We start from the raw sequence: 72,089 nt of genomic DNA on the forward strand, positions 1-72,089 counted from the left end.
ACCATCATCATCACCATCATCATCATCACCATTATCTTTTTTTTACAGAATATAGGCTCGTGGGGGGCTGAAAGGGTAACCTCATCTGCTCTTCCTAAGCCTAAGGGAGGGCTTAGGATGTTTTACTTTAAGAGGTGGGCAGTATGATGAGGTTCCCCAGAGTGGCCATCCTCACATTTCCTGCTAATTTGTGCTTGAATGTCAGCAAACACCCACTCCTAGGGATTCTCTGGGGCAAGGCAGGCTGCTGAAGAAAATGAGCTGCCTCCAAACCATGTTTTTTAGGGCTCCAGAGCTCTGGTTATACCGTGGATGCCCACAGCCTCTCATCCCCCCTGCCATCCTCCCTTCTTCCCCAGGAGTGGGGACCGAGTGCCCGGGAGGCAGGGTGATGGGGGAGAGAGAAGAGAGAGCAAATGCCCCAGAGAGGCTGCAGAAGAGAAACACAGGGTGAGTGAGCCACAGACATGAGCCGTGTGTGTGATTTCTCATTTTCTAGAAACATTAAAAATAGTAAAAAGCAACAGATGAAATTAATTTTAAGGATGCATTTTATTTAATCCAATATATCAGCAAAATATTATCAAATCAACTTGTAGTAATATGAAAATTGCTAATGAGATATTTTACATTCTTCTTTATCAGACTGTGTTTGGAATCCAGTGTGTGTTTTACACTTGCTGTAAATCTCAGATCAAACCAGCCGCATCGCAAGTGCTCAGGCACCATGTGTGTCTTGGGGCTACCTTATCCACAGCCCAACTTTAGACTCCACAATCCTAGTCCAAATCCTGCTTCTGTCCCTGGCTGCTAGGTGACTTCAGTCAAGTTACTTAACATCTCTGAGCTTCAGTTGCTTCATTTGTGTGTTGGCAATTATCTTTGGGACTCTAGCTGGGAAGCTTAGAAATAGGAAAAAACCAAGCACAGAAGCTGGAACATAGTAGGTGCTTAATAAATGTTCATTCCTTCCCTCCCTTTGTGTCTTGTCTATTTCACTGAGGAGTTCCTGTGAGTAGTGGCAGCTTCTAAGGATGTCCCAGGACAGAGAGACTATGGAGAATGATGTTCTTTCCTGTCCATGATAATGCATGGCTCTGTTCTTATCCAAGGTGAAGACGTCCTCAAGAAGACTTCCTTGGTTGCTTAGCACTTTCTGTGGTTCGATATTTCTCTGCTTATTTGTGTGATCCTTGTTCACAATTTCTCTCTCCCTACTAGAATTCAGCTCCATGAGAGCAGTCCCTTTGTCTGTTGCATTTCTGGTTTGTGAAACAGATCTGGTCACCCAGGGGCAGTTGATGGGCATGTGGTCATTGAATAAATGGAGACCTGAATAAATGAACACTAGAAAGCCCAGTGTCATTAAAAGGGTACTTCTTTTTTTTTTAAATTAAATTAAATGTGTGTGTGTGTGTGTGTGTGTGTTCCAAGATTCATTGTTTGTGTACCACATCCAATGCTCCATGCAAAAGATGCCCTCCTATTTAATACCCAGCAACAGGCTCACCCAACTCCCCACCCCCACACCTCCAAAACCCTCAGTTTGTTTCTCAGAGTCCAGTCTCCCGTGGTTCATCTCCCCCTCCGATTTCCCTGAACTCACTTCTCCTCCCCATCTCTCAAAGAGCACTGCTAATGTTCATCTAACGTGACTGGATTGTAATACTCTCCAAGAAAGTGTGGAGTCTTGCTCCTGATTGGGATTTTGGGACCCTTAGCACGAGGTGTCCATCTAGCACTGTGAGCACATGCTGCACAGACTATGACAGGCTTTCGCTGCACTTGCTCTCGGAACTGAGTGTACTGCACAAATCCACACTCTCTGCTTCTCCCGGTGCCGAAGCCCCTGCACCCCACAGCAGTCTCGTCCCCCACCCAGAGATTTATTTTTTCTGCTCACGGGACCTTGCCAGGTGGAGTCGCTGACTTTCCATGCATCCGTTCTCTTCCATGCCCCTTCTTCCCCGAGTTGCTCACCACGTGAGTCCTGTTCCCATCCCTCCCCATCGGTGAGTTTCAGCTGGGCCTTCCAGGCAGGACGTGGTTGGTACCAGCACCAGCCCCTCAGAAGGATCCCCAGTGGTCACAGCCGTCTCCACTGGCAAGGGGGTGTTTGGGGTAAATTTCCGATGACAAGCACCTTGATCCCTTCCAGCCTGATCTCTGTGCTCCTTCCAGGCTCACACGTCCTTGCTCCGCTCTGTTGTCCCAGGGTCCCACTGAGTGCGAAAACATTTGGATCTATGTATTCTAAGCGTTAGTTCCCAAACTGAGACTCAAACCAAAGCATTTCCCTGAAGCCTGGCTGCCTCCATCTTTCCTGCACACAGCCTCTCCTGGCCTGTACAGGTAGGGGTGATGACCCTGCAAGGCGTGGTTTTCCTGCCAGCTTCCTGCCCTTCCACCTGGGCCTCTGGAGGGCAGGGGCCACATCTGCCTGGGCCTGGCACTGGGCCTGCCCTTGCTGAATGTTTGTTGAATGCACCATGGAATATGTCAGTGCAGGTATACTGGATCCTAGCAACAAACCGACAAAGACACTGCCTTGTTCATTTGCAATCTTTGTAATAGTAATGCCACCTGACAATGTCAAAGTGCTTATTTTGTGTCAAGCACCACGTGAGTGCTTTAAATTCATTAGTTTAATTAATGTCCTTAATCATCGGGACACGCTTAGGAGGTAGATCTCTTACAATCCCATTTTACAGATGGGAAAGCAGAAGCAAGGAATGGCAGACTTGCTTCCCTCAGGTCACAACCTACCTGGTGGTTGGCAGAGCTGGGATTTGAACCTTGGCAGCCTATTTCCAGAGAACCTCAGCTCTTTGCTGCTGTGGGAAACCTCCTTTTGGAGCAGCCTTGGAGGAAAAGACTTAACCAGTTCTAGAACTGATTTCTGCTCTGCCAGGCTCCTCGGACATCCCCACAGAGCTAGAAGGGTTATACATTTTACTGGGGCTCTGTGTCTAGATCATTGCTTCTTGTCCCAGCAAGCTGTCATGTGCGGGTGACTTGTGCCATCCACTCCAGAGGGTGTGCTGCTTGTGTTCAGAGTCACGGATTTGTCAACCTGGTCTCTTCAGTAGCACGCATAGTGCCCGATGCCTATGAACATTCTCTGGGGTGCGTACTGCGTGGGGTTAGCGATAACCGGGGTTGTTCTTAAGAGCAGACGCAAGTTGACGAATGTCTTAGGATTTCTAGAGCAGGGGACAGATTGTCTTGTCCTTGACAATCTTCTCTGCCTGGACTCACCGTGCTTGAAATAGTGTCACTGCGGAGGCATAGCTTTGTGAAAGAAGTATTTCTTCCTGCAGGTATCCTTGGCAAAACAAAATAGATTTGTAGGAAGAGTAGTGTCTTAAATCTCTAAAACATTTGTGTGACTTGGAGGCAGGCACGCCGTCTGTGCCTGGAGCTCTGGGGACACAGGGAGAAAGGACAAGGAGCCGGGAAGGGACGTGGGTGTTGCTAAAGCATGCTTCCCTTCATTTCCAATTTCGTCAGGAGTCAGCCTCCATATATATCTCTTTTAGCACTTCTAAGTAGCAACACAAGTCTTCCAGATGGCTGTGGAATTACTTGGAAGGAAGCCTACAGATTCTTCTTGAAAAAAGAAAATTCTCATTAAAAGTGAATGAAAGCGTGAATTTTCAACATGTCCATTTGAAACTCTAAGAATTTCTAAGCGAATTAGACTTATGTGAAATGAGGCACACTCAAAGCCCTTTAAGGCTCTGAAAGGCGATCTCAGTCAGCACACCACACACTGACAGCTCGTTCCGCTCTGTGTGGGTGCTGCCTAGGGGTGCCAGGAAGGCCAAGATGGAGGAGACAGGGTCCCTGAGCCCCAGGAACCTGCATCGGCATCCATACACCATTAACCTATCTTTGGAGGCAGTGGGGAGATCTGCCGGTCACTTTCAGCATTTCTGTCCTCGCCAATGTCCTCTTGTTTTCAGCCATATTCCTGTGCACATAACAGAAACACCATCTCTGCTCTTGCCAGTATCAAATCATGTCTGTGTTTGAGAATTACAGATCTCACAGGAAGACATTTCATTACTCCATAAGCCATCAGGATGGCTGCGGACATGGACAGAGAGAACTGTATCTTGCTCAACTTGAGATTCACAAGGAAGGGAGATGGCTCGGTTTTCTTGGTGGCGAGTGTTGTGGAGCTCAGATTCCAGATGTCACGTATTTGTCTCTGTAAGAGACATTCTGGCAAAAAGTCCTGTAGGGGGACTGTCACCTGGATCTCTCGGCTGCCCTAGGGGGCACCTGCAGACAGTCTCCCTCCACACCGAGGGCATCCCAAGTCCCTCTGGCTGTGGGAGGGTATCCTGTCCATGTGCAGGGCAGGCCAGAGCCAGGGCATGAAGCCCAGCAGCAGCCCTCAAGCAAAGAAGGAGGATGGGACAGTGCTCGCCCACCTTTGGGGAGCCCACTTCTCAGCTGTCTTTCACAGTCTCCCAGAGAGCCCCTGGGCGACTGAGCCCCCCGGTCACTCACACTGGTGACTCGCTCATTAACACTATCTTCATTGGCGCTCTTCCTGTTACTGTTTCCCTCCTTTGCTTTTGTACCGCGCTTCCAGGAGTCATCCGCAGTAAGGCACCGGTACGAAATCCCCACCTCAGGGTCGGCGCCTGGGGGAGGTGCCAACTTAAGACAGTGCTTCAAAATAGGGAGGAGTTAGAAAAATGCCTGTGGCCAGTGGGGGTGGCTTTGAAGGTTATGCTGCATTAGAACCAGGGGTCAAGGGCAAAACCACCGATGGCCACAGGATAACAAACCTCATCTCTGAGCACAGGGATGCCCCATGCGGACCCTTGGGAGTGTTCGCTCTTAGCTTGTTTAAAGAGCTGTGTCTCCACACGGACCTTCCATCTGGATCACACGGGGATGCTCTGCAGGTAACATGGCCAGTTCTCCTGACCCTCAAAGTCCTCTGCAGTGCCACTCCCTCCCTGTTCCCACTCTCCTCCCCTTCTTACGAGGGCAACATGACATATTGACTGTAATTGGTAGAGACTCAAGGGTCAACTCTGTTTTTACCTGCACCCCCACCCCCCAATTTATCCTCAGAGGCATACAGCAAGTGCTCAGTAATTACTCATTGCCCATTCCTGGAGCACCAGACCCCCACAGACAACATCTCACTTGCTCCTTCCTGGCTACTCCCTAACACATAGCACTTGCCAGAGGTGCACTTAGCCATTGAACCAATTAGACACATTTCCTCCAGCCTAGGGCTTCTCCAAATTTCATTAAGATTTTATTTAAGATTTAGTTAGAGAGCTTGTTACAACCTAAATCTCTGGGCCTTTGTCAAGGGATTCCGATTCTAGTGTGTGCCCCGAGAGTTTGCATTTCTAGGAAGCCCCCATGGGATCCTAGGAACCACATTTTGAGTGATGCTCTAGCTTCCTGCCCTGACCTCAGATGTCCATCCCATTATTGGAGCTGAGTCATTATGAGGGTGAAATTTGGTGCTTGGAACCACCAGGGTCTGGGACCAGCTACCTGCTCCCCCAGCTGTGCCAAGGCCTCTCTGTACCCCAGTGGATGCCCATGTTGGATCCTAGGAGGAGGACTGAGTGGACTTTGATGGGCCAAGATGCATGTGCCCTGGTTTTAGAGCCTAGTTGCTGTGTCATTGTATGAGTTTGCTGGGGCTGCAGTAACAAACGCCCCAGAATGAAGTTCTGACTCTTCTGAGGTTCAGTTCTCATACCATGGTAACATCAGCTTATATGCGCGATTCACAGTTTCCTTTTCAAAGTTCTCACCTTATTTCAGCCTCAATTAGCTGCATGGCAGCTGGCTGGTGGTTTTGTCCACGTAAGGAAGCAGTGATAGTAAGGAGACAGTGTCCTCAGTGAGTGGCCAAGATCGTGAGTCCATCTTCTCATCTGTGTCTTTCCTGGAACTGGGGAGATTGGTCCATCCTGACCTTGGAGGCCTGTCTTTTACTTGCCTCTGCTTCTCTCCAGAGAGAACTCCTTCTTTTGGGTGACATTTTGATGTGATCTCTGATGCTGGGGCCCTTCTCTGGGCTGAATTTCTAAGAGGATGGATCTTATCATGGCTGCCTCCTCCAAAGTGTCGAATTCCCATCATGTAAGACTTTCAGAATGTGATACCCAAAGAGCCGAAGGACTCTGCTTGTCCTATCTAGATGCCCAGCAGTTTCTCCACTGGCTGCGATGGGTCCCTGAGGCTCATGTGGCACTGGGTCAGGCTTGTGCAGTTGAAGGGCTGCTGAGAGCTTTAAGGTCTCAGCTCTGAGTGAGGCCAGTGGCATGGCCCTTATCATGTCCAAACCCAGTGTTTCTTCCTCCTTCCTCCCTACGGGCATCAGGAGGCACCCAACAGACTTCTGGATCTGCCCCTGATGTGTCTTCTGCAAATTCCTCTGCTTTTCTTTCCCCTCCCTTCCCTCTGCCCCAGCCATATTGGGGGTCATCATCATGTCTCACTGGGAAATAACCTCTTAGCTAATCTCTTCTTTTGGTCCCCTAACCCATTCTCTGCCCTGTTGGCAAGAGTGACTTTATGAAATGCAGACCTGTCCTTGATCATCCCTGGGATTAAGTCCTTCATAGGCTCTGTATTAGTTGTCTTGCTATGTAACAAATGACGATAAACTTAGTGGCTTAAGTCAGCACACACGCGTCATCCCATGGTTTATGTGGGTTAGGAGTCTGGACACAGTTTAACCGGAGACCCCTCTGCTCCAGGATCTCTCCCAAGGCTGCGATAAAGTTGTTGGTCAGGGGTGGGCTTTCGGTTGGAAGGTTGACTAGATGCAGATCCACTTCAGTTTCCCTCCAATTGTTGACGGCATTCAGTTCCTGCAGGGCTGAGTGACTGCGGGCCTTTCTTCCCTACTCATTCTTGGCCAGAAGCTGCTGTCAGTTCTTTACCAGATGCACCTTTCCCCCATGGCCTCTTATTTCATCAAAGTCAGCAAGGAACAGAGTGTTCTAGCAAGAGGAAAGTCACAATTTTAGATACAACTGAATCATGGAAGTGACATCCCATTACCTTGGCTGTATTCTGTTGGTTAGAAGAAAGGTTGTTAGGGCACCGCACTTGAGAGGAGATCACACAGGCTTATGAATACCAAGAGGTGGGGGTTGTGTGGTCCATCCCACAGTGTGCCCAACATAAGCTCCTGGGTGATGAAGCCTAAACCCTTAGCGGGGGCAAGAGAACTCAGTGGGTCAGAACAGTTAACTAGGGCATCAGACAGAATTAAGTTAGGCTCCTGGATGGACCACTTGCTGTGATATTTTGGGAAGATTTTAAACCTTCTAAGTGTCTGCTCCTCTGTAAAAGAGGGATAGCAATGCTACCTACCTTAGAGCATTGTGGATAGGGTTGTAGAAATGATAAAGGGAGATACTGAAATTCATAGATGACCAAATCAAGATGAAAAGCCAAATGGTATTAAGAATTATTTTTTATCCTCCCCAAACTCTCAATAATATATGTTACTATGTCCTGCCAGGCTTCTATTTCTCATATTTTCTCCCTCTCCACATATTCCCTTGGGCTCTGGCCCTGAAGAGTTATAGGACATTTCCATTATACTCCATTGGCAGCATCTTTCCATACTCCTCTCACTGACCAGACTGGCATCCGCACTCCTCTCCCTCTCCTGCGGGAATTGTCTGAGACGTTCATCTGTCTAGTGAAGTCTTTCATGACCTCAAGGTTACCCCCACCCCCATACCAACTGTGGTCCCCTAGCACCCTCTGTTTTGAATGTCTGCCTGTTTCCTCTACTGGATTCTTGAGAGTGGGTTCTGTGTCTTTCCTTTTTGAGTTCTACAAGAGAGTCTGGAACCTGTGCGTGCTCAGGTTGTGTTTTCGTAAAGAATAAAATTATGGTTTAAAAAAATTTATATTCATGATATTGGTGAGGTCAGTGGGGCAGTTGGCATGATTGAAACTCAGAGAAATGAAGGGATTTGCCCCAGATTCCTTGGTAAATAAGTGTCAGAGCTAGAGGCAACCCCAGATCTGTTGATTCCACGTATAGACTGCCCTTTGGGGAACTAGGAGGTACCAGAGGGCTGAGGAGAATGGCATATGTCACTTCTTTAAACTTCTTTTGTGGGAATAAGACATTCTGTAAAACAGAACTCTCAGAAAGCTCAAGGCCTCCATCTTAATTGGTCAGTGCAATGCCTGGCTTTTTGCAAAAACAAGTGGATGACCTTATGCCCGGACCATCTGTACTGTTCTCGGAAGTTCTAAAGGAGTCTGTCTGCTGGGGCAGACATAGCTCAAGAAAATGGCCAGATTTCCTCTGAATAGCTCAATTATTTCAGTTCTCTGTTGACTAGGAACTGGTAATAATCCTGGAAGAACAGGGAAGACAGACCAGCAAAGCAGTCCACTCTCTAGCCCACAAGGAGAATAGCTGAAGTTCATGAGATTTTTTTTTTTTAAATGTCATTAATAAAACTGTTTAGAAAGTTAACCAAATAGCTACCTCGTGAATGCTTCAGTTAATGAAAGAAATTTCATGTGTCTTAAAGCGAGATGTTTTTATCTTCTGCCAAATACTACCAGTTTTGAAACGTCTTCAGTTCATCGAAAATTTTCCACATTCGTTTTTTCTTATTTCATAAATAACATTGTGGCTACCTTCGTGGAACTTCATAAAAAAGCAAACAGAAGGGGGGAAAAAAACCCTATATCCCCATCCCTGGTAAATCTGTATTTATTTGTCTTTGCTTCACTTTAATCTCCATCGCGCCCGTCTGTCACTGGACATATTTGTAATTCCAGTGTTGGCATAACTTTATATGAAAAGTCTTTTAGAATCTAGGCCTTTGAGAGGAGGCTTGGTGATGCTTACAACTGTGTCACACCGACACATTCAGTGCCTCGGTATATTAGACCGTGGGACTTCATACCCTCAACTGACTACATGGCTTCCACTGGGATGAGAACTGGCGGATGTGGCGACCAGTGAGAATTCCAGGAGCATGCGTGATCAGTAATTTTGGTGATCACAGCCATCCCAGCCACTTTTATAACCATCCACGCAATTATAAAATGAGCTGTGATCCGTCTGTGCATTCTCATTTAATCCTCACAGTGGCTTATTCAAGTGTTTCTAACCTCGTTGGCATATTTTCATAGACAAGGTAAGTGAGGTTTACCAATGTCCAATGTTAAGTTACTTTCCTGAGGCTCTTTGCTGACGTCAGTGGCCCAATCAGACTTCGAGAAGCTCGGTCCGACCCAACACTGCAGTTCATGTCCAATGATCTGCCTGGCCCTGAGTCACCCCTGCTGGAGTTCTCGCATCAAATGCCCTCGTCCACGGAAGTCAGTCAGTCGTGAGCTACCAATCACCTGCTGGGTGCTGGGCTGTCCTCAAGGTAGGCAGGGCCCTGGTTGCCTGGGGCTGTCGCTTCTCGTCCTCCCTTAGGGAAATTGGTGACTGAAACTTTTGTATGACAGCTCCGTTGTCCTGGGAGTTACCAGCCTCCCCCTCCCCCTGGGTGGACCGGCTTTGAAGAGACTAAGGGATCCCTTTGAATATTGAGCTGTGGGTCCCTGAACGGCTAGAGATACCAACAAAATTTAAAGATATTCTCAGTTTACTGGAAAAAGACAGGCAAGCAATAACAACCAAGCTTGGAAAAGTAGAGACCTTCTTGGGCCCAGGGTTAAGGATACAGGGTTAACAGCTCTGCGCGCTTGGGGCTTATTCTCTTTGCCTTCCCCTGAGGTCTCCATTTCCTTGTGTTCAAAATAGAAGCAGTGATCATACTTGAAAGTGCCAACTGAGGATCAAATTATGTATTTAATCCGTAGGATGGTGCAAACATCAGGTTTTACATCAAGTACCTTTTGTCTGTCCCGGAGGTCAGCAAACTACAGTCGGAGGGCCAAAGCCATCCTGCCTGTTTTTGTAAATAAGTTTTATGGGAACACAGCTACACCCACTCGTTGTGAATTGTTTATGGCTGCTTTTGACAATGGCAGAGTTCAGTTGTCGCCCACGAAGCCAAAAATATTCAACATCTGACCGTTTATGGAAAAAGTTGCCAAGCTCTGCTTTATATGTTCCTGTCTGTCAACTCATTTACAGAGGCCTGGTTTCTTCTGGAAGCAATAAAATAAGTAGGGTAACAGATATTAAGATAAGCTCTTCTGACTCATCTCAACCCTGGTCAGTTAGGTTAGCAGAGTTCTGATCAAAGACCTAACCCTGTCCTTAGCAGTGAGGCTTTGGTCCAACAGAGCCCCTGGAGGTAGCGTGTCTTATGGCAAAGCAGGAGGGCCCTTGAGGCAGATCTGAGTTTAGAAACCAAGGCTCTGTCCTATTTTCTTGGTGACTTGGGACAGATCACTCTCTTCTCTTGAGTCTGTTCTGTTACCTGGAAACATGGGTAATGATGCCCAAGGGGTTTTTGCAAGGGATTTATGTAAGAACCTAGAACTTTCCTGGAGACTGGCTGACATCTGGTAAGTGCTGGCTGTAAATATTATGATTATTCTCCCCAACTTGGACTGAGTGAAGGTTTTGGGAAGTCACATGCAAGCATTCAGCCCTTACGGAAACCTCGGGGAGTGAGAAACACCCGATCACAGGCAAACCAGGCGAAGCAAGGAACATCCCAAAGAATGAAGTCGGAGAGACCTTTTTCTTGAACAGTGAGGCCTTGGAAAGGTTGGATCAGCAGCACAGGGAGTCTTCCGTGAGCTCACCTGGCTGCGCAGGGCTCCCAATGGAGAGTGAGCTGGGACAAGGGCTTCTGTTTATGTCTGAGTGGGGGCAAGAGGAAGGGGAGGTACATCTACCTTTGTAACCCACACAGCTGTAACAGATGTTGGCTTCTGTGGGCTGGGGCAGTGAGCTGCGAGATCTCAGTGGAACAGTGCGCGTACATTCCTTTCCCACATATTAGTGAGTGACTTCAGTGTGTCAGGCCCTTTGCCAGGCCCTTTACCAACAGCGTGGATGAGGTTTCCACCATCGGTGTATATGTTCATGGAGCGGACGTTCCGTGCGTGAGACACACATTGGGGAGACATTACAAGCCAGGAGTGCCCTGAAGGAAAAGTGCATGGGTGCTTTAAGCCTTTGACAAAGGGCCCTCATCTTATTCGGGGAGTCAAGGAAGGCCCACACCTTGAGGAATAAAGTGCTAAGTTAAGATGAAAGGCCCAGCAGGAGTCACCCACCGTGAGCACCCTTACAGACCAAGGGTCTATACAACATCAAAGAGAAGCCTGCAAGAAGTTGACTTGAAAGGAACCCTCACCAGCAGGAAATGCGTGTGTCTGAGCATGTACACATCCATTTATTTTCAAGATTTGGGAAAAAAGGTTTCTGTTCACTTTAAAAGACCTTGTCTCCTCCAGCCTGAAAGGTTCCCCTTGGTCCAATTTACATAACAAGGCGTGTTACCAGATACATGGCGAAACATATATTAATTGAAAAGGTTAATGTTGAAAAGGATTAATTTCTTCTCTAGCAGCACAGACCTAATTAAATCCTTCCAGAAGCAGATGGACAATTCTGCCCTCCAAATCGAGATATTTATGTAAATATCACTGAGCTAATTGATCCGCAGCTGAATCAAAGGAAGGTAAACAATGTGCTTTCATGGTGTCAACAGTTGTGAGTGTGATTTACGACATTAATGACTTCCTAGAATGAGCTATTATCTAGAGGAAAAGAGATTCTGGGACCTAATTTATTTTCTTGATTATTAGAGTCACATTGAAAGTGAGGCCTGTTTACAGAAAGTATCGAAGTTAGAAGTCGGGGACACTTAGCCTCCCTTCCCTTCCCTGTGCACCCCCACTCCCCTACCCCACCTCCGTTCCAGAGGGGAGCGCCCCTACAGAGGAGCCAACTGAACACAAGGGTTAAATGAGGAGACCTCCTGTCCTTAGAAGTGACTCCAGTGGGCCAAGGCCACATGGGCTGGGGAAGGACTCAGACTGAAAATTTTGAGTTCTAAGCCCCGTGCTTGGCTTTTCTACCCTTAGTTGTGTTTTGAGTGGGTCACAGCTTCTCAGCGCCCTGGTCTTGTCTAAATGGAGAAGGGGCACCAGCTGGCTTGTGTTCGGGACAGTGGACTGGGAAGCAAATGGGAGAGTGGGTAGGAAGTGCGCCGTGAGGTAGGGGGGCTATGTAAGAAGTTATTATGACAGAGACATTCATGTTAGTATTTTGATACATCACTTTCTTCCCCCGGCTATGCTAGCCTGCACGTAAAATGGCCACTGCACTCCCCATGCCCCACCGCACTGACCACCTGGAGATCCTCAAGTCTTCCCTTCTTCAGGCCTTCTGGAATTCTTTTCCTCCTGCTGCATGCATGACTGGCTCCTTTTTAATAACGCGGGACTCACCTATCACGTCTCCTCTCGGAAGGTTTTTAATTCAACCTATGTGGATGTTCTTCCTTATTTCTCCATTTACCTCATCTTGGTTTACCTTCATGTAACCAGGCATCACGTATTTGTGATAAGTTACTTATTTCTTTGCCTTTTTGGTTAATGTCTGCCTCTCCTATTAGTCCATAAATTTATATCTAGATTTCCCTTCACTCCTGTCTCCCCTGACCACGGCTCAGCTGGGGTTTCATATTGTGAGGGGGAAGTTTCCGTACTCTGAGCATCCTCTGTGGACTGACTCAGCCCTGTCCCCCTCTTTGTTCCTTCCTCTGGGCTAGACTCGGTGGCGGGGAGGAGCGTGCAATTTTGAGGACAATATCCTGGGTTCAAACATCTCAGTGTCTTAGCTTCATTATGTGTAAAATGAAATAAACATACACCCTCATTGCTTAGCATTGTTCCAAGCGCATAATCAGCAACCAGGAGGTGTTGGCCATGATTGCTACTGTTGCTAGTGTTATTTCTCTGTTCAGGGAGAGTACTTGGGAGACCTGCCATGGGCTCCTGCCCCTTTCCCCTACCGTTCAGCCAGCCTGCCGTTGGCTTCGCCGCCCGCCGCACCCATTCCGGATACCGTTTGCAAGTGAAACTGACAATCTCTTTAGGCAGGCAGGTGCATTTGTTAAACAGTCGGGAGCTGTCTAGTATCAAATTGAGATAAAATCGCTGGGTTCCTGTGAACTCGGTTTGCTACATCTGTTCTTCTTTGCCCAGGCGCCCCCATCCCTCAATTTTTCTGTCATCTTTCCCTGTGTTTCTACTTGGAGACCCACTCTCAGAGTATTCCCTCCGCCCCCTTAATTGGCCTTCTCTGCCTTTGATCCACCTGCAAAAAGACAAACGGGCCCTTTGTTCCTCTCTCTGTCCGTGTTCAGAGGGAACTGGGGAGAATTCCAAGTACTTTTCTTGGCCTGATGTCACCATGACCTTGTTGGCATTGAGGAGGCCCACTGGAGGCCACGGGGCTGGTGTCCAGGAGGGGAAATGTGCCTCGTGCTGAATGTCAGCCCTGGTGATCACCATTCTTGGGGTGCACGCGGGAAGATCGAGGTCCTTGGAGGTTGTGGCTCTCCGAGGTCAAGGCAACTAGGAAGGGGCAACGCCCAGATGGGGACTGGGAAACAGGGTGAGAGCCAGCAGACTCACTAGACCAAGGCTGACTTCTGGCTCCTGTCTGTGGGCACCGGCCATGTGACCTGGGGCAAGAGGCTTAGCCTCTCAGAGCTTCGTTGTTCCCGTCTGTGCATTCATGTCTGACACGACCGTCCACGAAGTGCCGCCGTGAGGGTTCCATTCGATGACCTGTGTGTTTTGCCCAATAGCAGAGAGCTCGTCCGAAGGATCCGCCCTACCTGACTCTAGAAACAGTGCTCTTTCCTTTCATGGGTGCTGGCCGCTCCTTACATTTGCTGTTCCCCACGCGAGACCACATCCAGCCCTTCCTTCACACGCCTCGTCAGACTCTTGACCCCTGCCCGTCAGAATGGCTCTGGCTCGCTCTCTCCGCGCTCCCGTGACCTTTCTTGGTTCGTGGATGGCAAAGCCTCGCTCACTGTGCTCGGTTTTCCGTCTCCCCGGAGACGAGGCACGGTCGAATCATTCGCAAGCCGAGCTCCTTACAGTGTGCTTGACAGTGTGCAGGGGCCGCAGGACGGCAGCACATCGCCCTGCTGTGAGTTCAGGGGAGCCGACTTTTCACCGCATGACCTTCATAGAGCACCGCCACCCCTTCGGAGCTTCCATTTCTTCCTTAACTTCGGGACGAAAATACCGCAGAGTGGGTGGCCTAAAGTGGCAGAAATGTACCCCTCACTGTTCTGGAGGCCACAGGTCTGAAATCAAGGTGTCGGCAGGACTGGTTCCTCCTTGAGACTCAGGGGCGGGGTGTTCTCTGCCATGCCCTTCTCTCAAACACTGCTGGTTGCTGTCGGGGGTTGCCCCACTGGCTGTGGCCGCACACCTCCAGTCTCTGCCTCTGCTTCACATGGCCTTCTCCCCGGGCGTGTCTCTGTGGCCAGAGTCCTCTCTTCTGCTAAGGACACCAGTCATTGTCTTACTAGCCACCAATATCCGGTGTGACCCCATCTGAGCTTTGTTACATCTGCAAAGATTCCCATTTCCAAATTAAGTTCAGGTCACAGGGACGGGGCGTTAAGAACGGAACATATGGTTTATGGGATGCCGTTCAACCCACAACATAAGGATCATCAACACTGATAACTATGAGGCCCCTCCCTTTGTAAATGCGGATGCGTGTTGTGATTTGATACTTACGTGCATTGCCTCTTTCATTTCTCATAAAGGTCATATTACCATTCCCGGTCTGCAGATGAGGAAAAGCAGGACCTAGAGAGGTAGAGACACTTGCTCAAAGTCACACAGACAAAACAGCAGAGCCGAGGCACGGATGCAAGCAGACAGCAATGTTCACACTTTCAGGTTCTGAATCACTGGGGGAAAAGCAGCTCCCTTGTCACCGCGGGTGCCGTGAGATGACGCACGGAGATCTGAAGCCTAAAGCCTGACGTACGGCAGATGCTCTCCACGGTGTGAGTTCCATTTCCATCTGTGCAGGGCTCCTGCCTCTCCTGTGCGCCCCCACCTGGCTGCCACCTCTTCTCCCTCACCCTTGGAGCCTGATCCCACACTTGACATCTCCCCTGGCATGTCTGATCGGCATCTCAAACCTGACGCGTCCATAATGGACCTATTGATTTTCCTCTCCGAATCTGCTTCCCACTCTCCAGCTTTCCCTGCCTCGGTCAATGGTGTTGCTGTCCACATAGTTGCTCAGGCTGCAGACCTCAGAGTGAGTTAGGCTTGCTCCCTCTTTGGTGCAGAACCCGTCGTCTATCATTAGGAATTCCTGTCCATTTTACTGCAAAATACAGCTCACCACAGCAACAACCCCACACTCAGGCCACCCCATTTTTCACCTTGACAGAAACAATAGTTCTAGCTGGCTTCCCTGCCTCTTCCTCTGCAGCCCATTCTCCATACAGGGGCGGGCCAAGTGATTTTTTTTTTTTTAATTTTATTTATCTATTTGGGTGAGAGATCTGGTGAGCACATATATGAGTGGGGTGCGGGGTGGAGAGGGGGAGGAAGAAGCAGGCTCTCTATTGAGCTGGGAGCCCGATGCGGGGCTTGATCCCAGGACCCTGAGATCATGACCTGAGCCGAAGGCAGAGGCTTAACCAACTGAGCCACCCAGACAGCAACCCTCCCACCCCAAGCGATCTTTCTAAAGATGATTCAGTTTAATGCCAGCATTTCTCTAAAACCCTTCAGCGTCTTCCCATGCCACTTAGAGTAAGATCCAAGAGCCAGACCATGGCCGCTGCCCGCTGTTAGGCCTCACCTCCCCCAGCCCCCAGTGCTCACTTTTGTCACACTACCTTTTCTCTGTCCCTTGGGCATGTCAAGCTCCTTTCTGTCCCAGAGGCTTTGCAAGAGCTGTTCTTTTGCTTGGAAAGTTCTTTCTCTCGATCCCGTCATCATTCTGCCTTCAACTTGAATACATCCTTCGACTTCGAGGCTGTGGCCTTCCTCTTAATGAGTGCTTCACCCCTAGGATTTAGAACGGTGGTTGGTATACAGTGGGTACACAGGAGATATTTGTTGACCTCACAGTGTAGAAGAGATGTGAATTCAGGGACTACTTTGCATCTCTGGTGCTCAGAGCCTGACCCCTCAAGGCCCATCATAGAAGTTTTTTGAATGAATGAAGGTATGCATGTTTGTTAAATGTGGCTTGTCAAGTGAGGGAGAAGCCAATGCTACCTTTGTGTTCCCCACTTAGCTTTCATGGGGTGCCTCCGATTTAGAGAGGACTCATGCCCCCGATGTTCTGACCTTCTCCTCCAGGATGCTCTTTCTACTCCCCTGTGTCGTGTCTGCCAGGCTGCACGTCAGCAGTAAGCAGGCGCAGGAAAACAGGAAAGGGAGCTGCCTTTCTCTCTGGGGAGAAGTTACCGTTGGTCTGCCTCCTGCCCTCATGCCTGGCCACAGCCTGGTGGTTCAGCCCTCCGCCAAACAGATGGACAACGGAACTGGTGAAATGAAGATATTCATATAAATATCACTGAGCAGAGTGAGGCTCAGCTGAACTAAAAGAAGGGAAACAAGATGGGAACACGGTATTAACAGCTGGGAAGATAATTTACCGCATTAACGACTTTTCCTGGCAAGCTGCTCAGTGGAGATCCAGGATCGAATTCATTTTCTTGATCAGTGAAGCTGCATGCAGAGGTGATACCCGGGACACGAAGACCGATAAATCCTCCAGCTCCTAAATCACCTGGCCCAGAAAGGAGAATCCCAGGTGCTCACATCAAATGCTTTCCCCTAGGGACACAGGCTTTCGGTAGGATCTAAAAGCGTCTTGTGGTTCTCATGCATCACGTTTTTGAAAGCCGACTGTATACCAGTTTGCTGGGTTTGGCTTGAAAAGATAAAAGGGATGCAGTCGTATTTCTTATGTGTCTGGAGTCTACCTAATGAGAGAGTTTTCCCGCACATAGCTCAGGATTATGGAGACATTGCTAGCAATGTCCTCAGGGGGTATTCAGCGGAGAAGGTGGTCCATTCTTACATGGGGCTAGGAATCGTGTAAGCTTCCTAGAGGAGGTGACACTTATGAACATTAATAAGAGGGGCACCTGGGTGACTTAGTCAGTTGAGCAGGCAACTCTTGGTTTTGGCTCAGGTCATGATCTTGTGGTCATAGGACTGAGCCCCGTGTCGGGCTCTGTGCCCAGTGTGCAGTCTGCTGCAGATTCTTCGCCCCCTCCCTCCGATTTTCTCTCTCGCTCTCAAATAAATAAATAAAATCTTTAAAAAAAGAACATTAATAGGAGTTCAACACAGATGAGCCAGTCAATCTGGGCAGAGGGAACAGAGTAGTAAGAACGCTAAGATGCAGCTCAAACAACCATGAGTTGTGGGATTAAAAGCAGGACTTATGGCTGCAAGGCAGAGACTGGACCAGAGGGCCCAGAGTCTGGGTGTGGAAGGGCATGTCGGCCAGAGCCAGCCAGACTCCCTCCTGCAGTTCTGAGAGCCGCTCCACCATCAGATTTGTCTATGCAAAGAAATCTCTGGACTGCCTATGGACAGTGGATTTGGGCTTAAACAAAACAAAACAAAACAAAACAAAACAAATCAGAAAGAAACTCAAAACCAAACACTGGAGGTAGGGAGTGAAATGAAGAGGCTAATCAGCCGCTGAGAAGGGCAGCAGTGACAGAGCCAAAGCAGAAGGGATGTGCTCCGGGGGCAGGAGGGAAGAGACTGGCCATGATGGGGTTCCAGGAGCAGAGAGCCTTGGGGAGGACAGGCCTGTCCCAGCCGAGGATGCAACACTCTGTGGAATACAATGTATTTGTCAAACCTTAAGGAAAACCCATCAGTGCTCCAGGAGAGGCAGGAGGCACGTCTGTTTCCTGACTTACTCGGCGAGCAGTCCTGATGAGTGTGCCATTGTCCCCCCAGAGTCACGCAGCAGTCCTTCTGCTCTCCAGTCGTGTCTTCCTCTCCTGGGACTAGAGACCCTGCCTCCAGCCTGCCCCTACCCATGGTGTGAATGCCTTCCGCAAGCTGCCTTCTGCAGGAAATCGCTCAGATTTTCACACTCAACTGCATTCCACATTGAGTCAAGCATGAAGTGTTGGGTCTGCCATGTTTCCTAAACCCCCTTTCCAAGTTTCCCTGAGTCCAGAAGTTTCTATTTCCTGAAGTTTCTATGCTCTTCTCCTCTGTTCACTATTACCGTTTCCGTTCCTATTAGGTTCCTAGGGAGGCCATAACAAAGTGCCAGAAACTTAAAACAGCAGAGCTTCATTCTGTGCTGGTTCTGGAGGCCAGAGATCTGATGTCGAGGTGTGGGCAGGCCATCCTCCCTCTGAAGGCTCTTTCTGGTCCAGTCATTGCTGATGCGGTTGCTAACCGTCCTTGGCACCCTCCAGCTTGTCGAACTGTCACTGCAACCTCTGTGTCCATTGTCACATGGCCTTGTCCCTGCAGGTATCTGTGTGTCCCAATTCTCCTCTTCTTCTGAGGACACCAGTCATTAAATTGGGGCCCACCCATATCCAGTAAGACCTCATTTTCACTTACTTACATCTGCAAAGACTTAAAATCAGCTTCACATATAAGGAGGATTAGGACTTGAATTTATCTTTTGGGGGGACATAATTTTACCCACAACACTTGGGTTGCCAGCCTCATCATCTCCCACAGTCAAATGCAATGGCTTACCAATGGCTCTCTGTGTCCACAGAAACCTTTTGCCTCCAGGTTTGCTTTGACTGTGTTACCACAGGCAGCCTTCCAAAGTGTGAAACTTGTCTTGTCATTCTCAAGTCTGAGTGCCATATCAAGATGACGTATTAAGGAGGGCACGTTTTGCATGGAGCACTGGGTGTGGTGCATAGACAATGAATCTGAGAAAATAAAATTAAATTAAAAAAATGATGCATTGACTTTTCTGGCTCTTACTTATCTTTCCAGACTTATTTCTTAAATCCTGTGCTCCAGAGAAGACAAAATACTCACCACTCCATGGGCACCAGCCTCTTTCTGTCTCTGGACCTTTCTTTAGCCTGTCTTCTCTGTCAGAAATGTTTACTGATCCATTCTGATCCATTTCCCCAGCAGATCTAGATCTAATCATCTTCTACATCTTAGCGTGAGCATCAGGTTTGTTACGCACACTGTGGGACTTACGCTGCAGGTAGAAATGACTCATTCCTTTTTTTTTTTTTTTTAAGATTATTTATTTATTTGAGAGAGAGAAGGTGAGTGCATGAGTAGGGTTGGGCAGAGAGATAGGATTTTCAAGCAGACTCCCCACTGAATGTGGAGCCCGAGGCAGGGCTTGATCCCAGGACCCATGAGCTCACGACCTGAGCTGATACCAAGAGTCAGTTGATCAACTCACTGAGCCACCCAGGTGCCCCCTGACTTCTCTGTTTCTGGGCTTCCATTAATCCCAGGAGAAACTGTTCCCACTAGCCACAATCCTTGGTACACATCACTGCACTGATGGACTTTTGTGCTCATCTCCTCTGCTAGGCAGTGAAAGTCTGGATTTTTGTATCCCTAGTAGCTCACTCATTATAGTTATTTGATAAATATTTGTCAAATGAATGTATGCCTAAATATTTGAAGGAATAAGCAAACTGTGTGTTTAGCCTTATTTTCTAGGAGAAGATATTTCTCAGAACAGGTGGACCAGTTATTTTTGTCAAATCTCAATATTGTTTAGCACACACACAACACACACAAAACACAGGAAAATATGCTTTGTCTCAGAATTATGTCACACAGGGACCATGAAGTATGTTGATTCATTCTTTAGCAGGTCCCAGAACACAGAGGCAGCACCTTACAGTATGTTACCCCGAAGCCCTGATATCTGACACTCATTTATTCCTTTGTCTATTATGTCCTTCTTTATTTTATCTTCTCATTCCTTATTTCGTTCATAAGACAAACGTTTGTTGAGAATGACAGACTAAAAGTTATTGTTTCTGAGATTGGGGGCATGGAGCTAGGTAGGCTCTAGGGAGTAAGAGGGTAAGAACCAGGACCCTGCCGTAATGACACTGAAGAGTGACCAGCTGTGGAGGAGGGGCTGCAATGGAGGAGAAAGCATTCACACTTCTCCAGGTGTGGCCCATGGACCACCTGTGTGGATATCACCTAGGCTCCTTAAAAATTTATATTTTATTGTGGTAAGAACACTTAAGATCCACCTTCATTTTTTTTTTAAAGATTTTATTTATTTATTTGAGAGAGAAAGAGAGGGAGCCCAAGACGGGGGAGGGGATTGTCCACTGAACAGGGAGCCTGGACATGAGGCTCAATCCCAGAACTTCGGATCATGACCTGAGTTGAAGGCAGACACTTAAACAAGTGAGCCACCCACGTGCCCCAAGATCAATCCACCTGAACAGGAATTGATGAGCAAGACAGGATTGTGGACTTAGAGACAGCGCAGTACCACAGGTCTTGAGAGAGTATTCATTTTCCATAACTGGAACCTTAAGCCCCATTGGTCAGTTACACCCTGTTTATCCCTATCCCAGCCCCTGCCAACCACGATTCCACTTCTGGATTCTATGAATTTGACTGTTTTTGATACCTCTTATGAGAGGAATTATATAGCATTTTCCTTTTTTTTTTTTTTTAAAAAGATTTTATTTATTTTAGAGAGGGGGAGAGAGCTTGTGAGCAGAGAGAGATAGAGGGGGAGGGGAAAGGAGAAGGAGTGGGGGAGAATTGCAAGCAGACTCCCTGCTGAGCACAGAGCTCCATGCACAGCTCTGTGTCAGGACCCTGTGATCATGCCCTGAGCCAAAACCAAGAGGCAGATGCTTAACCAACTGAGCCACCTGGATGCCCCAGTATTTGTCTTTTCGTTACTGGTTTATCGCAGTCAGTGTGATGTCCTCAAGTTTTACCCATGTTAGAGCATATGCCAGCATTCCCTTCTTTTTAAATGCTTGAGGAGTACTGCATTGTATGGGGCATGCTAAGCCATGTTTTTAAGCATTCTGATGATCAGTCCAGATATACTGAAGCCAAACTTCTGGGGATGGGGCTTAGGGGTCTCCCTTTCAACGATCTTTCCGAGTATCCTCATGCTTGCTTACTTTTGAAAACAAGAAATGCCCTGCTTGTTAAGATCACTATAAACTCCAACCTTGTCACAATAAGGTGCAAATAATTATTGGAGGAGTAAACAAATACTACCAAAAAAAAAAAAAAAAAAAAAGGAGGCAGGGCTGAACAGTCATTCCAGAGACTAGAGTGGCGGTGATTTCTGGGAAGGACCCGAGAGAGGTCAGTGTACCTCCATCTGCCATGTCCTTGAACTACCAGAATATCAGTGGTGCATTTTCTTTCTCTTGTTCATATTGGCATGAGATTTAATTTTATAATTATCTCCACCAGCCATACAATTCTCATGGAAATCAGCCATGAGACAGGGTGTCCTAACTCTCCTGGGTGTCTAATTGTATGCACAGGAGGAATGTCATCTTTCTCACTGAGGTTAAAATTAACTGGAACAGCCTGTAAGATCTCTCTCTCCTCTTTTTCTTTTTAATATAACTTTCAGAAAATCTATTTTTTTTTCCCACTGAATAATTCAAAAATTTTAAATTTGCATGTTTGAAACTTCTATTGAGCATTTCATTTTCTGCTCCCAATCACTTGTTTCTAGAGCCCTTTGCAAGTTACCTTCTAGACCATTTTATTTTGTCTTATTTTATTTATTTTTAAGGACTTTGTCTATTTGAGAGAGAGAGAGAGAGAGAGCAAGGCTGGAGGGACTGAGGGAGAAGAAGAAATAATCTTGAGCAGACTGCACTGAGCACAGAGCCTGTCCTGGAACTTGAGCCTCACATCCCTAAGATCATGATCTGAGCTGAAAGCAAGAGTCAGTGGCTTAATGAACTGTGTCACCCAAGCGCTCCCCTTGTGGGCCATTTTGATTAATTATTTTATTTAAATTTTTATTTATTTTTAAAATTTCTTTTCAGTGTTACAGAATTCATTGTTTATGCACCACACCCAGTGATCCATGCAATGTGTGCCCTCCATAATACCCACCACCAGGCGTACCCAATCCCCACCCCTGGGCCCTCCAAAACCCTCAGACTGTTTTTCAGAGTCCACAGTCTCTCATGGTTCGTCTCTCCCTCTAATTTCCCCCAGCTCCCTTCTCCTCTCCATCTCCCCATGTCCTCTGTGTTATTCTTTATGCTACAAAAATAAGTGAAACCATGTGATAACTGACTCTCTCTGCTTGACTTATTTCACTCAGCATAATCTCTTCCAGTCCCATCCATGTTGCTACAAAAATTGGGTATTCATCCTTTCTGATGGAGGCATAATATTCCATAGTATATATGGACCACATCTTCCTTATCCATTTGTCCGTTGAAGGGCATCTTGGTTCTTTCCACAGTTTGGCAACTGTGGCCATTGCTGCTATAAACATTGGGGTACAGATGGCCCTTCTTTTCACTCCATCTGTATCTTTGGGGTAAATACCCAGTAGTACAATTGCAGGGTCATTGGGTAGCTCTATGTTTAATTTCTTGAGGAATCTCCACACTGTTTTCCAAAGTGTCTGCACCAGCTCACATTCCCACCAACAGTGGAAGAGGGTTCCCCTTTCTCCACATCCTCTCCAACACTTGTTGTTTCCTGTCTTGTTGATTTTAGCCATTCTAAGTGGTGTAAGGTGGTATCTCAATGTGGTTTTGATTTGGATCTCCCTGATGGCTAGTGATGATGAACATTTTTTCATGTGTCTGTTAGCCATTTGTATGTCTTCTTTGGACAAGTGTCTGTTCATGTCTTCTGCCCCTTTTTTGACATGATTGTCTGTTTTGTTTGTGTTGAGTTTGAGGAGTTCTTTATAGATCCTGGATATCAGCCCTTTGTCTGTATAGCGAATACAAAATCTCATTTGCGAATATCTTCTCCCATTCTGTGGGTTGCCTCTTTGTTTTGTTGACTGTTGACTTTGCTGTGCAGAAGCTTTTGATCTTGATGAAGTCCTGAAAATTCATTTTCGCTTTTGTTTCCTTTGCCTTTGGAGATATATCTTGTGGACCATTTTCAAATGAACAATCTTGAAATGTTGCTAAGCTACTGCCCAGCAGAGTGTGAAGAATACCAGACTACCAAGCCCATAGTTCTAGACGTCTTCTCACTGTCTCACTAATAATCCATGTGATCTTGAATTAAGTGTCTTTACTTATCACAGTTGTCTTTGCTCACTTTCCCAGTGAGCAAAAAAACATAATCCCTCCTCAGGATTATGATAACTCTTACATGATATAATGTGTGTGCTGTGTTTTGTACCTGACATAAAATAGTTGGTTAATAAATATGGGTTCTTTTATGCATTCAGTCCTTTTGAGTAGGGGGATCATAGTTCTAGAAAAATCTTACTAATTAAAATTCTTTGCGGCTTCAGTGGGTTCAGCAGTTTTGGTGATGCTGACAGGTGTGAGCATTGGGGGCAGTGTTTCTAAAAACAAGATCATCTGGGGAATCTTATTAAAATGTAGATCCCGAAGCCTGAACTTCTGTGTTTTCAAAAAGTTCCCAGGTGATGCGGTGTTGTGCATCACGGACTGTATTTCCCTCTGAGAGACCTGGAAGGAGGCTGGATGTGTTATGTGTGTGGCAGAGACCAGCCAGTTGCTTAGGGACCTGTTCACTCCTTGTTGACAGTCAAGGGTGAAGAGTCCCTTGTCCTACAGGACATATGGCTGGTGTCCAGTCAGTGGAATAAGGGAGGGAGCGGTGGATTCCTGGTTTAAGATTCCCACTGATATTCTTCATCACCTCTCCTTGCTTGTCAATGTGCCGTCTATAAAGCTCCCAGTGGAAGGTTCCCAGGAGTGCCTAGAGGATGGTAGAACCATAAGAGAGAAGGAGCTGTGATCCCTGAGACACTCCTTCAACTGTCATTTGCGCCTTGGAATGCCTACTTAGGCAAAGACCCAAATCAGAACTAAACCTTGGTTGTGTTAATCCACTGAGATTTTGGTCACTGATTATAACCACAGGTATAACCTCTCTGGCTGATACAACAGGTGTGCTACCCTACTGATTTCCTTACCCTGAGGGTGAGCTACCTGGCAGCCAGAAGCTCTGCCCATTTCCTCCAGTGTCAAACATTCCCATTCATTTATTCCACCGTGTTGGCCAGATATTAACATTCTTCTGTGTGCCGTGACTTGAAAGAGTGTAGAAGCATTCTCTGTGAAGAGTCTGGACTCCAGCATTAGGCAGATCTGGCACTCCCTCCATTATCATCACCTTCCTTGGCCTCAATGTCCTACTCCACTTGCTGTGGCTATTTTATAAACCACATGCTCGAAAACTTCAGTCTTCTTGGTTTTGTCAAAGGGAAGTAGATGGCAGTTGACTGTTTTATGGGAGCAGGAAAATCAGCCCAGACACAGAGGAATGGATGGCGGAGCCAGAGAGCAGCCAGGAGACTCATGGGCTTGATTTACAAATGAGGAATGGAGCTCATTTTGAGAAATCAATTGGGTGTCGTGGAATATTTATGGGTCCCACTTCTGGCAAGCATTTCATTCAGTGAACGCACCCTCGTTTACAACCCAGCTCCCAGAGCTGGCGCATGATCTCTGTCCCCCTCTCCTCCTCACGATCATGAGCAAGGTTGCTGGCTACTTTCTCATGGAACCTTCCAATTCTCCTTGAATATTCTGGGATAATGGATTTTGTACTCAACCATCAGACACCTTGGCATTTAGCTGCATTTCAGTGCCGTCCTTGGGGATGGACTCATTTAGGGACTGTGCTTTAAGGCAGAAACGTATTTCATAGAAATTGGGGAATCATAAACTCACAGTGCTGAAAGCGTAGCACTTCTTCGCTTGACCTCTTCATTTCACAGATGAGGCCCTGGGACAGGAAAGTCACCTGCCCCGAATAGTCTTAGAACAGTCCTAGACCATCTCCTGGTTAACCACAGAATGGGATATACATTATGATTTCATCTCTTTTTATGGCAAACAAGGGCTGCCAATGATGGGGAGGCAGTCAGTAGCTGTATCTCCCATAATTCCCACTGTGCCTAGCCAAAAACTGCTGGTGTAAACTCTGCCAAAATTAAAATCATGATGCCTTTATCTGTTACAAAGTGGGTCCCTCCCAAGGAGATATCATGAAATATCTAGGGGGAACATAAGAAAGAAAATGCATGCCATGCAATATTGAGCAGAGAAGGGGGCACAGCTATTCACAGTTCGGTTTTTACTGGATAACTGAAAGACATGTTCTCATTTAACTCTCGAAAGAGTTAGTACTTTGAAGATAATTTGAAGAGGTAAAGTGGTATCACGAAGCAAAATAAGTACTAAGGTAGAAGTCACAACCCAAAGTAGGATGTTCTGTGGGAATTATTTTACCTTTTAGGGCTTTGGATTTGAAGATTGGGCTTTGGAGGGCAAACCCTTCTGTCTTAACCTACTGAGCCACCCAGGCGCCCGCCCCCTTTTTAAGAGTTTATTTATTTATTTGTCAGAGAGAGAGCTGAGAGAGAGCGAGCACAGGCAGACAGAGTGGCAGGCTGAGGCAGAGGGAGAATCAGGCTCCCCGCCGAGCAAGGAGCCCAATGTGGGACTCCATCCCAGAACGCTGGGATCATGACCTGAGCGGAAGGCAGCTGCTTAACCCACTGAGCCACCCAGGCGTCCCACCCCTCTGTCTATCTATAAAATACCCTGTTCAATGTCAGGGTTCTTCACTAGTGGGCAAAAGACAAGAATGCCTGCCTCTAGAGAAGAAGCATTCTTTGTTTGTGATTCTTTTTGTTGATTGAAAATAAATAATCTTTCCTTATAAGTCTGTGGGAAAATGATCAGCTTTGAAAGGTAGTCCAAAGGACAGTAGACAAGGACAAAAACATGAAAATCTTGAAATTAGAAAAGGTCACTTGGCACCTGGGAAGAGCAGTGAGCTCTTATCCTGGTTTCCTCATGTCCCAAATAAGACAATCATATCAGACAAGTTTTGCAGCTACTTCCGACTGGAACGTGCTCTGATTAAAAGTCAAACAGCACAGAAGATCAGAGGGAGGGAAAACCGGATAGGAAGTCATCAGAGAGGGAGACAAACCATTAGAGACTCTTTTTTTTTTTTTTTTAAAGATCTTATTTATTTATTTGACAGAGAGAGATCACAAGTAGGCAGAGAGGCAGGCAGAGAGAGAGGAGGAAGCAGGCTCCCCACCGAGCAGAGAGCCCGATGTCGGGCTTGATCCCAGGACCCTGGGGTCATGACCTGAGCCAAAGGCAGAGGCTTTAACCCACTGAGCCACCCAGGTGCCCCACCATTAGAGACTCTTAACTCTAGGAAACAAACCGAGGGTTGCTGGAGGGGAGGAGGGGAGGATGGGCATGAAGGAGAGCACATGACATGATGAGCACTGGATGTTACACACAACTGATAAATTATTTTAAAAATTAAAAAAATTAAAAAGAATATTTGAACAACAACAAAAAATAAAAGGAAAGTGAGGTAGGTAAGCAGTAAGTAGTAAGATGTGTTTTCATTATAGGCATCAGGGTTCCACAGACCTGGATTTGATTCCTGTTTCCATTACTTGAGAACTCATCTTGGGTAAATTGCTTAACCTCCTTGATTCCTGAATCTCCCTCTTTTATTTTTTTTCTTAAAACGGAAGGAGAGTATGAGAAGGGCCCATCCTGCAAGGTGATTGTACAACTCGATAACAGAAGGTTAATTTTGTAAGTAGACACGTGTGGAGTACCTACTATAATTGGCTTGTCCAAAGTCACAGAGTCTACCAAGGGCAGAGCAAGTACTTGAACCCACCTGCTTGGACTTCCAGGGCCTTGAACTTCACATTATACTTACTTGCTGCTAGGTGATAGTAAGGATGTCAGAGGTGACAAAAATAAGAGTGTTAAGACTTACAGAGGAAATCTTTGCTCACGTTCTCAGCTCAGCCTGCCATTTACCTGTTCTGCTTTAAGCCCCGCATATGGCTCCCCAGTACTTTTTCTTTGCTCCCCTCGCTGGTTTCCCCATCTCTAGTGTCCTCCTTGTAATCCATATGCCACCCTGTAGCCAGAGTCATCTCCTTAGAAGGTGTCTGATAGGTCACTGAAATGTGTGTGTACCTTCTAGGACTCCTCATCAGCTAAGAATAAAGTCCGAGATCTTTGTCAAGATGTCTCAGGCACGCCTAATGGGGAAACCTGAGTATTGAATACAGAGGATCTTGAATGCAGGGAGTTAGTTATGGAGGTCATCGCATTGCTGAGAAGGCAGGCAAGGGACAGAAGCAACCCAGAGATTGGTGATGGGGAGCACTGACATCATCCATAGGCCAGAGGGCCAGAGGCAGGAGGAGAGGCAGTGTTATTGGCCCTCAGGGACCAATGTAACCTGAAATCTAGACCCATGAGAGGAAGGTGAGTCCTATGATGGAGGCATAGAGGAGATAACAGCCATGCCAACTGGCCATATGATGTAGAGATGAATGGGGAATACTCCTCTTGGCTTCCTCCACATACTTAGTGCTCCCCACTCCCACATTTCCCATTGCCTGAGTATATCTAGAAACCAGCTGGTACAGGAACCTGCAGGGCCAGCCTCCCTGGGATTGATGCCAGAACAGGAAAGATGAGCACTGGGTCTGAGAACCCGTTGGTGTAGAATACACACTATGGTGTATCAGACCCATATCGCATGTGTCTGGACTCAGCCTCCAATTCTGTCTGCTGTTGGATGCTCCACACCTTTCAACCTGATAAACACTCTTCTCAAAAGTTTCTCCTCCTGACCAACAAGATACACAGGAAGCGTCCTCTCAATTTCCAAGACTAGAAATTTTAAACATCAACTCCTCTTCAAAGACTTCCTTGAACATTGGGAAAGCAGCCAACCAGCCTCACTGAATGAACTCATACTGCATTGAAGTCACTTTTCATTCATATCTGCATCATATATTTGAAGTCAAAGACTATATCTTAGTTATCTTGGATGCCTAGCACTGAGGATAGGAACTGGTACATAGTAGATCCTCAAAAATTTACAGAGGATGAACAAAAGGTGACTGAATTATCTGATCCAGAGTCAAGATAATTGGGCTCAGAGTAGATTAATTATTTGTCTAAATCCAATAACCACCTGAATTTGTCAGCTAGGGCAGCCATAATACAATATCAGAGGCTGGGTAGCTTCAACAACAGAAATTAATCTCTCACAGTTCTGGAAGGTGGGCATCTAAGATGAAGGTACTGGCAGGTTGGTTTCCTCCTGGGACCTCCATTCTTGGCTTACAGGTGGCTGCCTTCTTTCTGTATCTTCACACAGTCTTTCGTCTTGTGTGCACCTCCCTGGTGTCAGTGTAGGGACATCTTATATGGACATCAGTCATATTGGGAGAGGGCCCTATTCTTATGACCTCATTTAACCTTCAATATCTTGAAAGACTTTGTCTCTGCATGAAGTCACTTTGGGAGTTTGGGCTTTAATATATGAGTTTTGGGGGAAGACAATTCAGTCCATAACAACAACCTTCTAAAAAAATCTTAAATGAGACCCAGATGAGTCTCAGTAGGAGTCTGTTCTCTGAATGGTAGATCTTTCCCTGAGGATGCCCCCAGCCCAATTTTTGGGAGCTTCCTTTGGTTTCCCACTGTATACCTGCTGCTTGGTCAGAAAACCGAGCCTTCCATGTCACCCCTGTGCTCTGGGATCCATGGAGGAAAAGTGACCCTCTCCACACTGTGGAGAATTTCAGAATTTCACTGTCTGGCTATTCATTATTTCTTCAGACTTTAATAATGATCTCAGCTTGAGATGGGAAAGAATAATGAACCATTCATTCACATTCAAGACACTAATTAAAAAGGCACAGTTTTGTTTTCATGAGTTATGCTGATGACTCAATTATAGCAAGACCATGTAAAAAGAAGTCTTATTTTGAGGCTTAAAAGCAACTATAAAAGCACATAGTGGCTGTCTTGGGCATGTGGGAGGATAAGGAAGGAACAGGCAAAAAGGATAGAAGAGGGAGTTGGGGGGTTTGGCTTCTAGGTTACTGTCTTCTCGTAACTGCCTGAGTGACTTCAGGCCAACCACTTTACCTCTCTGGTCATGTTTTTCCCTAAGGAAATATGGATGAAGTCTGTCATACTTTGGGGATCATCTTGACTCTCTGTAGAGTCATCACTGAAGGATCATAAGCTATGTCAAGTTCCTGACTGTTGAAGGAGCCTGGTCCATTTTGGTTGGGGTAGATCATGAAGGATGACACCATGGCTGTGTTTAATAATCTGAATGTCTCTCATTTGGAAGCTGGAGAGAATATTATTGGGTGATAATCCTGGACCAAAGTAAGTGGGGGCAAATTAAAGAGGAAAGGGACTGGCATGTGCTGGGCAGCTTCCTTAAACAGGAACTCTCTAATGAACTTAACATTTTTACTGGGGGAAGTATTATTTCCCCCCTTTTATAGATGAGGACTGTCAGGCTATGAGGGTTGCAATAAATTACCTAAAAGCACATACCTCGTAACTGAAAAGTGGGGGTTATAACTCAGGGCAGAGGAGTTCTACAGCAAGTGTTCTCTCTTTCACAGTATATTGTTCAGTGTTACTCAGGTGAATAGTGGATAAAAAGAATTTTCTAATAATCCCATCCAAGAATAAAATGGAAATCTCACAGAATAGTATGTTCAATGCCCTTGGGTGCACTGAATCAGATGTCTGGTCCCCCCATGGTCAAGTGTGCTGAAAGGATTTATGCCTCAGCATGTGATGTGGCAGATACGGGCAGGATATTGAATTAGTGAGCTCTCTTTCCTTACCAGTCACTGAGCTAGCCCACCTTCTTCCCTTACAAGTTAGGAGAAGCATGGGACTGAATTCTGGCCAATGAACATTGGTGTAATTCCAGTTCCATCCCTGGATGATGAAATCTGCACAAAGCTGCTCACTCTTTCCTCTGCTTGGTTACACTGGGAGACTATCAGGACATGAAGTATGGTTGAGTCTAGATGAAAGGGGCCTTGTTTCTCTCCACGCCACTGAACCTGCACGAGAGTATGCGATGGGAAAGACATGAAACCTTATCCTGTTAAATCACTCTGATGTGAAGTTGTTGATAATGGATGCTAGACTGTCTTGCCTGGGACAGGTTACCTCTAGTGTCCCTTTACCTTACACTGTTCTAGGAATCAATGAAATTAATTATAATGTGGAGAAGCCCTAGGCAATGTAAGTAAATGGCTGATTGTGTACACTGGGGAAGCACTGGGAATGAGGTAGGTAACACTTTCTTTTCTCTTTCAATCCCTCAGGCAGATTATTTGTACTCTCTGCCAGACATCAGTGAAAAATTTCTTTGTAAACATCTATTCATATATTAATTCACTAATTTAATTAAGAGACATTTGTTGTGTGGAAAGTTCAGGAACTCTGTGCTCTGGAGACTTGAAATATAAAGATGAATGAGGCAGGGCAGTCATTATTCCCAAGGAGCTGGCGAGACCACAGGCTTTGAAGGGACCCCAGATGACATTCTGTTTAACTCCTTTCCTCTCTTAACATGTGTCCCTGAACAATCTTATCAGTAAAAGACTTCTCTACAAATTGCACCCTAGTGACTGTTAGGTTTCCATTTTTATCCTTGAACTCTGCAGCTACAAAGGCAGAAAGATGAGGAGATAAGGGAAGAATATATCAACATTCAAATTAGAGAGACATCAAATGTTTGTTCTTATATAGAAACCCTTTAATTTTCAAAATAAAACTGAGAAGGGGCGCCTGGGTGGCTCAGTGGGTTAAGCCGCTGCCTTCGGCTCAGGTCATGATCTCAGAGTCCTGGGATCGAGCCCCGCATCGGGCTCTCTGCTCAGCGGGGAGCCTGCTTCCTCCCCTCAGTCTGCCTGCCTCTCTGCCCGCTTGTAATCTCTTGTCTGTCAACTAAATAAATAAAATCTTTAAAAAAAAAATAAAACTGAGAAAAAGAAGAGAGCATGATAACTGTTGTAATCATCATGGGATCCAGAAGGATTCTGTGAATCAGAAGATGATGCTTAGGAGACAGATGAAGACATGAAGCATGATGGAACAGTGAGAGAATTGGAGATTTTAAGTGCATTGATAGGAGAAGCTAGAGTTTCTACTCATTGTTGCCTAAGAATAGTACCTATCACGTGTCATTCATAATGAACTATATGAATGAACGCATGCATGTGTAGGTATCATATAAGCACGACACACAGATATGTCATACTTACATGATTAACAAAATCATAATAAAGTAAAAACATGTATTAAATGCATTTATTATTCTAGGTACTGTTTCAAGCACATTTGTCTTCGATCTGCCATTTTTATGCTCCGTTACCACCCTAGCCCAGGCCATATTATGGTTCTACTTTTATTTATAATTTTTTTTCTCTGATTCTACTTTTAAAAATGTCAGTGCAACAGAAATCTAATTATGTTAGAGGGGCATAGAACAATAGGATTCTCAATGCCCTTTATTTGCTAGTAGTCACGGTGTGAGGCAAAATAAAGATATTACTGGTGCTGTTTCCAGCCTTCACCCTAAAGATAAGATTCTTTAAAATCTCAAACTTCAGTTCCATAGACCCTTCCATCCTTTCTTTGGTTTAGGGGGAGGGTTGATGGCAGAAGTGTCTCCTGCAGTTAAATCTAGGCAGATCCAACAAGACTGCCATCCAAACAGAGTAGGATATAGTGGACAATGCCCCTCTGTAGCTCTTCCCAGGGCAGAAATAAGGGACTTTGAGTTACATCTCATCCTGTCTCCACTGACTCTCTCCCCATGTTCCTTCCTTGTCTTACAGAGAAACATTACTGTTATCAAGTGAGCATGGCTTCGAAACAAATATGTTTACAACATATGTGTGTTAGTAAGTGTGATAATAAAATGAACATCCATAAACCTACCTAACAATTTATAAACCAGAATATTTCCACTACCATTGAAATGACCCATATAGTCTTTTCCTTATGTGTCCATCATTCTCTTACCTATTTTAAAATAATTTTATGAACCATAAATGCATCCCTTTAATAGTTTACATATTTAACGTTGTTTAATTTTTAATTTTTATAAAATGTAAAATATACTTAAATGTACTCTTTGGTGATTGGCTGTTTTCTCCACTAAACATCTGTTTGTAAGATTCACCTTTCTCAAAATGGAGTAAGGACTTGAATGTAAGGTCTGAAACTGTGAAACTCCTGGAAGGAAATATAGGGAAAAACTTCATGATACTATTCTTGTCAATGACATCTTGGTTATGACACCCTAAGCACAGGAAAGTGAAAACAAAAATGAAGAAATGGTACTATATTGGATTAAAAAATCTTCTGCACAGCAAAGGAAGTACCCAAAACAGTAAAAAGGCAACCTAAGGAATAGGAAAAAACATTTGCAAATCTGATAAGAGGCTAATATCTAAAATCTACAAGAAATTCCTACTACTCAACAGCAACAACCAAAAAGCAAAAACAAATAACCTAATTAAAAAGCGGGCAAAGAGATTGAACAGTCATTTCTTGGGCAGGGTCATTTCTCCATATGAATGATCACCAGGTATATGAAAAGGTGCCTTGTAACCTTCATCATCAGGGAAATGCAGATAAAAACCACAGTGAGATAGCTCCTCATACCAGTAATGATGGTTATTATAAAAACAAAAATAAAATATAACCAGTGTTGGCAAGGGTGAGACAAGGGATCCCTTCCTTGTACACTGTAGGTGGGAATCTGTATTGGTAAAACCAATATGGGAAACAAGATGGAGTTTCCTCAAAAAAATTAAAAATAGAATTGCCATGTATCAAGCACCCCCACTTCTGGGTATATGTTCAAAATAGTTGAAATGAGTATCTCAAAGTGCTATCTGTATTTTCTGTTTGTTGCAGCATTGTTCACAATAGCCAAGACATGGAAACAACCTAAATATCCATCAACAAATGAATGGATAAAGGAAATGGATTATGTTCATACAGTAGAATGTTATTCTGCCTTAAAAAAGAAGGAAATAGTACTGTTTGTAACAACATGCATGAAAGTGAGGACATTTGGTTGAGGGAAATAAGCCAGTCTCAAGAAGAGCAAATATTGTATGATTCTGCTGAGATGAGGTATCTAATATAGTCAAATGTATAGAATGCAAGGGACTAGAAGGCGAGTTGCCAGGGACTGGAGAAGGAGGGAAATAATGGGACATTGTTGTTCAAGCAGAAGAAAGTTTCAGTTATACAAGAGGAATAAGTTGTAGAGATGTGCTGTACAACACAGCATGGTCCATAGACTTAACAATGCGGTATTGTACACTTGAAATTGTGTCAAGGAGATCAATTTTATGATAAGCGTTCTTACCACACAAACACAAAAAAGGACACAAGAATGAGCAGAGAAAGCACCAATGTGGCATGGACCTATTGAGTTAAGGTTTCTTCCAGAGACCAGGCTCAGCCCTGAAAAATCTTTCGCAGGGAAGGCTCATGCTTGTGCAGTCATTTATTTTCAGCATAACAGTATTCATTATAACATTACTACAGCATAACATTTTCAGCATAACAGTATTCATTATTTTTGCACCACACCCAGTGCTCCATGCAATCCATGCCCTCTATAATACCCACCACCTGGTACCCCAACCTCCTAACCCCAACCCCTTCAAAACCCTCAGATTGTTTTTCAGAGTCCATAGTCTCTCATGGTTCACCTCCTCTTCCAATTTCCCCCAACTCCCTTCTCCTCTCTAACTCCCCATGTCCTCCATGCTATTTGTTATGCTTCACAAATGAGTGAAACCATAAGATAATTTACTCTCTCTGCTTGACTTATTTCACTCAGCATAATCTCTTCCAGTCCCGTCCATGTTGCTACAAAAGTTGGGTATTTGTCATTTCTGATGGAGGCATAATACTCCATAGTGTATATAGACCACATCTTCCTTATCCATTTGTCCGTTGAAGGGCATCTTGGTTCTTTCCACAGTTTGGCGACTGTGGCCATTGCTGCTATAAACATTGGGGTACAGATGGCCCTTCTTTTCACTACATCTGTATCTTTGGGGTAAATACCCAGGAGTGCAATGGCAGGGTCATAGGGAAGTTCTATTTTTAATTTCTTGAGGAATCTCCACACTGTTCTCCAAAGAGGCTGCACTAACTTGCATTCCCACCAACAGTGTAAGAGGGTTCCCCTTTCTCCACATCCTCTCCAACACATGTTGTTTCCTGTCTTGTTAATTTTGGCCATTCTAACTGGTGTAAGGTGATATCTCAATGTAGTTTTAACTTGAATCTCCCTGAGGGATAGTGATGATGAACATTTTTTCATGTGTCTGATAGCCATTTGTATGTCTTCATTGGAGAAGTGTCTGTCCATATCTTCTGCCCATTTTTTGATGATTGTCTGTTTTGTGTGTGTTGAGTTTGAGGAGTTCTTTATAGATCCTGGATATCAACCTTTTGTCTATACTGTCATTTGCAAATATCTTCTCCCATTCCGTGGGTTGCCTCTTTGTTTTCTTGACTGTTTCCTTGGCTGTGTAGAAGCTTTTGATTTTGATGAAGTCCCAAAAGTTCATCTTTGTTTTTGTTTCCTTTACCTTTGGAGACATATCTTGAAAGAAGTTGCTGTGGCTGATATCGAAGAGATTACTGCCTATATTTTCCTCTAGGATTCTGATGGATTCCTTTCTCACGTTGAGGTCTTTTATCCATTTTGAGTTTATCTTTGTGTATGGTGTAAGAGAATGGTCGAGTTTCATTCTTCTACATATAGCTGCCCAGTTTTCCCAGCACCATTTATTGAAGAGACTGTCTTTTTTCCACTGTATATTTTTTCCTGTTTTGTCGAAGATTATTTGACCATAGAGTTGAGGGTCCATATCTGGGCTCCCTACTCTGTTCCACTGGTCTATGTGTCTGTTTTCATGCCAGTACCATGCTGTTTTCTTGATGATATTCCATGCTCTTGGATCAGAAGAATAAACATTGTTAAAATATCTATACTGCCTAGAGCAATCTATACTTTTAATGCTATTCCAATCAAAATTCCACTGGTATTCTTCAAAGAGCTGGAGCAAATAATCCTAAAGTTTGTATGGAATCAGAGGAGACCCCGAATCACTAAGGAAATGTTGAAAAACAAAAATAAAGCGGGGGCATCACGTTACCTGATTTCAAGCTTTATTCACTTGGTTTTATTTCCATTCATCTTCTTCACCAACACACATTGGCTATTTGCTAAATTTTATAATTCACACAGAACTTTCACTTATATTTTCTCATTTTTCCTCTCAACAGTTTTGTGAGCCAGTTAGGTGCTACAACTTCCATCTTAACAGGCTCAGAAAAATTTCAGACTTGTCTAATATATAATTAGTTACAAAGGCCTTCCCCAAATTTGGGATTCTTGGCCATAACGCACAATATTGTGATCTCCCTCTGTTGGAAGATAGAACTGATGGGTGCAGTGGTTAAAGAATGAGCAACATTAAACTAGAAATAAGAATCTGACCTTCACATGACAAATGAGGACAAAAGCTACAAAAGTATAGGCAGCAGAATTACATTTAGTCAGGAGAGATTATTAAGCAAACCTTGATACAACCCCAAGTGCATCTTTATATTGCAACACTGATGGTCACCATTATGGCAGCTTTAGGTGTGCACATTCTAGAAAGCTAATGGAGTAAAGCTGCTCTGTCCTCTGACTCCCATACATGGCCTACTTTATATGAGTCCCTGATGAACGTACTAAATGGATTCTTTACAAAGAATGTTAAAAGTAAGGGTTATTAAAACAAACACATTCTCCTCTTGGACAGGAACATGGAAATTGACACAGTGTGCAGGTGGACCATGGAGGGGGTTGGGGAGAGAGTTATCATTCATGCAGAATTTCTTTATACCATGTGTTCTCCATCTGTGGTCTTTATCATAATCTGGAAAAATTGGCATGGCCATTTCCAGAGTATAAACCAGAAACTTATACTAATCTTGGCTTTCCATTCTAGCTCTGACCTTTGTAGGTTTGTGATTTGGGGGGACGTTGCCATGCTGCTCAGGCCTTCTGTTCCCTTGATGTAAAGGGAGCACCAATGTACATACTCCTTCGTTGGCATTGTTGTCAGTATCCTGCAGCCGAGATTGTGTGTAAGAAGCTGCTCCATAAACCCCAAAGTGCTCTCCTCGTGTGTAGCAGTAAGACTTGAGACTGTGTTTTCTAGAAACAATGAGAAGGATTATCACTGAAATCAAGCTTTTTTTGTGAACTGCTGAAAGAAGAATACAGGATATTATAAAGGTCAGTTTAAAAGGCCAGATTTGTTTTTTGAAACAGCTTCAGGGGAATAAGTATTATTTCTCCTCTGAATATTTGGTAGAATTCCCCAGGGAATCCATCAGGTCCCGGACTTTTGTTTTTTGGGAGGTTTTTGATCACTGCCTCAATTTTGCTACTGGTTATTGGTCTAGTCAGATCTGTCAGTTTCTTCTGTATCAGTCTTAGTAGTTTATAGGTTTCCAGGTAGGCATCTATTTCTTCCAGGTTGCTTAATTTATTGGTATGTAGTTACTGGTAATAATGTTCAATATCATTAGCCATTAGGGAAATTCAAATCAAAACCACATTGAGGGGGCGCCTGGGTGGCTCAGTGGGTTAAAGCCTCTGCCTTTGGCTCAGGTCATGATCTCAGGGTCCTGGGATAGAGCCCCACATTGGGCTCTCTGCTCAGCAGGGAGCCTGCTTCCTCCTCTCTCTCTCTCTCTGCCTGCATTTCTGCCTACATGTGATCTCTGTCTGTCAAATAAATAAATTTAAAAAATCTAAAAAAAAACCCACATTGAGACACCACCTTACACCACTTAGAATGGCAAAAATTAACAAGGCAGGAAAGAGCCAGTGTTGGAGAAGATATGGAGAAAGAGGAACCCTCTTACACTGTTGGTGGGAATGCAAATTGGTGAAGCCACTTTGGAAAACAATGTGGAGATTCCTCAGAAAGGTAGAAATAGAGCTACCCTATGACCCAGCAATTACACTACTGGGTATTTACCCCAAAGAAAGAGATGTAGTGAAAAGAAGGGGCACATGAACCCCAATGTTTATAGCAGTAACGTCCACATAGCCAAACTATGGAAGGAGCTAAGGTGTCCTTCAACAGACGAATGGATAAAGACAATGTGGTCTGTATACACAATGGAATATTACTCAGCCATCAGAAAGGATAGGTACCCACCATTTGCATTGACATGGATGGAACTGGAGGGGATTACGCTAACTGAAGTGAGTCAAGCAGAGAAAAACCATATCATTTGTGGAACATAAGGAATAGCAGGAAGGACATTAGGAGAAGGAAGGAAAACTGAAGGGGGGAAATCAGAGGGAGAGATGAATCATGAGAGACTATGGACTCCAGGAAACAAACTGAGGGTATTAGAGGGGATGGGGGTGGGGTGATGGGATAGCCTGGTGATGGGTATTAAGGAGGGCATGTGCTGTGATGAGCCATGGGTGTTATACGCAAATAATGAATCATGAAACACTACATCAAAAACTAATGAAGTGTTGAATGGTGACTAATGTAACATAATAAAAAAATAACAAATTTAAAAAAATTAAAAAATAAAAGACCAGATTTGTACTGAGTGATTTTGTACTGAAGGTGTATTAACCACTGGTGTTAGTATAAGGAGGGAAAGCAGAACAAAATAAGTTTATTCTAAGTTAACTTGAATTAGATTGGAAATAATTTATTTTTTTATTTTAAAGATTTTATTTATTTATTTGAGAGAGAGAGAGCACAAGTGGGAGAGACAGAAGGAGCAGACGGAGAAGCAGACTCCTGGCTGAGCAAGAAGCCTGATGTGGGGCTTGATCCCAGGATCCTGAGGCCATGACCTGAGTTGAGGACAGATACTTAACTGACTGAGCACCCCCAGCACCCCTAGAAGTAATTTTAAAAGGATAGATTTATAAAAATTATATCTTCTCTGATTTATGTTTTACCACTATATGTGATTATCTAAATAAAACATGCTTCCCAAAATTTAACATCTGTACAAACATAGAGGTTTACATTTCAGATGGCTAAAGACAGCTCTGTAATAACGCAACTTGACAGGAAGGCAGACCTTCTCTGTTTTTACGCTGAATGCTAGGAAATGCACCACAGAAAATCTGTATGATTGACAGAAAAGCCTTGTTATAGTTCTTCTTTCCAGAAACTTGCTACCCTCTCCTTCATTAAGAGATAAGTTACTTCTTTAAGTTTTGAGGTTAAAGAATCGGGGTACTTACTCTGCCTTTGTCACTAAAGATGCACCTACAAATCAGAATCTGATTAAGCAATGCAGTTTATCTCCAAGTTGTTTGCCTTGTGCTTCTTTTTAATTCAAGCTATCACATCTTTAAAGGGAGAATTCTATGTCTTATTTTATCTTTTCTCTTCCCAGGGAATGGGAGTTCGGATCACCACCACAGCCATCAACATCATAATCACCGTCTGTATCAATTACCTACTGCTGCATGGTTCTGGCATAGGGTCTCATGAGGTTGCAAGTAAGATGAACGTTGGACTATAGTTCTTAAAGACTTGGCTGGGACTAGGCTGGATACATTTCTGCTGTGGTTCACTCATCTGATTGGCATGTGTATTGGCCTTTGGTAGGAGGCCTCAGTTTCTTACCAGGTTGATCTTTTCATAGAACTGCTTGAGTGTCCTCATGACATGGGGGCTGACTTCTCACAGAGTGAACAATCCAGGAGAGCAAGGTGGAAGCTGTAGTGGTTTTCTTGGTCCTAATCATGGGAGTCATGCAGAGTCATTTAAACAATAACCTGTGGTTATCTGGGTCAGTTCTATTTAATGTGGGAGAAGCCTTTTTGAGGGCTTAAAAGCTAGGAGACATGGATCACTTGGGGTCATTTTGGACGCTGTCAACCACATCACTATAATAAATTTCTGAATGAAGGAATGACTTAAGAAATGAGAAATACACAAACATTTAAGAAAAATATTCTCTAGATAGATTTTCTTACAGGAGAAGATTATATTTGTAGATCTCCTTTTTTTCCACTCCTGACATGCCATTCTTTAGTTTTTAGTTAGAAGGAGGCAACAATAATTTCTATCTAAACTTAATGTCAATTAACACAGTAATTACAAGACAGTAGCTAGTCTCACATGATAATTGATGATAATTGCTTCCTGCTTTAATTGGTATATAAACAAGACTATGCACTAGGAATCCAAACATTCCTTCAAAAGGAAAAAGAAAATCAAAGAAGAAAATTTGTCAAAGTCATTTGTAAGCTGATAAGAAGCTAACAAATCCAGCCTACGTGTCTACAAGGCATCAAAGCAGCTGCTGGCAATGCTTGGCACTTTCTCAGAGCTGGCAAGGATGACGGAGGAAGTGAGACCACCACGCTGGTTGGCATTAGCCCCAGGGTACTGCTGAGATGTGTGCCAATGCCCAGCTGTCCATGGCAGTGATGCCAATGTGCTGAAGTACTTGAAGGTTGCCAACATGACAGACCAAAGTAGGCTCATCAGTGAGAGATGGGATGATGTCTTTCCTCTGTTGCCACCTGTGCCTTCTGGAAAGATGGGTTCAAAGAAAAATGGGGAGGGGATAAGGGTTAGTGTTGTTTTTGAGATGAAATGGTCTAGAAATCTATACCTTGCAGCATCTGAAAGCTAGGGGAAGTATAAGGAAGGAAAGCATGTAATTCAGGTACACAGGTTAGCTACCATTTGCAAGAGAGGGGAAAGAGCCAATGAATGAGGCAGGGGAAACTTCTAGAAACCCAGCTGCATCCTCATAGAACAGTAGATGGATGGCAGATGGAAACTAATTAATATCAGTATATCCAAGTAGAAAGGAAATAAAAGAAGGTATAGGAGAAAGAATGGTTGTCCAAGAGTAGAGACTTTGAAACACTGAGGAGATACAACATCTTGAGGGCAGCAGGCATAGGTGGGTGTCGTCCCTATGTCCTTGGAACCATGGACTTCAGCAACATCAGTAGCAGTTCCTGCTCAGAAATCCACTGAAGGTGATCCTCCAGTGGTAAAAAATGTGAGAACTGGAGGAAAAAAATACACTAGGAAGTTGATATCTCAGATCCAGATAATTCCAGTCAGGAAGCAGAGTCAACAACCATTGGGACACAGGAACAGAGGGCTGCTCACAAGAGACTATGACAGTGATTTTATAGCAGTAGGTTGGAGTGCTTATTCAGTTCTAAACTAGGAATGCCAGACATAGCTCAGAAGGGAAACAGAGCTTAAGTTTTCTGAAGATGCAAGATGGGAAGGAAAGGCACCTCGAGTAAGATCTGATGACTAGGGATGCAACCGTTGTAGAATTTGAAACTTTGTTAAATAAGCAACAGTCTCTCCAGTGCTACTCTTTGGATGGTGAAAAAGTGAGCATAGGTGGATCCCTCCTTGAGGTGGCAATGGTGCCCTAACTTGGTTCATTATGGAACCAGGGAGATCACTCCCAATTGTGTTTATGTTCCCAAATCAGGAACCCTAGACTGGTGGTGGGATTATGGAGGGCACATATTGCATGGAGCACTGGGTGTAGTGAATAAACAATGAATTCTGGAAAATTGAAAAGAAATTAAAAAAAAAAGAAGAAGAAGAAGACTGAACAACAACCTGGCCAGGGTGAATCTGAAAAGGATCCCATTTTCTCCTCACTTTCTCTCTTTCCTCTTTGAGGGCTATGATTCCTAGGTTCTGGAAACATCATTTTTCTTGGCAAAACTACCCTAAAACTGGGGATATACTTATTTTCTAAATTTCATGGGTGTGGGGCTCAGACTGTGACAACCCTATGCATCCTGTTAACAGTTTGGACTCTTGATTAATGAAGCTCAATGAGATTTATTTGCTATGAGCATGAATGAGCAGATCTGTGAACAAATAGCTCAGACTGAACTCCCAAAGGAAACTCGACATTACCTTCACTTCTGAATGAATAACTAGTCCAAGATTGGGCATAATACAACAGTAGTGAGGGGTGCTGAATTCTGAACTTTAGATTCTTTTTACTTTCTCTTGATCAAGTTCATGTTAGTTGCTATAACAAGCAAACCCTAGACTTTACACATGAAATGCTATTTGTGGTGATGATATCATCACTGGCATTTGGGATCTGGGATCCCAGGTTGAAAGAGAGTTGGGTAATTTGGGTCAGTACCCAGCAGGTAGAGGGCAGAAGTGAGAGAAACAATGGAAGATCATGCCCAGGCTTTTGTGAGCCTGGCCTGGAAGCAGGGGCCATATCACTTCTATCCCTATTTCATTGGCCAGAACTCAATTATTTGGCCACATTCAGATGAATGGGAGCCTGGGCAGTGTAATTGACAACCACTTCCAAATAATGACAATATATTATGAAAGAGGAATTTGAATCTCTAAAGGACAGCTTTACCATAGTCTACAGAATGTTAACTAACAAAGGCAAGAACATTAGATTTGGGCTTTTAATTCCTTTAGATTTATATAGATTTAGATTATATATATTAATTCTTCAGATTTATATTACAGAGGATTTTATCTTGGCAGTTTATCTTTTTTTTACAAATATGATAATGGGAGTGGTTTTATTCAACTTTAGGACATTTCTAGGTGATTGGTTTTAAGTTACCAGAATATCGTCCCAATATTCTTAAATCTTATCACAGAACCTCCAGTAAGATTTACTGGACAGTTTGCCTGAACACAACTAAAGGCAAGACAAAGAATTCTGGGTATATGCCCAGGATACATACAAAGTTTTTCAAGTTTCTATAATGAATGGATTGCTCATACTATTTCAGAACCTTTTAGGGACAAAATAAAAACTACCCATCTCTAGTTCTAGAGGGACACTCAGTGGAACAATTGCTGATGTTGGAGGTGAGGTCTTCCCTTGAAGGGCATAGCTTTACTCCTGGTAGGGTTGATACTGAAAATCAAACCTGAATGGATTCAGAGAGCCCAGTGCTGGGCATGTGAGGGTCATTTGTTTCTTCTTCGTTCCCTTTGCTTTTTTTTTTTTTAAATTTTTTTTTTAAAGATTTCATTTATTTATTTGACAGAGATCACAAGTAGGCAGAGAGGCAGACAGAGAGAGAGGAGGAAGCAGGCTCCCTTCCGAGCAGAGAGCCCGATGCGGGACTCGATCCCAGGACCCCGAGATCATGACCTGAGCCGAAGGCAGCGGCCCAACCCACTGAGCCACCCAGGCGCCCCCTTCCCTTTGCTTTTAGAAGTCTTTGATGGAATGGGTGCTGGGTGTTCTATGCAACTGATGAATCACTAAATTCTACCCCTGAAACTAATAATACAGTTTATGTTAATTAAGAAAAAAAGGGGAAGTCTTCCCTAAGGCAATTTCTGTTGGCCCCAGTGGTTCTTTAGCACTGAACGGTGGGGTTGAGGGGCCTTGGCCTTCCTCTTTTCCTTGGGGTACACCTACAAAGAGAAAGCACCTGTCAGTGTGCACTTTGGTAAAGTATTTTGGGTAGTCAGGGCCTGCATTTTGGGGTGAGGGAATCTTCAGTTCAGAAGAGTATCATTAAGCTTGTTTGGTCGTATAGTTTAACCATGTCCTCCTGCCTAATTTTCTCTGGTAATAAAGCTGACATTGTGATTTCCATCTGCCCGACTCCATATGAAAAGGTTAGTTGGTCTGAACTTGAGGGATGTTATTTTTTGACCCCATCAAATCCACAGCTATAGACTGGATTGGAATCCTGGCACTCCTGTCTATGATCTATGTAGCACTGAGAAATTTGTATGGTCTCCCTGAGCTTTGGTTTACTGCCTAGTAAGTAGAGGCAATAATTATCTCTTTACAGTAGTTGTGTGAGAAGGAGATATGATCATGGCTATAATATGCTCTGTACAGCACCTGGCACACAATAAGGACTCGACAAATTATATCTTTTATTGTTATGACACATTTTTCCAGGGCGCTCTTATATCACGTGTGTGTTGCATATATAGTGCTGGGAAATAATTAGCTTTTACCTTTCCTTTTGGTTATTCATGGTGACATAATAATCAGTACCTGTGTTATCTCCAAGTACCAGAAATTAAAAATTCAATGAGGTCAGTGACAGTAGGCTGAGAAAGATGACAGGACTGGGAAAAGATTTTCCCATATTTTAAGATGCATTTAATCTGGGCAACTTTCCAACCGCACCCCACCTGCCCAATAAAAATAAACACACTCTTCCAAATGGTCCCCTCATACCCACTCTTTCAGGTTTTGCCCTGTCATCTTTCTGTAAACTTTTCGTTTACAGGTTTGTCTGCTTTTGAAAACTCTGGTCTTCATGGGGACCAAATCAATCTTGAAGTCTTTGGGCCACAGGCACTAGCCTACAACCATTGGGACAGGGTAGGCTCTCAGCAAGTGTCAGTTACATTGAGACATCTTTTATTCTCTGGTAGCACCTGTGTATGTCAGAAGTCCTCAGACCGTGCTTCTCTGTAACACATACCCAAGGAATAAGATAAGGCTCCATCAGTACCTGGTGATTTTAATAGGAATGGACAACTTCCCGAGGAAAGGTATTTTACTAAAATCTGTGGCTGGGTGTGGAGGGAGGAAGAAGGGGAGGTAGTTTGAGTCAAAGCCCTCTGGATGGTCCAGTTCTGCTCTTCTGTGCCCAACTGAGAACTGCGGTGTCTCACTTTTTCAACCCTGAGTCCTTAGAGCCTAGCACAAGTCTTCAATATATATTTATTGAACAAATAAGTGTTTTCCAAATGCTGAAGAGAAATGGAGACATGGATAGGGTCGGGGTGGTGGAGAAAAGTCATGTATTGGTCATTGACACAGGAGCACTATCAGATAAGCCATCTCCAAGCATTTCATCTTACATTGTGAAGGCATAGGTTAGCTGTTAATTTCTTTATCAAGTTGAGGAACTTCTTTTCTATACTTAATGAGAGCTTTTGTTTTATATCATGAATGGGTTTTGAATTATGTAGAAGCTTACTTACTTACTAACATTTTGTTAAGGATTTATATATCTATATACCTAAGGGATGTTGGTCTGTGGTCTTGTCTTCTAATGATGTCTTTGTCTGGTTTGGGTGTGAAGGTTATACTGGTTTCCTAAAATGAGTTGGCACACATTCACTTCTTTTCTACTTTTTCTGCGAGGGATTGTGTAGAATCAGTGTTAATTCTTGAAACATTTGGTAAATTTCTTTTTAGTAAAACCATCTAGGCCTGGAGATTTCTTTTCAGTAGTTTGAATTCGATTTCCTTAATAGTTATAGGGCTATGCAACTGATGAATCACTAAATTCTACCTCTGAAACTAATAAAAAAATAGTTACAAAGCTACTCAAATGATCTATTTCATGTTGGGTAAGATGGGTTAGTGTGTACTTTTTGAGTCTCATTTTGTCTATGTCATCAACTTGGTTTGTGCAGAGCCCATAGTATTTTCTTACTAGCCTTTTGATGTCTGCAGCAGCAGCAGGTTCTGTAGTACTATCCTTGTTTTATTCCCAATATTATTATATTGTGTCTTATTTCTTTTTTTCTTGTTTTCACATGTATTTATGTACTTATTTTATTGAAGTATAATTAACATATGGTGTTTTGTGAGTTTTAGGTGTGTGGTATAATGATTCCCTACACTTCCCTACATCACCCAGTGCTCATCATGGCAAATACACTCCTTAATTTCCTTCACCTATCTCTCCCACACCCCCCTCCTCTCCCCTCTGCAACCACCTGATTGTTCTCTGTAGTTGAATGTCCTTTTTTTTTTTTCCTCCTTATCACTCATGCTAGAGGTTTTTCAATCTATTGAACTTTTAAAAGGAGCAAGCTTTCCATGTCATTGATTGGCTCACTGCTTTTTTTTTTTTAATTTTACAAATTCTAACCTTATCTTTGTTATTTCCTTCCTTTTGCCTACCTTGAGTATATTACTTTTTTAAAGTTTCTTGGGGCAAGAACTTAGATTATTGATTTCAGACTTTTCCTCTTTTCTAATGTAAACATACAGTGCTGTAAATTTTCCTCTCACTACTGCTCTGAGACCCATATATTTTTATATGTAGTATTTTCACTTTTACTCTGTTCAATGTATTTTATTCTCTTGAGACTTCCTCTTTCATCCACAGATTATTTAGAAGTGGGATGCCTGGTTTTCAGTGTTTGAAAATTCAGTGTTTAAAATTTTCCTGTTACTTTACTTTTATTGACTTCTGGTTTGTTTCCATTTTTGTCAGAAAATATAATTTTCATGACTTAAATTATATAAATTCATTGAATTTTGTTTTATAGCCCACAATATGCTCTACTTTCATATATATACTGTGGCCACATAAGAAGAATGTGATTCTGCTGGTGTCAGCTAGAATTTTGTTTACAAACCGATTATATACTTTTGGTTGATGTTATTGTTGACTTCTATATCTTTGTTAATTTTTGTCTAATTTTTCCATCAGTTGTTGAGAGATGGGTGTTGAAATATCCAATGATCATTTTGGATTTGTCTGTTTTTTGTTTGTTTGTTTGTTTTTTAAAGATTTTATTTATTTATTTGAGAGAGAGACAGTGAGAGAGAACATGAGCGAGGTCAGAGGGAGAAGTAGACTCCCCATGGAGCAGGATCATGACCTGAGCCGAAGGCAGTCGTCCAACCAACTGAGCCATCCAGGCGCCCCGGATTTGTCTGTGTTACCTTTCAGTTCCGTCTGCTTTGGCCTCATGTATTTTTCAACTTTATTGTTCGGTGCACTTAGGTTTAAGATTGTTATGTCTTCTTGGTGGATTTACCCTTTATTGTATTTTATTGTGTAATGTCCCTCTCTGTCTCTGGTTACTTCCTTGAATTTTTGAAATATTAATATAGCAACTTCTGCTCTTTTGTTGTTGTTAATGTTTCCAGGGTATGTCTTTTTTGATTCTTTTGGTTTCAACCTGTGTAAATCATATTTGAAGTGATTTTGCCTGGGCAACATATGGATGAGTTATATTTTGTTTTTAATTCACTCTCCTAATATCTGTATTTTATTTTATTATTATTTTTTTAATTTTCAGCATAACAGTATTCATTGTTTTTGTACCACGCCCAGAGCTCCATGCAATCCGTGCCCTCTATAATACCCATCACCTGGTACCCCAACCTCCCACCCCCGCCCCTTCAAAACCCTCAGATTGTTTTTCAGAGTCCATAGTCTCTTGTGGTTCACCTCCCCTTCCAATTTCCCCCAACTCCCTTCTCCTCTCTAACTCCCCATGTCCTCCATGCTATTTGTTATGCTTCACAAATGAGTGAAACCATATGATAATTGACTCTCTCTGCTTGACTTATTTCACTCAGCATAATCTCTTCCAGTCCCGTCCATGTTGCTACAAAAGTTGGGTGTTCGTCCTTTGTAATGGAGGCATAATACTACATCGTGTATATGGACCACATCTTCCTTATCCATTCGTCCGTTGAAGGGCATCTTGGTTCTTTCCATAGTTTGGCGACCGTGGCCATTGCTGCTATAAACATTGGGGTAGAGATGGCTCTTCTTTTCACTACATCTGTATCTTTGGGGTAAATACCCAGTAGTGCAATTGCAGGGTCATTGGGTAGCTCTATTTTTTAATTTCTTAAGGAATCTCCACACTGTTTTCCAAAGTGGCTGCACCAACTTGTATTCCCACCAACAGATAAGAGGGTTCCCCTTTCTCCACATCCTCTCCAACACATGTTGTTTACTGTCTTGTTAATTTTTGCCATTCTAAGTGGTGTAAGGTGGTATCTCAATGTGGTTTTAATTTGAATCTCCTGATGGCTAGTGAGGATGAACATTTTTTCATGTGTCTGTTAGCCATTTGTATGTTTTCTTTGGAGAAGTGTCTGTTCATGTCTTCTGCCCCTTTTTTGACATAATTATCTGTTTTGTGTGTGTTGAGTTTGAGAAGTTCTTAATAGATCTTAGATATCAGCCATTTGTCTGTATTGTCATTTGTGAATATCTTCTCCCATTATGTGGGTTGTCTCTTTGTTTTGTTGACTGTTTCCTTAGCTGTGCAGAAGCTTTTGATTTTGATGAAGTCCCAAAAGTTCATTTTCACTTTTGTTTCCTTTACCTTTGGAGACATATCTTGAAAGAAGTTGTGGCTGATGTCAAAGAGGTTACTGCCTATGTTCTCCTCTAGGATTCTGATGGATTCCTGTCTCACATTGAGGTCTTTTACCCATTTCAAGTTTATCTTTGTCCATAGTGTAAGAGAGTGGTAGAGTTTTATTCTTCTACACATAGCTGTCCAATTTTCCCAGCACCATTTATTGAAGACACTGTCTTTTTTCCATTGTATATTTTTTCTTGCTTTGTTGAAGATTAGTTGACCATAGAGTTGAGGGTCCATATCTGGGCTCTCTGCTCTGTTCCACTGATCTATGTGTCTGTTTTTGTGCCAGTGCCATGCTGTCTTGGTGATCACAGCTTTGTAGTAAAGCTTGAAATCAGGCAACGTGTTGTCCCAGTAGTTTTGTTTTCTTTTTCAACATTTCCTTAGCAATTTGGGGTCTCTTCTGATTCCATGCAAATTTTAGGATTGTATACTAACAATGAAAATACAGAAAGGGAAATTAGATAATCAATTCCATTTACTGTAGTACCAAGAACCATAAGATACCTGGGAATAAACCTATCAAAAGCAGTAAAGGATCTGTACTCAAGAAACTACAGAACACTCATGAAAGAAGTTGAAGAAGACACAAAAAGATGGAAGACAATTCCATGCTCATGGATCAGAAGAATAAACATTGTTAAAATGTCTGTACTGCCTAGAGCAATCTATACTTTCAGTGCCATTCCAAAAAAAATTCCACCGGCATTTTTCAAAGAGCTGGAGCAAACAATCATTAGGTTTTGATGCAGTTTTCCAAGATTCATTGTTTATGCACCACACCCAGTGCTCCATGCAACACATGCCCTCCTTAATACCCACTACCAGGCTCACCCATACCCCCACTCCCCTCCCCTCTAAAACCTTCAGTTTGTTTCTCAGAGTCCACAGTCTCTCATGCATCATCTCCCCCTCTGATTTACCCCAATTTCACTTTTCCTTTCCTTCTCTTAATGTCCTCCATGTTATTCCTTATGCTCCAGAAGTAAGTGAAACCTTATGATAACTGACTTTCTCTGCTTGACTTACTTCATCCAGCATAATCTCCTCCAGTCCCATCCATATTGACACAGAAGCTGGGTATTCATCCTTTCTGATGAAGGCATAATATTCCATTGTATATATTTATTAAATCTTCTTTATCCATTTGTCTGTGGAAGGGCATCTTGGCTCACTCCACAATTTGGTTGTTGTGGACATTGCTGCTATGAACATTTGGGTAGTTATGAACATTGGGGTACATATGGCCCTTCTTTTCACTACATCTGTATCTTTTGGGTAGATATGCAGTAGCACATTTGCCGGGCCATGGGGTAGCTCTATTTTTTTTTTTTTTTTTTTTTTTTAGGAATCTATACACTTTTTTCCAAAGTGGCTGCACCAACTTGCATTCTTCTCACCTTTTTTGACCATTAAAAGTGGGCTCCAGATTAAAACTCAACCAAAATCCATTTTTAGCCTTCGTATCAAGTGAGCTGACATGGGGAGGGATGTAATCATGTGATATGCACTTTCACTTCTCCTGGTCCTTTGGTGCCATGGTGTGTGTGTGTGTGTGTGTGAGAGAGAGAGAGAGAGAGAGAGAGATTGGAGATCTTAATCTTCCATGTCCTAAAATGAGAAGACATTTCCTCTCTGTTCCTTTTCTAGGTCCAGCCTCTCTGGGGATGGGGGACACAGGGATTCTGGTTTGCAACTGACCTGTGTTAGTGGTGAAGACATTCCTGGTCTGTCTCTTGACCTGTTCTTAGCAAATTTCCTCAAAGCTGGTACCCTCTGAGAGAGGAATGAGGGGGTATAGGATCCTCTCTTACCAAAAAGACTGTCCTTCTCACTTATGAGTTTGCCAGATTCGGCCAACAATACATGTCATGCAAGTAAGTTGGAATTTCAGGTAAACAACTAGTGGTTTTTAGTATAAGTGTGTCCTTTGTGATATTTGAGATACTTTTAGTAAAAATGTTTTGTTTACCTGAAATTCAAGTTTAGCTGCATGTTCTGTGTTTTATCAGGAAGCTAAACCAGCAAGAACAATTGCTCCTGACCTTTCTCTCTCTGTTTGTAGCCTGGGGAGGAGAGTTGGATGGTAGAAGTTTGCTGTATAGCAGTTTCTTCAACCCCTTCACAAGCCCTGGAAGCGAAGTCCAAGCCTAATTGTTTATAGTCCTCTTTAGAATGTGGGTAATTAGGGTTTCCTTATTCTCAGCTCCAATCCTTAATTCTTAGGAAATAAGAAAAGTCTTATTCAGCATCCCATTATGGGGAAGAGGATTACACATGCTATAATCAAATGGTAAACTAAATGTAACCACATTCCAAAATATATAATTCAAGTCATGAATGTGGACACAGAGGAGGAGAACACATCAGGGAAGGTTGGATGTCTTTACCAGTGCCTACATGTCTCTCTTTTCTCAGGAGAAGATGAGGTGATTGAACTAGAAGACATTCAAGTGATGCAAGGCATTAAGGGGGTTATTTTCCAGGGCTTCAGAGTTTTGGCTAAGAACCCACCACTGGGCACAATCATAAAAAGTGTAGCTAACATTTACAATGATGGGCAGACACTGCTTTGACTTGTTTTTACCTTACATCACCCCCGGGGTAGACGCTATTAGCTTCATCCCCTTTTTATGAATAAAGGAGTTGAGATGTATAGCAAATCGGCCAATGTCACACAGATGGCAAGTGCCCCTTGTGGCCCGAGGGCACTTCTTACCGTGAAGTGCGCACACACATCCAATGAGTGTCATCACCCTGCATGGCGGGAAAGGCTGGAGAGCCACTGCAGAGATATCTTCGAAGACAATTCTGAGAAGCCAAAGACTTGACATTCATTGTTCCCTCACCCCAAAAGAGGAGGGGAACGGGGTCCCGAACCTAAGCCACTTATGAGATCACTAGGCCAACACAGCTGTTCGGAGGGTCTGCAAGAGCAGGGATTGGCTTAATGCTGGTGAACATGTAGGGTCACCCTGTGGTGTGGGCTGGGGGTGCTCAAACCCCCCAGAGGCCTCCCACCAGAAAGAGCTGGCATTTACTCATCTGTCAGAACAGGTCACTAAGCAACCAAGGTGGCCTCTGATATTCAAACTACATAAAGATACTTGTTGCCTCTTTCTTCTTATCTTTCATTCCTGCCTGGACCCTGGAGGAACCCAGAGGGGCAGATGAAGTGGAGGAAGAAATGGAGTTGGGAGGGAGGTGAAACCAGCCATGCTCCTTTCCCTTGCTTCCCGCTGGAGTTCGCTAGCTGAGGGGGAGGATGCCCAGAGTCTAGGGCGTTAAAATAGGCTTAGATTTCCCGATTTCCCCAAATGCAACTGTTGTAAACCAAGTAACAAGTAAACAAAATCTGTTACTGCCCCCTACCAAATTACCCTGCTCTGGAAGCTGGTGAACTGTTCCAGAAGCCCAGTGTCTTCCTTTCCTCATTACCAGGATGAGGGGCTTGCCTCTGGTCATTTCCTGGCTTCCGCCCCTGTTTGTGTTTTAGAGAGAAGAGAAACCAGTTCAATGTAGCTCAGAAATCCTCCTCCCAGAGCTTTAAGTGGTGCGCCCTCTGGGAACATGCCTTCCCTGAAGATTTGAACATGACTGTCTGAGGCCGTACACCATGCAGTGGGTCTCTGCCCTAGGGTTTTGGTGGCGAAATACAGGGGCTGACATCCCTGCTCACCTCTCTCACTTCCGGCTTCCCTGGGGATTGTGGTGGGGGTGGGGGGACTGGGCACCCATCTGCGTCCCAGAGTGCAGGCCTTCTTTCCCTCCATTAGCCCTGGAGAGCTTCTGCTTCTCACTCTGTCTCTCTTTTTGCGTGCCCTGTGCACCGCTTTCAGGAAGCTACTAGCTATGACATGCTTTCACAAAAGCCTTTGGGGCACAGCTTATCATCAGGGGACACAGAGCAGCACCAGGGTCCTAACGGATGCCAGGAATCCATGTCCTCCAGCTCCTCGTGAGTCCTTCTCCCACACTCGCCTTTTCTCCCATTTCTTAGCTTCTCTCCAGGGCTGCGGCATCACCCCATTAGGGTATAAAACACACCCTCTCTCTGGTGCCTGACTTCCTCCACCAAAAGGACACATCAAGGTGTTCTCACAGACAGTGGCACCATCTTCATCTCAAAATGAATGATGCCATCCCTTGAAGGGAGAAGCAGCAGTGGCTTCTGCCTGAAAGAGCATGTTCTTCCCTCCATCCCCAGCACATCCTGGGAGCCCAATAAGGATAACAGTAATGACAGCCATAGCTCCAGAGCCAGGAATTCTGGAATTGGAGTCATTGAAAGTGCCCGATGTCTTGCAAATTGACTTTGCCAGGAGAAGGCAGCTTGTCACATATTTTGAAACAGGTACAGATGGCATCAGTGTTCTTGAGTTGTGAGTTCCTTTGAACTCGTGTGTGCACAGACAAGGTGGCCTCCCTCTGTCTCTGTACCTGGGTTCACTCTCCCCACAGCGACATTCTTCCTACTGCACATCCTTGTTCCCCAAGCACTGTCCTGTGTATCCCCAGGCACGCTTCCCAGGGTAGTGCTTGGAGACGCTTTATCCACAACCACTTGACATCAAAGGCAATTGAGGCAGAGAGCATGAGGTCTGTAACTGGCAGGTCCAGTTGAGGGAATTCAGGATTTCTATCTTCAAATCCCACTGCATCTTTATGCAAATAAAGATCATTTCTACGCAGAGTAAGATAGGTGAGGGCATGGTTCTTTGGGACCTGCGGTGCTGATCCACTAAAGTCTTTGTTGAATAGAGAACATTTGGCCAGGGTCTTGAGAGAGCCATATGCAACACATCGATTATCTCAGAGGGGGGCACATATCACGGACAATTTGACAGACCCATCCCGCAGCCCAGTATTTGTAAAACATTCTTGTATTGTCTGCGGACGCAGCATGGCACAGAACTCGGAAGGCATTTATAAGAATAACACGTTTCAGCTGGGATATGGGAGGTCATGTTTACTGAGTGCTGAGTGGTTTGTCTCTATTTTTTTTTTAACCTAATCTTCAAAGTAATTAATGGCATTTTACAGACAAGGAAACTTAGAGAATGAGAGCTTATGGGATTTTTTTAAAAAAGTGAAATATCTGTGCATCATTGCAGCGGCAAGCATTTGTTGAGCATGTAATCTGCTCCAGACACTTTACATTTTATATCTTCCCAGTAATTGCCCTGAGAATTGTCCAAGGGAGGACCTATTATTGCTGGAGTTTGAGGAGCCCCTCAGTCATGCAGAGCAGTGAGACAGGAAGCAAAGGGCTCCGCTAAAATCCTGTTGGACGCTGCATTCGAAAACAAGGCTTGGGGGGCGGCAGTGTTGGGTTTTCTCATGATCTTGCCTCCTAGTTAGTCCTTAGAGAAGCCCGCTTGGCAGGGATGTGGGGCCTGCCAGGGAGATGGTTGGGTGATGTGGACTAAGGACCAAAAAGCGACTGGACCTGTGGTACTTGGGACTTCTGATAGGTTAGCTCCCCTCCAATGAAATTTGCATAGAAGATTATAACTCCCTTCTAGCAAGAGCGTTTCCTCACCCACCCTTCCCCCCGGGAACTCGCTCCGTCTCTGATGGCAGGAAGGGGAGGAGGAGGGGACAGGAGCCAGGAGTCTTTCTGGTCATCCCTTTCTTCTGAAAACCAGAGGTGAAGAGAAAAGGACTTTTCCCTGCTCCCCAGCCCCCAACATGGGACCCATTTTAGTGTTTAGGAAATGGAGGGGGACATAGGTGAAGTAAGTTGCCTAACGTCACAATTCTTCCTTGGTGTCTGAATCCGGCCACTTCCTGACACCAGGCTGCCTCTGTGGAGCTCACACCCAACTTCCCCTGCCCTGGGGCCTTGCCCTGTAGCCTCTTCCCTGTCTTGGGAACTAAGATCCAGAGTACAATGGCAGCTAAAGCCTTTGAAAGGATGCTGGTGCAACTCTGTCCAGAGAATTCGATACAGCTGACTTCACCTTCTTAACTTGTATGTTGTCCCGTTTTCCCTGATTTTTGACTCCCAACTGCTGGCAGTGATCCTGGCCCGTCTCCAGACTTCACTGCTGCTGTCCACTCACTCCCATCTCTGTGACTCAGGCCTTTCCGCACTCCCTGTCGGTCCAGTGTTTCATATTGTCCTTCCAGGTGTCACCCGATAATCATGCTGGTCCTCACGTCTACACAGCACCTGGATAGGGCAAAGTAGAAATTGGGGTTCAAGTTTAATCTGAGGATGCTCTCCATATCTAGCCATGCTATAAGGATGGCAGGTCAGTTAAGTGTGAACAATGGGGACTCAGCTCTCTAAGGCAGGAGCTCTGTGGTCCTGTTACACTATTTTTCTCTGCTTTGGAATGGAATTTCAGTATATTGACTGACGTGACTCTGTTCCTATTTCCTGTTGTGCCAAGACCCTGGCTGTGAGGAAGTCTCACCCCTTTGCTACCTCCAGGAAGGGATGGTTTGGGAGGAATAGCAAAAGGGCCCTGAGTTACTTAATGTGTCTGACCCGAAACCCAGGGCTTAGGGAGGATATTAACAGTGCGAGAGAGAAGCAGCACCAGGCTCCCTGAGAACAGGTGATTCAGGGCTCTGTACTCCTCTGCGTGTTTATGGCTGGAGTGAGAAGAGGGGTGGCGGAAGTAACCCTTTATGCTGTCTAGAGGGGATGAGGTGACCTTTCCCAGGTGTGCCGGGGAGATGTGACAATATGCCTGAGAAGAGATGGTGGCTTCAGGGCTTATCCTGGCAGAGAGCTTTGGGGACCTGGGAAAATCCTCCCCTGAGCAGGTGGGCAGAGCTGCAGCTGCGAGGTTCCTTTGTCCTCAGAGTGGCCCAGGTGTAGCTGAGAGGGCCCAGGTGCAGCTGGCTGAAGAAGTCTTAATGCTGGAGATAAGGGAAGAGAGGAGTGTCCTATGTGGGCCAGAGCCTGGGGGCCTCTCACTAGAGACCAGCATGGCCAAGTGACCATGAGAGGTGTTCCACCATCTCACAAAGTGTGGGGTAATGTGGCACAAGCTTCATCTCTCAATGTACATAAAATCCAGGGAAACACACTAGGAAAACCCCTAAATTGGATGAGATGAAGATTCGGATACTACCTAGAATGGGAGTTTGAAATAATTAGGTTGTGAAAGATAACAAATTAAAGAATTACCAATGGTAAAAGAAAACAAAATAATGGTTTCATGGAGAGGGGATGGGGATTGACCTGGAAAGGGTTCAAAGAACTTTCTGGGAGTGATAGATGTTCTCTACATCTTGAGAGGGGAGTGCATTCCATGAGGGTCTGTATTGATTAAACCCTATTAAACTGTATGCTTAAGACCAGAGTATTTCATTGATTGTAAATTAGGTTTCCATAAAAATATTCAAGAGATGGGACACCTGGGTGGCTCAGTCAGTTGAGCATTGCCTTTGGCTCAGACCATGATCCCAGGGTCCTGGGATCAAGCCCCATGGCCTCCCCCCATCCCCCTGCTCATGCTCTCTCTCACTCACTCTCCCTCTTTCAAATAAATAAATAAAATCTTTTAAAAAACGTTCAAGAGATTAAAAAAAAAACAAGATCACATTTCTTGCATGCCATAGTGAGTGACATTCTGAGAGTTCAGTGATTTCCTGAGGTCACACACATGGAACCCCTTTCATGTGACTCTAGAGTCCATGTTCTCACAGTTGAGAGAAGGGAGGCCTGCTGGTGGAAGCCCAGCTCTGCCACTTCCTGCTGTGTGACCTTGGGCAAGCCCTGAGAAAGGTCATTGCCTCAGTTTCCCTGTCACACCATGTGGTAGGAACAGCTCCTACTTCAGAGGGTGCTTTACTACCCACGGACGTCTCAGAACAGGGCTGACACTCGTCAGCATGGTTGACTCCTCCTTCACCACAAGCTGAGCCATCTCAAGGAGCTGTGGGAAGCAGAGTAGACTGTTGACTAGGCAAGAAATCTGCAGTGATGTAGGGAAACTTTGGGAAAGCTGGAATAAGCATGTGTAACCTTTAAAAGCCTGAATAAAGTCCACAGATATTACAAATGTTCTCAGGGAAGATGGAAAAGACATGTTACAGTGGGTGCAGGCTTGTTAAAGTTAGATCAAGAATCCTGATATGCTTTCCCTGAGCCTCTTCTTTGAGCTTTCTCTCAAAGTATAAAGTACAGAAATGGAAGACGTGTATTCCCCTTTGGGGAATAAATGCAGGAAGCATTCAAGTCATATTAAATTAATGCTCCTTCCACACATTTATTGAGGGTCTGCTGTTTGCTAGACAGAGTTCTGGGACCTCAAGAGAATGCACAGAGAATAGAAATCCTTGGGGGAATTTAAAGTATGGAAGGGGGCACAGCTGTGTATGCAAATCAGTGCAGTATTGGGGAATAAAATGTAGGTTCATTAGAGATGTGAACGAAAGGCCCCAAGAACCTCGTTGGGGGCATGGAAATCAGCATGGGGGCATGAGGGAAGTTTCTGGAGTTGGTCTCTGAGGGAGGGTGGAAGGCTACATAACAGGTAAAGGTTGCAGAGAGAGGGGATGATAGAGACATAGGGCCAGGAGATACTGAGTCCTTCCTGTCAACCATTTAATGGCCTGCTTTGCATTTGCAAGAGCTGTATGTACAAGAAACACGAATAGGAGTCAGAACCCTTTTACTAAGGGCCACACCATGTGAACACCCAATACAGAGATCTCTCTCAATGGCTGAACTGGGAGTATGCAACCAAGTCTCAAGAGAAAGTGAGACTTTGCATTTCACTCTCCCTCATCATCCTTCCCACCCTGCCACCATATGTAATTCTAGGCAACTGCCCATTTAGGTTATTTGTGGAGAGACACTGCTGGTATTCAGATGAACACAGGTCCAAATTACTCATCTAACCACATGGAATCTGGAAGAGCGAGACAAAGCAGAGCAGGCCTGTCCTAAGAGACCAGGGTCTGCCACCATCTGCTGATCATGAGGACACTGGACCTTAGTGATGACACCTCCTATTTTGAGCATACCCTGGCCAATGGCTCAATTGTTGGCCAAGGAGATGGCCGTGTTCTGCAATAGCTGGGAAAAGTTGGACTGAGACTCACTCTTTCTACCCTGAAGGAGCCAAAAGGAAATGCTTTCTTCCCTCCAGTGAACAATAAGGGAGAATGGCATCCCCATCTAGGAGAGGAACAGGTTGGTGGTGGGGCAGGTAAAGACAGAGGGAAAGAGACAGTCTCCAGCATTTGCATTTGCAAGAGCTGTATGTACAAGAAACACGAATAGGAGTCAGAACCCTTTTACTAAGGGCCACACCATGTGAACACCCAATACAGAGATCTCTCTCAAAGGCTGAACTGGGAGTATGCAACAGCAGACTCCCCACTCAGGGTGGAGCCTGATGAGAGGCTTGGATCCATGACCCTGAGATCATGACCAGAAATCAAGTGTTGGATGTTCAACGGACTGTACCACCCAGGCACGCCTGTAGGCATCCATTTTGTACTCCTAGTTTCTACCGCAATCCCATCTTTGAAATGAATGGAGTTCTCTCTTCACATGTGGTTAATCTGAAAGTCAATCATCTGTAATCCACCTGGCTTGACCTTCTCTAGATGCAACTTAGCAAAAACATCAGTTGGGGTCTAACTCAAGGGATTCCTCTGGTCATGGGCTATAGTGGGAACAAATTTTTGAACCTGTGTACCTTCTCACAAATCTGCTGAAAAACCTCCATCATCTGGTTCAGATGTGGTGATTACCTTTAGGAGTTGGTCTCCGAATGTGGTGACTTCCCCACCTGACCCCACGCAGCTGCATATAGTATAATTACTCTGGAAAGCATGACCTTTCATCTAGATCAAATGATTTTTCTACATTAATTTTACTCATTGGCTCTTACATTTTCTTGTGAATGTGTGAAAACGGAAAAATAATGGCTAAGTTTCTGCCTCCACTAAAAGGACTTTGTAAACACCAAAATGACACAATAAAGATAGTTAATTAATTTCCATAATTCATTTCTTCATCCAAACATAGGGCAAAGAAAAGATTTGGAGCTCATTTCTTCAAAGATGGAGCACCCAATATTATTATTCATGTTATTATATATTCCTTGAAAATTCAATACTGAAGTTAATCCTTTTTTGTGTGTGTGTGGAGATATTATGGTATTTTAGTGAAACACACTTCTGTGGTACATATAATGTTATTATATTTAAAAAACCCCAATAATTATGATGCCGGACTATACTTGGGATTGGTTGCAGTGTTATATAATTTAAAATGTTATTCAAACAAGTGAGTAGAATTATCACCATCTAGTATACGTGTTTTCATTCATTGTTGCTTCATGTTGATCCATTTCAAAAACCTTTGAGACTCTAATGAACCACTTTCTAAACAAGCCTAAGGGTCTTGAAGTACTTTAGAACTTGTATTCTAGGCATGTCCTCTGCATCGCTGGTATTGTTTGTTAAAAACTACCTTGGAAATCTTAATTCAAAATACTGAAACCCTTAAGCATTTGAAGCTTCCAACAAATTGCAATGACTGAAAACAAAGCTTGCAAATCAGAAGGTGTTAAAATGAATCCCTACAAAAGCAAGGGGAGGACTTAATGCTCAGTGGAGCTCAAAGCATGCACCATATTTAACTTTGAAATGTTAGAATTGTTCATCGGGAGAGAAAAAAAAATCTTTTGATGTAACTCCTATTTTTAAGTGGGTAAATGAATATCCTGTATTAAAATGGAATAAGATAGAAAAAAAGCTTTAATTTTGCACTTCTAAATTTAGCAAAATATTCAGAGAATCAAAATAGGAACAACTTATTTGACATAGTTTGTCATAAGAATATATACACTGTTAAAAAAAAGAATATATACACTGTTCAAAAGCATTCTGCTTGGGGGTAAGCTGGCTGTACTGGTAAAAATATTTATGCCAACATTTTTACATATTTCTGTATAAAAATGGGATGGAGAGTATTTTTCATTTTGCTGAATTTACTCTGGGCTTACTCTTTGCCTATATATAGTGAAAGAGGTTTCTCAATTGAAATGAAAATGGTCTCCAGAAAAGAGTCAGTTTTTGGGTACTTGTAACCACAAATTTGTTTTCCATATGCTGTATCTCTGAGAGAGATCTTGGGCAACTTTATGAACAAACTAATAAGACTTAAAAACATGTTCTTCAGAAAATACTAGTGAGGGGTGCCTGGGTGGCTCAGTGGGTTAAAGCCTCTGCCTTTGGCTCAGGTCATGATCCCATGGTCCTGGGATTGAGCCCTGCATTGGGCTCTCTGCTCAGCAGGGAGCCTTCTTCCTCCTCTCTCTCTGCCTGCCTCTCTGCCTACTTGTGATCTCTGTCTGTCAAATAAATAAATAGAATCTTAAAAATAAAAAAAGAAAATACTAGTGATCCTGTATTAAAGTCACAAATATATCTGATTAAAGAATGTACACAGGCATGAAGAGAAATAAGCCTTTTAAAAATATATTTACTTATTTGGGAAAGAGAGAGAGCCCAAGTGGGGGGAGGGACAGGAAGAATGGGAGAGACACTCAGGCAGACTCCATGCCCAGCACAGAGCCCAACATGGAGGACCCCATCCCACAATCCTGAGATTATGGTCTGAGTTGAAATAGACGGGACTGGAAGAGATTATGCTGAGTGAAATAAGTCAAGCAGAGACAGTCAATTATCATATCGTTTCACTTATTTGTGGAGTGTAACTAATAGCATGGAGGACATGGGGAGTTAGAGAGGAGAAGGGAGTTGGGGGAAATTGGAAGGGGAGGTGAACCATGAGAGACTATGGACTCTGAAAAACAATCTGAGGGTTTTGAAGGGGTGGGGGGTGGGAGGTTGGGGTACCAGGTGGTGGGTATTATAGAGGGCATGGATTGCATGGAGCACTGGGTGTGGTGCAAAAATAATGAATACTGTTATGCTGAAAATAAAAAAAAATAATTAAAAAAAAAAGAGTTAACTGACTGAGTCATGCAGGTGTCCCCGGATTCTTTTTTTTTTAAATATTTAGATAATATGAAGAGACTTTAAGTATTTCTCTTAAAATACATGGACACTTGATATTTAAGTTTTTTAGAAAGATTTTTGTTTCTGAAAATAGTTTTGGTATAAAACTATTTCAAGATATGTCTCCAAAGGCAAAGGAAATAAAAGTGAAAATGAACTTTTGGGACTTCATCAAGATCAAAAGCTTCTGCACAGCAAAGAAAGCAGTCAACAAAATATCGAGGCAACCCACAGAATGGGAAAAGATTTTCTCAAATGACACTATAGACAAAGGGCTGATATCCAAGATCTATAAAGAGCTCCTCAAACTCAACACACACAAAACAGATAATCATGTCAAAAAATGGGCAGAAGACATGAACAGACACTTCTCCAAAGAAGATATACAAATGTGTAACAGACACATGAAAAAATGTTCATCATCACTAGCCATCAGGGAGATTCGAATCAAAGCCACATTGAGATATCACCTTACACCAGTTAGAATGGCCAAAATCAACAAGACAGTAAATGACATGTGTTGGAGAGGATGTGGAGAAAGGGGAACCCTCTTAACACTGTTGGTGGGAATGCAAGTTGGTGCAGCCACTTTGGAAAACTGTGTGGAGATTCCTTAAAAAATTAAATATAGAACTACCCTATGACCCTACAATTGCATGATTGGGTATTTACCCCAAAGATATAGATATAGTGAAAAGAAGGGCTATCTGTACCCCAATGTTCAAAGCAGCAATGGCCACAGTTGCCAAACTGTGGAAATTGCCAATATGCCCTCAATGGACAAATGGATAAAGAGAATATAGCTCATGAATATAATGCCTCCATCAGAAGGGATGAATACCCAACTTTTTTTTTTTTTTAAGATTTTATTTATTGACTTGACAGTGAGAGAGAGATATCAAGCAGTCAGAGAGGCAGGCACAGAGATAGGGGGAAGCAGCCTCCCTTCTGAGCAGAGAACCCCATGCAGGGCTCAATCTCAGGACCCTGAGATCATGACCTGAGCTGAAGGCAGAGGCTTTAACCCACTGGGCACCCAGGCACCCCAATACCCAACTTTCTTATCCACATGGACAGGACTGGAAGAGATTATGCTGAGTGAAATAAGTCAAGCAGAGAGAGTCAAGTATCATATGGTTTCACTTACTTATGGAGTATAAGGAATAACATGGAGGACATTGGGAGATGGAGAGGAGAAGTGAGTTGGGGGAAATCGGAGGGGGAGACAAACCATGAGAGACTGTGGACTCTGAGAAACAAACTGAGGGTTTTGAAAAAATAGAGTGTGGGGGGTTGGGTGAACCAAGTGGTGGGTATTGTGGAGGGCATGTATTGCATAGAGTACTGGGTGTGGTGCTTAAGCAATGAATTCTGGAACACTGGAAAAAATAAACAACCCAAAATAAAACTCTTTCATAGGCATACCAATATAAAATCTCTTCATACATATATACATTTATTTATGCATACATATATATGTGTGTGTGTGTGCATACCTATGTATGTTGTATGTATGCATAAGTCCATACATATGTGTAGGTGTATACATATGTGTATATATATCAGGGTGTACATAGAAGTATGTGTAAATATTAGTATATATGTGTGATGAGAGAACGAGCTTACCAGTGAGATACCTACATAATGAGCTGCTATAGCCTGATGCCCAGGGTAAGGAATCACAAATATTGATGGTGTGTGGTTGTTACTCCTCTAAGATTATTATTTGCATACTGTGTGATAAAGCACATGAGTCAATAAGTGATATTCCAATACTGTCTTTTTCTGATCTCATTGAAAATCTGGATTTTATCCAGGCTTTATAAAGAACTCCTGAAACTCAACACAAACAAAACAGATAATCACATCAAAAAATGATATGAACAGAAGATATGAACAGACACTTCTCCAATGAAGACATACAAATGGCTATCAGACATATGAAAAAATGCTCATCATCACTAGCCATCAGGGAGATTCAAATTAAAACCACGTTGAGATACCACCTTACACCACTTAGAATGGCCAAAATTAGCAAGACAGGAAACAACATGTGTTGGAGGGGATGTGGAGAAAGGGGAACCCTCTTATCTGTTGGTGGGAGTGCAGGTTGGTATAGCCACTTTGGAGAACGGTGTGGAGATTCCTCAAGAAATTAAAAATAGAGCTTCCCTATGACCCTGCAATTGCACTACTGGGTATTTACCCCAAAGATACAGATGTAGTGAAAAGAAGGGCCATCTGTACCCCAATGTTTATAGCAGCAATGGCCACGGTCGCCAGACTGTGGAAAGAACCAAGATGCCCTTCAATAGATGAATGGATAAGGAAGATGTGGTCCATATACACGATGGAGTATTATGCCTCCATCAGAAAGGATGAATACCCAACTTTTGTAGCAACATGGACGGGACTGGAAGAGATTATGTTGAGTGAAATAAGTCAAGCAGAGAGAGTCAATTATCACATGGTTTCACTTATTTGTGGAGCATAACAAATAGCATGGAGGACATGGGGAGATGGAGAGGAGAAGGGAGTTGAGGGGAATTGGAAGGGGAGGTGAACCATGAGAGACTATGGACTATGAAAAACAACCTGAGGGTCTTGAAGGGGCAGGGGTGGGAGGCTGGGGAAACAAGGTGGTGGGCATTAGGGAGGGCACGTACTGCATGGAGCACTGGAAGTGGTGCAAGAACAATGGATACTGTTAAGCTGAAAAGAAAAAAAAAAGAAAATCTGGATTCTCAGCATGTAAAGTAAAAAGTACTTCTGTCAGTTAGGGGATTTAAATAAAAACCTGAAGCCTGGAATTTATTTTTTAAAAAGTTTTTAAAAATATTTTATTTATTTATTTGACAGACAGAAATCACAAGTAGGCAGAGAGGCAGGCAGAGAGAGAGAGAGAGGAGGAAGTAGGCTCCCCAGCGAGCAGAGAGCCCGATGCAGGGCTCGATCCCAGGACCCTCAGATCATGACCTGAGCCAAAGGCAGAGGGTCAACCCACTGAGCCATCCAGGCACCCCTGAAACCTGGAATTTAAACCAAAACCATCAGTCTGTATTTACAATGCATTAAAAAAATTCTCTAGCCCAGTCTTCTGTAAAGTCATGGAAGTAGTCAGCTGTCCAGCGTCAATGAGCATTCCTAGTGCCCAGATTGTGGTTTCTAAATATGATTTCTTGTTAAAGGCAAGCAGAGTTTCTTGGGGGGAGATTCCGAGAGCTGGCTTGACTTGTGTGAGGCAGGTAAGACTTGGGCAGAGATCAATCAGTGTCCGTAAGATCAACTCTAATACAATCAGAAGCATTCTAAAGTCCATGATGGTCAAGTATAAAATTTTAAGTAAAGACAGCATCTGGCTCTTCGCTTCTACAACCCTGCCTCACACATGTCACTGTAATCCTGGCCCACATTCCAATAAAACTTTATTTATGAAAACAGAAAAAAAAAAAAAAGAAATGTTCGGGATCAGCCTGAAGTATATTTCAAATGAGCAGACAAGGAAGTCACCCAGTTACTAGAGTAATGTCTAAGGAACAGAGGGCCAACTTGTCCAAAGAGGGGGCATTTGAGCAACAGTAGGGAACATCAGTGGAACAAGACATCCGGTATGTTGAAGTCCTTGAGTTTACAGTGGCACAAAACGAAAAGCTTGCCAGGTGACCTGTTGGTAGATGCCAATGAATCGACTCATTTGAAAAACATGCAAGGAGGGAATCAAGCATCTGTTCTGCCTTTTCTCTCTGACTGTATCAGTGAGTTACCAAACACTTGATGAAGGGACATTTCCCTGTATGAGATTGTTCCAGTTAGTATGTGAAGCACAAATGATAAAATAGAGTATCACCATGACTCAAATTGTAATGGACCTAGGCACTGAACATTGGTGCCTGCTAATGTCATAAAAGGGGCCATCAGGGATCCACTCTGAGTGGATACAATACCACCTGTGAAGCATTCTTGTCCAACCATCAAATTTGAATCTCATCAGGCTTTCAGATCCAACTATAATTTACAGAAAACACAGGGGACTGAGGCAAAAGTTAACGGATATCATGGTGATGGAGCCATGAAAGTCTAAACTGTAAGAATTTCTAGAGAATAAATGATCTGTTCCTTCAACCATAACTTTCCAGGGTAGAGGTGAGAGATGGAAGATAAACGTGTAAGCCCTTAAGAGATGTATTAATCAATTGAGATATATGGGGCACTATTTGTATACTGATTCAACATGGAGATTGCTTACATTTTATATATAGATATGCACATATATTTTGTATATGTACAAGTGCATATAGGTACATACTTGTGTGTGTAGATGTACATAATCGTATATGCACAATTGGAAGTGACTGTATTTGATGCTGTTAAGGAATGCTGTTAGGTTTTAGGTATGATGACAGCATTGTTAAGTTTTTAAAAAGTCAGTCATTATTGAAATGCATCCTATAATACTTATAGATAAAATGGGAAAAATGCATTTATTAGTATATTAAGTCATCATTTCTGACAATAACAAAAATCACATGAAACCAGAAAAACGTTGGAAAAAAATCAAGATTCTTAGTTTTTCAGATAAGTTAGTACTTGGATTTCTAGAAAATTCTGGCATTTGATTTTTTTTTTTTTTAATATTAGATCCTTCTCTTCCTCCTCCCTCTTCCCCTTTTTATCCTCCTCCTCCTCGTTCTTTTCCTCCTCCTTCTTCTTCTTCCAAGTAGGCTCCACACCGTGGGGAGCCCAGTGCAGGGCTTTAACTCAGGACCCTGAGATCAAGACCTGAGCTGAGATCAAGAGTCAGATGCTTAACTGTCTGAGTCATCCAGGAACCTGTGGATCATTCTGTTATAGGAAAGACAAGGAATGTGAAAAGGCTGAGTGACAATTCAGTAACAGTCATTTGCATCTGAATTTTCAAGCCTCAGTTTCTGGTTCTGTGGAAGAAGGGGCTTCTCTAATTCAATGACTTCCCTATGCTGACATTCCTTGACTCTAGGCCAAAGACTTGTTGCCAATAAATGTTTAGTTACAAAGCATAATGTTTGTGTGGTATGTTTTACTTTCTCCAACAAAGCAAACCACAAAACAAAACAAAACATTATGTTTCTTAATTGTCCTGATTCTTGGGAATTACATGGAGAAAGCCAGGGACATGCATCCCTTCCCTTGGATACAGACACAGAGCATGTGGGTCAGACTTGCCCCAAACCACACAAGCAGACTCCGCTGTCTCGATGTGGAGATGGTCACAGTGATCCACCACAGACCCTGCTGGATCTCCTACCTCTCCTCAGATCCCAAATTCTACATCTAATTGAGGGAGACAGCTCACTAAGACCTTTCTTGGTCTGTTCTAATCTTGCTTTTCCCCATACGATCACTGTGGAGAAGGAAATAGTCTAATGAAGAAGATAGGAAGGGAGGAGGGCAGGGGAAGATGAGAAGGATGGCAGATAGGAAGGAGACATTTATAGGTACTGCCCTGTTTCAAATATTGGCAAAGACCTGTGACTTGGGCATTGCTATCCCTGCTTTATGGATGAGGGTATTCAATTTCAAGGACAAGTTGCCCAGAGTCTACCCAGCTCTCAGACAGCAGAGTCAGGATTTGAACCCAAACAAATACCCTCACTTCAAACTCAGGTCTGTTCCTTCTTCCACTAGTTGTCTCTGGAGCTCTCAACTCAGCCTGTCCCGAGCAGCCCCACTGCCGGCACCCACACGCTGAGATCATCTGTGTGTGGTCTTCGCACCCTCTGGAATTGGCATTCTGCTTCCAGTGTCCCTTCCATTGCTCCTTGGAAACAGCAAGTTCTGTTTTTAGCAAAAGATCTGTCAAAGGCATCATGTGTCTGGGCTGACAGCAGAGAGAACTTCTGTCGGCTTCCATCTGGGAACCAAGCAGTTACAGATGGGAAGACTTGCTGCAACCTTGAAGATTAAAATAAGAAGACTTTTGCTTGCAAGGTTAATGATTAAAAAGAGAGAGAGAAAGCCAGGGCTGCCAGGCAGTGCCATACATCATGGCCATTTAAGAGGTGGGCTGAGCTGGGTTAATGGGCTCTGCACCTGCTCCCACCTTACTTCCCCCCACTCCTTCCCCTCCACGTCCATGAGACATAGGGACTTCCATTTATAAAGTGCCTCATCACATTATTAAAGCTGCATATTTGGAGGAAAACACTACTCAGCCTGATGATAGCAAGCTGTCCCTCTCCCCAGGAGACCTGGATGGGATATAAACATTGTTTAGACATTATATAAAGTTACAAAGTATGTTTAATGGTTTAAATATTTTACAGTTGCAGAATCTAAGATGAGCTAACTTAGATGATGGATATAGTGTCACTCCACCAGCAGGTGACAGGTGACCTGCCGCTAGTTTCAGCATAAAAGGTCCTGAGTTTCTGATCAATTTCTGATCAGACACTTGAACTTCCATGCTGGCTTGGACAGCAGTTATCAGCATTATGACTGGCGAGCAAAGTATTCTGTCTGAATCTGTTTTCCAAATCTGTAAAGAAGGAATAATGTGACTGGCCTCCCTTAGCTGGCAGAGTTATTTGAATAATAAACAAAGGCAGACTGCTGATTTCCAGTCGGATATGGGAGCAGCTTGGCAGTTGTCTCTCATGTTCACACAAAGAAAGGTGAACCAGTTGAAATCCAGTGACTCTTAGATCTGTCAGAGACCTGAGGTCATCGGGCAGACTGTTGGCCCCCGAAGATTAAAGATGGCCAGATGGCCACCTGGAGGTACAACTTACTGGAGCAGAATGTTCATGGCAGAAATTTCACAGAACCCCCATACTGGTACCAGGTGGGGTCGGAAACAACCTGTAATTGATCAAGGTTCAGAGGTTCCATGTGGACAAGTCTGAGCTTTAAAATCTCCGGGGGACCCTGGTCTTAAGGGAGGCTCTCCCATTTTTGGAAATTTTATTTCCAGGAGCCCTTGGGAGTCTCATAGTGAATATTGGAAAAAAGCCCCCTCAAGCTTCTGGCAGGTGAAGGGCCTAAGTATCCATGCCCAGAACACCAGGGCTTTCTGTTCGTAACACGCCTGCTTCAAGAGAAACTAGTTAAGCAGAGCCTGACCTGATGGGGTGTTTGCTGGACCCTAACTGATCTGGAAAAAGGAAAGCACCAATTCCAGCATTCTCTAAAGTTTCTGTTCCTCCTAAGAGAAGGAAATCAAAACAAAGTGGAAGCATGGTGAAGGTCACAGCCTTAGGATACAAGCTTACTAAAGGACTAAGACCTAATCCTAGATCTCTAGAATGCTTCCTTTAAAAAAAAATAAAAGAGGGGCACCTGGGTGGCTCAGTGGGTTAAAGCCTCTCTGCCTTCGGCTCAGGTCATGGTCTCAGGGTCCTGGGATCGAGTTCCACATCGGGTTCTCTGCTCGGCGGGGAGCCTGCTTCCTCCTCTCTCTCCACCTGCCTCTCTGCCTACCTGTGATCTCTCTCTCTCTGTCAAATAAATAAATAGATTTTTAAAAAATAAAAAAATAAAAGATTTTATTTATTTATTTGAGAGAGAGAGAGTGCATGAGCCAGGGGTGGAAGAGAGCAGAGGGAGAGGCAGAGGGAGAAGCAGGCCCCCCACTGAGCAGGGAGCCCAACGTGGCACTCGATCCCAGGACCCTGAGATCATGACCTTAGCCAAAGGAAGGCGCTTAACTAACTGACCCACCAGGCACACCTAGAATGCTTTCCTACGCCTCATACCTCACTACCACATCAGGAGGGTTCCTGCAGAATATCAGGGGAAAGAGACCATGCATGTGGGGATAAACTGAAATTATGAAGTGCATACAAATAAAAAAAAAAAAAACATGAGAGACTATAGACTCTAAAAAACAATCTGAGGGGTTTGAATTGATGGGTGGGTGGGAGGTTGGGGTACCAGGTGGTGGGTATTACAGAGGGCACGGATTGCATGGAGCACTGGGTGTGGTGCAAAAATAATGAATACCGTTATGCTGAAAATAAAAAAAAAAACAAAAATTTTCATTCAACATTGTTATAGGATTCTCCATAGAAACAGAACCCTATATATATGAGTGTATAATAAATATGAGTTTATTTATATATTATAAACATAACATATAATATATAAATATATTTATATATATACATACAGATACATAAATGTGTGTATGTGTGTATCTTTATATATATATATATATATATATACAAAGAGTTATATTATAAGGATATATAAGGAATTGGCTCACAGCATTATGGAAGGTGAGAAGTCCAAACTCCATGGAGGCTATGTCCTACCCAGCTCAAGTCCAAAGGCCAAAGGCTTCTACAGAACCAGAAAGAGCTGATGTTCCAGTTCAAAGGCCAATAGACAGACTTTTGTTCTGTTCAGGCCTTTAGCTGATTGGATGAGACCCACCCACATGAGTGCTTTACTCAGTCTACCGACTTAAATAAAAACACCCTCACAGAAACACTCAGCATGATGTTTGACCAAATGCCTCGGAACAGAATGTGGCCCCAGATAACCCAGAGGTCACAGTGCATCCTGCATGAAGAACTTATTCCATGTTCTCTCTTCCATCTCAAAATATGCTCAGCACATTGGCTATCGTAAATGACCCGTAGGTGTGGAGTGGGCCCAATGATGGCAGAATATTCCGCATCATGAAAGGCCAGCAACATCAAATACAACCAATTTAAGCTGCACAAACTTCTCTCCGTTACTACTTTTTTAATGGAAGATTAAAATCTCAAAATTAAATTTCCTCCTGCTTAAAAGTTGAAGTGTAACGAAACTAAAAAGCTACAATGATTCCCTTTTTGATTTCATATTTGCTTTTGTGTCTAAGCTGGATGGCGGTGAGGATTGTGCCTGTCTCACAGGGGCGGTTTTGGGGAATAAACGTCAGCAGTGATGTTCAGCTTGGTGCTTCTTGAGAGCCTGCCTAAGGAACGGCGGGGACACGATAGCTGTTCAGGAAACAAGTGAGGCTTGTATCAAGGCGGTCCAGCAACAAGAGGGGATCTAGTTCAAGGATGGGACTCTGGGTCCCAGGGGAGGAATTCCAGGTACCCAGCGAGAAGGGCTAGTCGGCATGATTTCCCATAGAGGAGCAAAGATCAAGATGGCGTGACTTTGGTCGGGGCACGAGGATTTGACAGCCCCAAAGATATGTGTGTGTGTGTGTGTGTGTGTGTGTGTGTGTGTGTGTGTGTGTAGTACTAGAATTCTGCCTTCTGTCTCCAGCTTCATGACTGGCCTGGGAATCAGGGTGGACCTGAAAACACCGGTGGGCAGGTGGCGAGCCTTGAGAAAAAGGAAGCCAGCTGGAACCAGGAATTGGCAAACCCTGGAGAGATCTTACTCTTGTCTTCCCACTGAAGATGGAGCTGCTTGTTTCAAACAGCAAGGTGGCAAAGCTTAGCTGTGAATTTCAGGCTTCAGCGTGGCATGGCTTATTTTAACCTTCCACTAAAAACCCAACACAATGTTGCAGCTCAGTGTACGCCCCCTTCAAGCCTGAAGAATCTCAAGTCACTGTCACTGAGGGAGGGGCCCACAAGCCCTGCTAAGTTGTGGTTGTAAAAGCAAATGTGTCAGCAACAGAAGATGGTGCTCCAGGGAGCACTTTGGTCCCTGAAGCCAGTTTGGCTGAGTTCTGCAACCGCTCACGTTTTCCCTGGGAGCTGGGCTTTTCCTGGGCTAAGCAGGAATAGGGGTCAGTAAGATGCCCCTAGACTTTCTTTGCTTTTTTCGATAACACCTGCTCCACGCTTCCAACATACTCAATGCCTGGAGTGCCTTTCCCCTCACAACAGGTATATAAGTGTTGGTTCGTTCATTCGCTTCTTTATGTACTTACTAATTTACTCCAACACATATGCCAACTTCTCCGGGGAAACTTTCTTCTCTAAGCCATCCAGCAGAAAATAACATCTCCCATTTTTGAGCCTGGAATGATACTATTCACCCCTTCCTTTTAATACCCAATTACAGATCTGGACAGGGACGTCTCAGGGAGGAAGTTCCATGTGTATGCTCCTGCCTCTCCACGAGCCTGCCCAAAGTCATGTGTTAAAGATGCTGCTAAGACCACAGTGGGGTCCTGTGTCATCACCCTGGAGAAGCGTGGGGGGCTTGGTCTGTGGAACAGGTAGACATCCTTGTGGACAACCAAGCAATGAGGTTTATCACCTGCAGGTGAGACTCTGAGGCGTTCTGTTCTAGAACAAAGTCAGTCCTCAATACCTCCCTCCCCAGTCATCTCACAGAGTGTGTGAAGGGGAGAACGAGGAGGAGGCTAGCATGGGAATTACCCCTTGCACGTGTGCGACGGACAGAGTGGGCACCCGCGGATGCTTGCGTTACTCTTCTTCATTCTTCAACTTCCCCAGAGTGTGTGCATTTCTCTGGATGTCCCAAGAGCCAAGAGTAGGTCAGCAAACCTGGATTATCTTCGCAGGCAGATCCAAGTAAATCTTTTCCTTCTTTCCTGTGTCTCCTTCAAAGCCACCTCTCACAGTCCTTTTTGGAGGAAAGGAAGAACAAAGGGAAGAAATTAGAAGGTAAACAATATGAGAAGGCAACTCAGAGAGCGAGACGAGCCTGTCCCTATGGGACTTCTGTGTATTGCATTCCTGTCTTCCTTCAAGCCCTCTGCTGACTTGCCAGCTGTTGACTGTGACCTTGGGCACCCGTCTTCCCTTGCCATGCTTCTCTGGACTCCGCTGCCCCCTCTAAATAAATGCACAGAACAGCGGCCTGCTCTTATCTCATTACCTGAAAGAAGGTTAGTAAACTATTTAGGAATGTATTTGTTTCGTGAATGGTAGGCACGCTGCTGCTGATCTGATGGCGAAGGCCCTCAGACAGTCTGTGGCTCCCACTTCCTCCTCCTCCTCCTCCCGTCAGCGACACACACTGTTTACGTGTCTCCTTCCTTCCCTTCTGCCTTTAAACGTCAAGTGCTGAGTCCCTTGACACATTTGAAAAAAAAAATGTGCCTTTTCTTCCTTTTATTCTCACTTAATCCAGGCCCTACCCTTTCTCTGAGTCTTCCCTGAAACACGTCTCCCACGCTGTCCCGTTCACGCGCTCCCTTTTCCATGGGGGTGGTTCCCAAACTGTGTTCCAAGGAGCCTGGATATTACAGGCAACATCTCGTGGGTCACAGCGTCCTGACAGGGTCTAATTTTGGCAATGAATTCCTGTAGGATCTCCTTGTGGGGGGAAGAGAAGGAAAGATATTTTTAAAAGATTTATGTAAACACCTTGACATATTTATTTATTTATTTCTCTGTTTATTTATTCTCAAAATATATTTAGTCAGTTATTTTCCACTTGGAGGTAGGCTGAGATTCAAAGTTCATGTTTCTGAAGAGGAAAACAAAGATGCCTGGGACCGGGTAAGAATTCTCGCTGTGAGCCCCTTTGCACCTTTTCAAATTTGGGGCCATCTGCAAATGGTACCTAGTCAAAAAGAAAATTCGTAAAATGGAAACTTAAAAGTATAGGCAGGGTGTGGGGTATGAGGAGACCCTTTGGCTCTGATGGGGAGCAATGCCAATAGGAACATATGCATGTTGGACCATGTGATTTGGGATCTGGCCGGGGAGACTGAGCAGGAGAGAGTCTGCGATGTGCAGACCATGTTTCACATCACTTCAGAGCTGTGGTGTTTCCCTTCTTCTGGGGGGAGGTCGTGAGGACAAAGCTGGTGCAAGAGGAACCCAAGCCAAGCCACCAGGCTTGAACACCGTGAGAAGGAACGAGATCACTCACGGATGGTGAAGACGGGGAGCGGACACAAGCATTGAACCCCAGGGCCCTCCAACAGTTAGAGGTGAAGGAAAGCCTCGCCTGAACAACAAGCAAGAAGACGTAGTGTTCCAGAAGCCCAGAGGGAAAAGAGCGCTGCAGGAAGAAGGAGTGATCAGCCGCTGATACTCTCAGAGAAGTCAGCTGTAGGGCATCTTTGCAGAACGCAGCCCTGATGAATTTGGAGACACCGTGTGGTTCAGTACCTGTTTCCCATCAGAAGCAGCTGCTTGAAGAGCCAGCATCTTCAAGAAACAGTTCTGATACTCCTTCCCGATCTCAGTGATCACGGAAAGGCAGTTCTATTACACTCATGATGAAACTTCTCGAGAGGCTGTTTTCCGCTCCCTGCACTTGACTCTCCAGCGGCTCCCAGGTCCGCCCTGCCCTGTCACCGGCTCCAGCTTCAGCACCGACCGCTGTCTGGTCTGGCCCCCATCACGCCTGGCCTCTTTCTCCGTCCACTCCTGCTCTTCCTGGGCAAAGATTTGGCTTCTCTACTTTCATGCCTGCCCACCTGTCGCTTCCTTCTTCGGGCTTCTCTTTATCTGCTCAGTCTCTGTGTCTTTATCACAGGAGATCCGGGGACCAGGAAGGTGGCGACGGGGATCCCCGCAGAAGTTGGAGGAAGAGAAGCCAAGGACCGAAGACAGCATTTGCTCCGCGTGGTGCAGGGAGGGAGGAAAACCGCATTCCCGTGGGTTTAAAAATCCTGTCCCTGTCAAATATGAGTTCTGAAAGGAATTTTCTCCGAGAATGAGTAGTAATTCTAAAAATAAGGTGAAAAAAGTTAATCAGTTTTTGGATTCACACTTTTTTTGAAAAATAAGTTCACAAAAGACACATGACATTTTTAAAGCCCATTATGATTCAGAACCTTACTTGGAAAATATTAATGAATCCCCTACTTATCAATTTCTTTTCAGACACTTAATTCAGTTCTTGTAACTTAGCATTTTAATTACATGAAATAAATGGGTCCTTAAATGTGGGAAACGACTGCGGTACTTCATCCTGAGGTTAACTTAAGCGCACTGAGATTACCTTAAAGAATGTTGTATGTACATTTTTCTCT

Source organism: Mustela nivalis (genome assembly GCF_964662115.1).
Source record: "Mustela nivalis genome assembly, chromosome: 2".
Taxonomy (NCBI): Eukaryota; Metazoa; Chordata; class Mammalia; order Carnivora; family Mustelidae; genus Mustela; species Mustela nivalis.